Source organism: Thalassophryne amazonica, chromosome 15, assembly GCF_902500255.1.
Source record: "Thalassophryne amazonica chromosome 15, fThaAma1.1, whole genome shotgun sequence".
NCBI lineage: Eukaryota > Metazoa > Chordata > Actinopteri > Batrachoidiformes > Batrachoididae > Thalassophryne > Thalassophryne amazonica.
The window spans coordinates 3339188-3410922 of NC_047117.1; the positions used below are offsets into that span (position 1 = coordinate 3339188).

Sequence of the window (71735 nt, forward strand, 5' to 3'; positions counted from 1 at the left end):
ACATGCATGAAAGCCCGGAGGAGCCCTGTGGGATCACTTGTCCTCTGTGTCCCCTCAGACATCTGGGCTCTCAGCTGTGCGAGTTGGAGAAGCTGATCGATAAGATGATGGTGGAGGACTTCAGCATGTACGCCAGGAGTGACCTGAGCCGCAGCCTGAAGGAGGAGCCGCAGGTGGTGGAGAAGGTGTGAACAAAGACACAATCTCAGCCAGAAAGTCTGTTCATGAAGCTCTCGTAGGTTTAAACCTAAGAACTTTCTGATTAATCTACTTTTGTGTAACTGTCTCAGAACCTTCACACAAGCAACATTATTGGAGGTTCAAGGAAGTGCACGTAACTGAGGTGCCCATGAGCAAGACCAAAATCAAATCATATCAAACTGTTTTTGTTCTAAAAGTCTGATGGAAACTGAACGAAAATTTTCTGAACAGAATCACGAACAGACGTGATGTTTGAGATAAAACAGCTTTTAGCTGACATCTAATTTCAATTCAGTATATTTAATTTATACAGCACCAAGTCACACCAGAGTTGCCACAAGGCACTGCACACGAGTAAGGACTAACCATACCAACCCCCAGAGCAGGCACACCAGCGACACTGGTAAGAAAAAAACTCCCTCTGATGATTTGAGGAAGAAACCTCAAGCAGACCAGACTCAGAGGAGTGACCATCTGCTTAGGCCATTCTAACAGTTCCAAGGTTTTTACAAAGTTTTTTTTTTAACCAAGCTGAAGAAACAGAAAAAAACAGAATAGCTTCAAAGCAAAGTGCATTAATTGAGATGAGGACACAGTCGTTGGCAGAGGGTTGTCCATCGCCCTGGAATGTGGCACCAGCATCTGTCCATCACATCTTCATGTAGGAGTACATTCCAAAACCAGACTGCAGTGTGCTGCGTCAGCTATGGTCAGTCCAGCACCCAGTGTTGTGCAGCCGTCAGCCTTGCATGATGTCATCAGTACGTATGAGTTCACCAGGAGCAAATGGACAGAGAATACGACGGTGATTGCCGTCAGCTAGAACTGTGCTTCGCTAACAGACTCAGAATTTAGATGAAGTGAGACCGAGACCTGTTCTATTGCTAATAAGATGAGTTAAAGGGATAGGAAGCATAGTTCCACACTGTCTCTGCAGAATCTGTTTTATTGTAGTAGGGAGATCATTCCATAAAACACAGTCAGTTCATTTATATAGTGTCAAATCACAACAAAGTTGCCTCAAGGCACTTCACACGAGTAAGGTCTAACCTTACTAACCTCCAGAGCAAGAACACAGGCAACAGTGGTAAGAAAAAAAACTCCCTCTGATTTGAGGAAGAAACCTCCAGCAGACCAGACTCAAAGGGGTGACCCTGTGCTTGGGCCATGCTACAGACACAGTTGACAACACAAATATACAGAAAATTTTGGGAGTCCATGCTGGTGCACAGGACGGAAGGCCTGCAGAAGAAGACACCCACTCTGACTTCTGGATGGAGCTGAACAGGGTTGCTGTGGTTACAAATGGAGCCATTTTGAGCATTAGAGTGAATTTCTGTGATTTCACATCATGATTGGAAACTGTTAACGGCCCGTTTAAAGGAGTGTGTGTGCACACCTACCTCGCATGAAACAGCATGTGGTTTGTGGACCTGTGATGACACCATCCATTAAAAACAACTATTTCAGTTGTTTGGACTCTACAGAGCTTAAAGGAAAACCAACATTTACCTTAAGATTAATAAAAACAATCATCCTCCTCCCATGAGGAGAGTTTTAAATCTGATACTGTGTCCTGAGAGGTATCTACTCTTACAGATTTTCTCCATTTTACCACATCTGTCCCAGATGGTCGTATTTTAGCAGTATGGACCCCTCAGGCACATACTGCAGAAAGATGGGATCACTTTTCATGGATACATACATGTTGAACATGCCGATAACTGCTGGTAATCTCATACACAAAGTCTTTAGTGCATTGTGTTGCGTCAAAAAAAAAAAAAAAAGCTGGATGTTCAGCAACTTCCTACTTTTAAACTCTGATAAGACTGAAATGATGGTTCTTGGTCCAGTGAGACATCAGCATCAATTTGTCCAGTTAACGCTTATCTTAGGCTCGTGTGTCATATGTCACACTGACAAAGTGAGGAACCTTGGGGTAATTTTTGATCCTACATTGTCCTTTGACCTCCACATTAAAAATATTATGAGGACTGCTTTCTTCCATCTGTGAAATATAGTGAAGATTCGTCCCATCCTGTCTGTGGCTGATGCTGAGACCCTGATCCATGCATTTATCTCTTCTAGATTGGACTACTGCAATGTTCTATTTTCTGGGTTACTGCAGTCCAGCATTAGGGCTCTCCATTTGGTTCAAAATGCTGCAGCCAGACTTTTGCACGAAGCAGAAAGTTTGACCACATTACACCCATTTTGGTGTCTCTTCACTGGCTTCCTGTCCCAGTGAGATCAGATTTTAAGGTTCTGCTACTAGTCTATAAAATTGTTCATGGACTGGCACCTCCCTACCTAAATGACCTAATTAAGCCTTACGTACCGGCCCGGACTCTGCGTTCTCAGGGTGCAGGACTACTTTGTGTCCTTAGGGTGAATAAGACGTCTGCGGGTCACAGAGCTTTCTCTTATCGTGCCAACACTGTGTGTTTGTCTTAATGTGCGTGGAGTTCCAGATGGGCGGGGTTACTGCATCAGGATCTTTGCTTCTGATGATCTTCACGGATGTGTAAATTTGTGTAAATTTGTGTTGAAAGGCGCGGTGTCCTCAGCAGCCGCGCTGAGTGATATTTGAGTTTGAATTCCTCGGTATGTTTTTAGGAGCGTCTGGAGTCGCTGGTGTTCGGCCTGCTGCGGCAGAGGAAGCTGGACTTCCTGCGCATTTACAGCGACGAGGTGATCGTTGCTGCCAAAGCCATCGTCACTCAGGTACGACGGCAGCAGTAAGAGTCTGCGAGTGATGACGTGATGATCACACGGCCACTGACGGCACGTTTGTCTTCACAGTGTGTGACTGAAAGTGTTTTACACATCGACGAAATTGACACTGAAGTCGTCACAAAGTAAGTTAGAAAATGTTAATTTAATGAAGCTGCAAAAGTTATTAAACAGAGTTGTTTGTAGAGTCTGACTGAAGTATTAATGTTATTTTTTTCAGATACAGTAGTGTTCAGAATAATAGTAGTGCTATGTGACTAAAAAGATGAATCCAGGTTTTGAGTATATTTCTTGTTGTTACATGGGAAACAAGGTACCAGTAGATTCAGTAGATTCTCACAAATCCAACAAGACAAAGCATTCATCATATGCACACTCTTAAGGCTATGAAATTGGGCTATTAGTAAAAAAAAGAAGTAGAAAAGGGGGTGTTCACAATAATAGTAGCATCTGCTGTTGACACTACAAACTCAAAACTATTAAGTTCAAACTGCTTTTTTATCCTGTGAATCACTAAACTAGTATTTAGTTGTATAACCACAGTTTTTCATGATTTCTTCACATCTGCGAGGAATTAATTTTGTTGGTTTGGAACCAAGATTTTGCTGGTTTACTAGTGTGCCTGGGGTCATTGTCTTGTTGAAACACCCATTTCAAGGGCATGTCCTCTTCAGCATAAGGCAACATGACCTCTTCAAGTATTTTGACATATCCAAACTGATCCATGTTACCTTGTATGTGATATATAGGCCCAACACCATAGTAGGAGAAACATGCCCATATCATGATGCTTGCACCACCATGCTTCACTGTCTTCACTGTGAACTGTGGCTTGAATTCAGAGTTTGGGGGTCGTCTCACAAACTGTCTGTGGCCCTTGGACCCAAAAAGAACAATTTTACTCTCATCAGTCCACAAAATATTCCTCCATTTCTCTTTAGGCCAGTTGATGTGTTCTTTGGCAAATTGTAACCTCTTCTGCACATGTCTTTTATTTGACAGAGGGACTTTGTGGGGGATTCTTGCAAATAAATTAGCTTCACACAGGCGTCTTCTAACTGTCACAGTACTTACAGGTAACTCCAGACTGTCTTTGATCATCCTGGAGCTGATCAATGGGTGAGCCTTCTGGTTATTCTGCTATCCATTTTGATGGTTGTTTTCCGTTTTCTTCCACGCATCTGTTTTTTTTTTGTCCATTTTAAAGCATTGGAGATCATTGTAGATGAACAGCCTGTAATTTTTTGCACCTGCGTATAAGTTTTCCCCTCTCCAATCAACTTTTTAATCAAACTACGCTGTTCTTCTGAACAATGTCTTGAACGTCCCATTTTCCTCAGACTTTCAAAGAGAAAAGCATGTTCAACAGGTGCTGGCTTCATCCTTAAATAGGGGACACCTGATTCACACCTGTTTGTTCCACAAAATTGACGAACTCACTGACTGAATGCCACACTACTATTATTGTGAACACCTGGATTAATCTTTTTAGTCACATAGCACTACTATTATTCTGAACACTACTGTATGAAAATGTGTATTTTACTGAATAAACAATCCCGAAAAATACTTTGGCAGTTGGAAATGGTGTCATTGCGTAGTTTTTCCTGAAGAGGGTTGTCTGATACTATTAATTAATGCATTTTTTTATTTTTTTTTTAATCCCTGATGGCCAAAGGCCCAAAGGGGGATTATATCGTGCCAATTTTTGTTGGTCTGTTCCTCCCTAAAAGGGTATAAATGTTCTGAAATCAACTGCTCTCACATTTTTATGAGGAATTTTGGGAAACTTTGTACAAGTCCTTGAAATATTATCAGAATGTAGCAGCACTTGTACCAAAGCAGCATTTGCCAGCGGGGCATATTGTGCTCTCAGAGCACTCTTGTTTTTAGGCTGGGACCCCGTCACCCTTTGGTCACATCAACTAAAAGAGACAGAGGCAAAGCAGCCGCCTGCTGTTCATTTTCAATCAGCTGGTGGTTTACAGCAACAAGAGGCAACTGGTCGCTCTGCCGCCAGCTAGGCGGGGCCAAAACAGACGAAAAGTCTGTTTATGCAAAAGGTGATTGATGTGCCGTGGTGACTGCCAGTCCAAGTGAAGGCAGCGTGACAAACGGTTGGTTTGTTACACAGGGTCTCACTCATGTGATATGTTTGATGTGTCTCTCCAGGCTTGCTGACCGCATGCGTCTGATGACGACCCCTCAGTGGTTTGAGCTGCTGAATAACATCTTTGACAGGTTCCTTCTCTTCCTGCAGAGGATCAAGGTGAGTCCAGATGCTCAGATCGCAGGTGATGGCTGCGCTGACAACGTTAATGTCGTTCGATAACAGAAAGAAAGAAAATGGATCATAACTGAAGCATACCATATATATAACTGCAGTGAATAATTTTGCCTGATGTCACAATAAAAACATTTTAGCTTCACAGCGGTGCAAGCTCCACAGTACGGACCTTAAGCCCCTTTCACACCGGGCCTGCTTCGAGTTGCTTCATGTGGTGTCATGACGATGCAGGAATGTCTGCATCAGTTGCACGCAGCGGGGGGGTGGTGGTGGTGGTGGTGAGCGCTATAAGGAGCTTGCCTGCAGCCAGACTGTACAAAGAGCAGATGTGTGCTCTGATTTCTTCCTGGGACCAGAGCTGCAGCTGGCGTGCGTGAACAGTCTGTGGGTGGATGTGGAGGAGATGTCCTCCATGAGGAGTTGGTACTCAGTCTGTGAGCAGGACTTAAGGACTTTATTTAACACAGTCGTGAGAGAACCTGAGCTCCCTGCAGCTGCAGGCTGTAATGAGCACATTTTTTTTTCTTTTAATTGTTCACGTGCTGTTTGAGCGGTATAGTTTTACTGCATTGGTATAAAAAGTTCAACAATCCTGTGTGATTTATAGCTCAGCAACAATGGAGCACAGCAGGAATCATAAATCGGCATCGGGTGGCATCCAGTCACGTTAAGTACCGTTACATTGCCTCAACGTGCGAGAAAACGACTTCCTTTCTGCATCCAGTGCTCGACACAGAAAAAATTAAACGATTAATTTTTGGTGTCCGTTTTGCGTCACCCTTTGCGTCCCTCATGGTGTTGTTGAGCTGCATCAACTTGGCACTAGGTTGCATCGACATGGCGTCGATGAAGTCATGACATCGCATGAAGCACTCCGGTTTCCTCCCACAGTCAAAAACATGCTTATTTAGGGTCTGCTCCTTTCTCTGCCCCTCAGCAAGGCAACGTCTACATCTGGAGTTGATCCCTGGATGCTCGACTGTGGCTGCACACTGCCCCTAGTGGTTGGATTGTGTCTAACTGTAATTAGGATGGTTAAATGCAGAGGACAAGTTTTGTTCTATGTACATATGTGCTGTGACAAAGTTTCTGTTCTATTCTATAATACAGGGTGATAAAGAAGCACTTTTAATTAAATTATCAGTGTTTTTTGTTCAAGAAACATTTGTGTGGTGCAGTAGTCACAGAGTGACATTCAAGACTGAAATGTAAACCATCACTGTTGCCTCCTCCTGGCAGGATGAAGGAATTGCACCATTTTGATTGAAATTTTTGGATATTTGTGAAAATGTTAAGTTTTTTGGCTCTCTCTCAGGCCACTCTGGGTGTGATCAGGAACGTAGTTCTACAAGTTCTGGAGTCAAACCTGAAAGCCCGGCTGCTGGAGGAGGCCGGTTCAATGGCTTCAGACCAGCTGCCTTTCCAGGGTCCCCTGCAGGTGCAAGGGGAGGCAGAGCTCGCCTACCTCACCCACGAGGGCCTGTTCATTAGCGACGCTCTGCCTGGGGCTCAGCAGCTCGATCAGAGCTCCAGTCTCCAGGTTCAGGTGGAAGCTGCTGGCAGCGAGTCCACCTCGGACACCGCAGAGTCCTTCGCCAACCAGGAGCAGGGACTCCAGGCAGCAGGGGGCGCCACCTTTATGTATGGTTATTTCTTCTTCTATCTTCTTAAAAATGTTTAGAACGTTGTCAGCCTGCGTGCAGGTTGCTGTTGAAGTTCTACATATGATCACAGACTGATGAATGGGGTTGTCCTCAGGCCCAGTGAGAACATGATGCCCTCTGAGCTGGAGTTGAACCACGTGCTCAGCAGCATCCAGGAGCTGCTCCACACCGCGTCGGACATCAGCCACGACCGCTGTGTCAAAGTCCTCACCGCCAGAGCCAAGGTACCGACAACACAGACCACCTCCGACCTCACGGCTCCCACAAACCGCCACGGGCGCCTCAGATAGGACCACCATTCAGTGAGCTAATACTGCGCACGTGCCGCTGCTATTATCAAAGAAGAAGAAGAAGAAATGCTTCGTTCATATATGACACAATTCCAGCCTGATGACACAAAGTAAATTAGACACGAATGCTAATGAGGTTCTGCAGCCAACACACGTTTTCAGGGTTTTATGGCCATTTTCTGTTTCCTTGTTTACAACCATGAAAACAACTCGTTGAATGTAAAAAAAAAATAAAGCTGATGGAAGACATTGCTTCTGCTTATTTTAGGAACTGTTGCACGACACCAAATGACAGTAAGATCGGCTTATCTTCATTGTAGTAATCCATGTTTACCCGACGTCTTTCTACAGACTGTCAAATAACATCATTAGTTTGTCCCATGGACGTTTATTTGTCCCTTTTGCTTATTTTTGGCATTTAGTCCTTACGGTACACACCACAAGCTGAGAGCTTCCTGCCTAAACCCACGTCTTACGTTGCTGTGGACCAGCAGTCTGCGTCCATCTGATGACTTCTTTTGTTCAAACTTTGTTAAATAACATCCAGCATATATTTATTTGTCCATTTTGCTTATTTTTGGCATTTAGTCCTTACGGTACACACCACAAGCTGAGAGCTTCCTGCCTAAACCCACGTCTTACGTTGCTGTGGACCAGCAGTCTGCGTCCATCTGATGACTTCTTTTGTTCAAACTTTGTTAAATAACATCCAGCATATATTTATTTGTCCATTTTGCTTATTTTTGCAATTTAAAAGACGGCGCATCTTTAGTTAATCTGGCTAACGTTGTTGGCTAGTCTGTAATGTCTGTTGATGTCTGTTTGACAGAATTGAGCGTAAAGCACCTTTTAAAAACGTTTGATTTGTCTTCTGCAGGACGGCTCTCTGGAGCGTCTCAGCTCGGCGGAGTTCGTGTGCCTCTCGCAGGCGGTGGAAGCTTTTGTCAGGGACACAGAGAAGCTGTGCGGCAGGCGCAGTATCTCCCTGAGGGGGGCGCTGCAGAGCCAAGCCAATCGCTTTGTTCAGCGCTTTCATGAAGAACGTAAAACCAAACTCAGGTAACCATCAGAGCAAATGTCAGCGTTAGATGTTCATGGACGTCTGTGAATGTTTGTACTTTATTAAATGACTGATGTGGGCCGGCGTTACGCGACACATTTCTGTGGCGTGTGTTTTTTTTTTTGTTTTTTTTTTCCTCCTCCCATCAGCCTCCTCCTGGACAACGAGAGGTGGAAGCAGGCCGACGTTCCTGCTGAGTTCCAGGATTTGGTCAACTCCATCGCTGACGGCAGAATAACACTACCGGAGCGCAAAACATCAGGTGGGCTGCCGCTAAACAGTCCAAAACCCGCCAAAGTGTCTCTTCTGTTTGGTGATTAAATATTGTTTGAATTCATCAGCAGAGGTGTTTTTATTGATGCTTAATGTCAGAACAAACCAGACGTTGCTGATGTTTGACAGACGTCTGGTTTCTGTCTCACTCAGGTCCAGACAGCAGGAAGCCTGCAGAGTTCCTGCTCGTCAGCGGGCAGAAATACGCCGTCGTCGGGTAAATGACATCACAGCACAGATTCCTGAATAACCACGTGATTACTTTTTTGGGGCGGGCGGTACATAGTGTGATCGTGGATTGTGCAATACCGTCAACACTGACACAGAAAACATGCTGGGCATCTTATTTTGGTTTTATTTTTCTTCAGTACACCAGGGAAAAATAACAAAATATAAATTACGGGACGTTTATCCAATGTGATCGAAAAGTCTGTACGTGATTTAATGTTGAAATCACTCGATTAAATAATTATTTAATCATGAGAAATCCTAATGAACAAACACACTGCAGTCATTGTTACATCATCTCCAGTTGTGTTGATAATAAATATTTATATTTATTTATGGTTTCTTTATTTCCTGGTTGAAATGCAGATATGAAAATACCAGACTTAAAAATGTACACATTACTTTTCAAGCTGTTTTGTCTAAAAATAAATGTCCAAGGTCATTATCATGTTAATCAAGAAATCATCTCACCTGAAACAACAACAGATGAGTTATGGTTTTAATTTACAGACAAACATCAAAGATTTTTAAAGAATCTTTATTTATTTTTTTACTTAAAACTATTTTAATTACAAGTTATTTAATGTAAGAAACAAAACCACGAGGATTTTCTTGAATAAACTGCTGTGTATAAATTAGCAGTTCTGATGTTCCTGACACACATCTGCACTATTCTGTGTTTTGGCCTGATGCCTTGTTTCTTTTGGCTTTAAAGTAAGGCTGTAACAATGATTAATAAAAAAAAACAAAAAAAAAAACTACGGCTTTCCTTCACACTGCAGGCAGTAGTGTTTCAGAGGGTTATAAATTTAAACATCTTCCAGGGGAAGCTGGCCCCGCTCTCCCCTGTCTGGCAGTGCTCTGTGCACGGTTTGCTGCAAGGAGAACTTTCCCCCAGCGCTCGGTGCGGGGCACACTGCAGGAGAACTTTAGCGGCTTTCGTTCTGTTGACTACGCCGTCAGGAAGCACTTTAGAATTAAAATGGCCAGGTAAAACTTCTGTGCCCTTCTCCATGTCCGTGACAGCAGTCAGCAACAGACTTGAGGAAAAAAAACAATCTGCGTTGATGTGCAATAAAAAAATTGTTGGCGTTAATTAATTAATGCGTTAACACGATAATAATGCGTTAACTTGCCCAGCCCTAATTATTACATAATCCTCTTGGGAGCCATGTGGGCGGAGCTACAGTGCTGAGTATGCAGGAAATAAGAAAAATGTCCTTGTTTTTTCTTCCACAGAACTGTTCTGCTGCTGATTCGGATCTTTCTGGAATACTGTCAGTGTGTCAACGACATCCCGTCCATTGCCACCGACATGTTGACCCGCCTGTCCGACCTCCTCAAGGTCTGACCCTGCGGTTCCAAACACTTTTTTCTTTCTTTTTATTTTTTCTTTTTTTTTCCTTCTCATTGCTGAATAATCGACACCTTTTTTCCGTCTAAACATGTTATTATTTTATTTATTTATTTGCTGTGTTTCTGCAGCACTTCAACTCTCGAAGCTGCCAGCTGGTTCTGGGAGCCGGAGCGCTACAGGTCGTCGGTCTGAAGACCATCACCACCAAAAACCTGGGTGGGAGCAGCAGCACGCTCATGGACGCGTCAGATGGCGTGCAGCGGCTGGGTAAATAACGCTGTGTGTGTTTGTGTGCAGCGTTGGCGTCGCGCTGCCTGCAGCTGGTGGTTCACTACATTCCCGTCATCAAAGCTCACTTCATGACCAAACTGCAGCCTAAACAGTTCAGCGTGCTGCGACACTTTGACCACATCATCAAGGTAACGCAGCTGACACGCGCCACCGCCGCTGTACGGCGAGCTGCCCTTAACGCCGTTTGTGTTTCAGGATTACAACGATCACATCACAGAGATCTTAGCCAAGCTGGTGGCCATCATGGACGGCCTGTTTGAGAAGGTTCTAGCAAAGGTAACGGCACCTGTGCTTACACACATGGAGCAGTAGGTGTCAGTGTGGGAAACCAGTGTTTTTGTGTAGCAGTTTCAGCTGTGTGTGTGTGTGTGTGTGTGTGTGTGTGTGTGTGTGTGTGTGTGTGTGTGTGTGTGTGTGTGCTCAGTACGAGGTGAAGGCGCCGATGCCCTCCGCCTGCTTCAGGAACATCTGTAAGCAGATGACCAAGATGCACGAAGCCATTAATGAGCTTCTACCTCAAGAACAGACGCAGGTGAGTCTGAACCTTTTATAAAAATGATACCAACAAACACCTAATGGCCCCGCCCCTAATGACACCTCCCTACCAAATGTGTGTGGCTGGTCCTCGGCCTTATGTAAAAATACTGCGCCGCCGTCTCTGGCCACAAGGTGGCACAGTCTACGTGTGACGAGCAGCTCCTGTGTAATCCACACTCCCAGCCAGAAGGTGGCAGTAATGCACCATTATGCTGAATGCCAGCTGGCATAAAACAAGAAGAAAAATATCTGAATTTGAAGGAATTTGCTGAGTCTTATAGAGCTTAATTAAGAAATCATACTCTTAAACTGAAGGACCACACACTGAATAAAAGCTGGAGGGCAGTAAGGAAGATTAGGCTAAGGTATAGCTAGCTGTTAAATGTATGTTTTAAAATGACGTGCATGTTTGGCATCGAACAGAAGTTTGCTCTGAGATCATTGTGCCTCGTACAGTAGCATTAGCCTGTTAGCATCTCCTCGCTAACACAGCCTTCGTGTTATAAATAAAGTAGCAATTAAATTCTTTTTGCTTCTTGTGTGAAGCAGCAGCACATTTCAAAAATGAATATAACTTGTAGACTATCTGGGAGGGACTCTGAGTAGAGCCGCTGCTGCTTCACATCAAAAGGATTTTTCCAAATTTAGATTCATTGAAAGGGGGCGTGGCCTGTTTCCTTTTGAATTTATGAAAAGTAGGTGTGGCTCACACATTCAGCATATCAAGCTGAAATTTTCAGGGATGATACAGACCAGCACGAGGTGGGGACACAGCAAAGGTTGCCTTTAGGTGGCGCTATAATGAAGAAAGATGCATTTTATTAACGTTTTGACCACAACTCAAAACAATTCATCGCACAGTCAAAATTCATACATCCACAGATTCTCTGAAGTGTGACAAATCTTGATATTGGCCACACCCACTTCTGTTTTTCCATTTTTTTTTTTTTTACGCAGTAATGTAAAATATGTAAAACTTGTAAAATCAATCTTGTCCCAAGCCGTCACTTCGATCTCCACCCGTCTGTGCACGTGGACTCTGTGGACCGTTAGGAGATGCGCTTATTAAAATGAGCTCGGTGGCTCAAATGCCGCCGACGTTCTGAAGGAGAACCGACTGCAGGGAGCCGGCGTGCACAGGGTGGAGCAGCGGCTGTGATCTGAGTGGAAGAACTGAACGACTACAGACGTCTTGGTTAAAGTTCGTCCTCTTGATGGCAAAGTTGGCATGATGGCGTCTTTGCCCACGTGGATCAGCGGGTAGCCCACATCTCAAAGCTGCACCATTACGAGTCACATAGGCCTCACGGGGGCTCGGGAGGCGGTGTGCGTGCGGGACTTGGACCCCGTGTCTAATGAATTTATTTTGTCTTTCCTGCTGACTGTAGATGTTTTTGTCCTGCAGACCTTGTTCCTGAGGATTAACGCCGGTTTTAAACTGCACCTGAAGAGGCAGCTGTCTCGACTCGGCGTGATCAACGACGGCGGGCCGCAGCACGGGTAACACCCCCACTCGCCTTTTAATTCCAGCCACACACACACGTTTTAACTCTGAGATCAGATGTTCCTCGTCGTTAAACCTTCCGCCTTAAATACGTGTCTATTCAGGAATACGAGGGGCGGAGCTTAAACCATTTTAAAGAGTTGACTGTAAAATCCTTGTTAGGGGCAGCGACAGACCCCTTCAGTGTTTGTGTTTGTTCATGTAGGCTGGTGGTGGCGGACGTGGCGTTCTACACGGAGAACGTCCAGGCGCTGAGGAGTCTGGAGTGCCTCGACCTCAACATGGCCGAAATTTGGGAGCAGAAGAGGTGATGATGGAGGCGCCGCCGTCTTCCTCATCCACGGCCGGTCCAACGGGACCAACGGGAGAGGGTCCCTGAGGGGCCAGATGGTGAAGAGCGCCACCTATGGACACTCTACAAAGTAACACACAAACTGTGCCATTCAGGACTGCTCGTAAATTATTGGAGAGGTTTTTAAAGAGGGTGTGTAAATGATGGGTTAATTTATTTTTCTGCTCCTTTCTTCACTCTGGATGATGGGAACTTATTGCTGCCACTTGGGGGCGACAAAATGCTTTCAGATTTCTTATTTCAGCCAAAACATTTCCTGAAGGTATGTTTTTTTTTTTCCTCAAATGTGATTCTTCAGTAGATGTGGGTGTGTTCACTGTGATGAAACCTGATTGGTTGAGCGACTGTAATGCTAAAGATGAATTTTTAATAAGCTATCACAGTTAGCGAAACAGCTATCACAGGGAAAAAGATTTTTCAAGAATAAAGTTGTAATGTTTTGCATTATCAAAGTGCTGTTAAAATTCTAAATTTAATAGAAAATTTTAGAGAATAAAAGAATTATGTGAATGTCAAATATTTTGACATACAGGGTAACAAAACAAGACTTTTATAAATTAAAAGTTCTTGATGCATTTAAAATAAAACCAAATATCCATGACTTCTCATAAAATTACAACCTTAAATTCTAGATGCTATCTTTGGGCACAACACTAACTTTTTCACAAGTTTTTTTTTTTGTTTTTTTTTTGGCAAAATTCGAACTTTGGCAAAAGCTTAACTCCCCCCCACCTGCCTCATTTTGTTTTGTCCGTATCTCACAAATAAAAAGTGAATTTTCCCATCGATGGGATATACATGACTGTTAACAAACTCGTACCTTTATTTACACTTCAGATTTAACACTAAAATACTTGAAACATTTTTGCTGATCACAATTCTGACTAATTTCCCATATTTTTTTCTTACCCAATTATGATTTGTATTTTTTTTTCTTTTTTTTTTTTCAATTGTGCAGTTACAACTTTATTCTTGTGATGGTATTTAGCCCAAACTCATCTCTCATTTTAAAGTTTTATTTCCTGAACTGGACTTTTGTATTTTTAAATAAATGGAATCCAAACTGTGAAAGCTTCAATTTTTTTCTCTTTTCTGTGTCAGATTTTCAAATCGCACTTCAGCTGATGTTTTGAGTTACAGATTTATTTCATTTTGTCACAACAGAAGAGATCAGCTTTTATTTTTCTGGATAAATTCTGCTGGTAGTTAAGAAACGGGGTCTTAACCGGTATTAAAACATCTTACATCAGTTTTTCAAAAGCCTTAAATACTAAGACAGAAAAGTAGATTTTATTAGTTTTCCTCTGACATTTAAAATAAAGGGCAAGATTTTTTTTTTTAATAATTCAGTCTTTTGTGCAGCACATTGCCTTAGTGGATAGCACTGTACAGCACAGCGAGAAGGTCATGGGTTCGATTCCCACCTGTGTCCTTTCGGTGTGGAGTTTACATGTTCTCCCCGTGTTTGTGTGGGTTCTCTCCAGGTGCTCCGGCTTCCTCCCACATCGAAAGACACACAGGTTAGATGGACTGGAAACTTTAAACTGTCCGTAGATGTGAATGTGTTTGTATGTGACCCTGTGACAGACTGGTGTCCTGTCCAGGGTGAACTCCACCTCACTCCCTCTGATTGCTTGGATAGGCTCCACCCCTGTGACTCTTAATCCGGTTGTTAAGCGCTGACGTAACGCATCACGTGATAAATGTTTCTGGGTCCAAAGACCTGCAAGTTTACAATTAAAGTTATCTGATCGTTTTAAGGATCTACAGTTTGTGTTTACATTGTGTGCAAACCTCCATCCCTCCGTTAACCGCGTTCGTCTGGTTCTATGGTCAGAACACTTAAAACTTTTTTCTTTTACTTTACATATTTTATTATGCACAGGTAAAATATACGTCTGTTAATAAAAATATTTAGTACAATAAACAGGACGTTAAAGTGCAAACTTTCTCCCCGAACGACATGATCAGGAAGCAATCACAGCTCGCAGCAACTCCCACTGAAAATAACGGGGAAATGACCTGAGGTCTGACATTTTTACATAAAACAAACAATGTCTAAAAACCCAGTTAATATATCCAGGAGAGTTTTAAGCACAAAATACAAAGAGTTTTATGTTACAATGTTAATGCTGTTGTCCGTGTGCAGCCTGATCAGAGCGTCTTAGTGCAGTTCTCAATGTTAATGACAGCGCGCCTTTTTTGTTTGGAGCCGGAAGTTGAAAATCACATGATGCATTATGTCACACTTAACCGGATAGGCAAGTAGTTGAAGAGGAGTGAGTCTTTAACAATGTTACCTAAAGTGATACAACAGAACGAACGCGTTGTTTCTTAGAGGAACATTCAGAACAGACTCATCACCTGATATGTGATGATGTATAAATTTAAGGAAAAGTGGCTTTTTTTCAGATCAGATTCTGCAGCTGCACTCAAACAGGAATCTGTTTCTGTTTGAGGACGAGGGGCCGTTGAGGAAAAAAGCAGGGTGTGGTTCAGTCAGAACCACACCCTGCTTTTCCTGGGTCAAGTGCAAAACTTCATCGCTCATGTTACAAATTTTAACCTGTGACCATTTTTTGTTTTAAATATGCAGAATTTTCTGTTCACTTAAATTTTCTTCAGACAGGCATTTTTCAAACAGTCTTAAATCTGTCTTTTGTTAAGCCACACTTAATCATATGCATTTTTCTTTCAAGTTAGAAATTATGAATCTGTTTTTGTAAGTTTTAAATCATTCTTTAGTTCTTGTGCTAGAAATGGCAGCACTACTGAGGCAGCTTGTGATTGGCTGTCAAAGTGAGTCATCACAAAACTTTAGGTGACACATTTGATTCTTTTGAAACAACTGTTTCAGTCAAAATGAGAATTGCTGATTCAAAAAATAAACACACACTGACTCAACTTTTTTTTATTAACTATGAAAGATGGCGTCTAACAGTTTGATGTAACAGTGAAGTTTCCTCCCAGTTTGACCTTTGACCCAGTGAGGTTCACCGTCCTTCCCAGAAGGCCTCAGTGGTCGAGGATGCGCAGGTTTCCTGAAACGATCTTGTTCTCCAGCATGGCGCCGGCGGGGATGTCGATCCGGTCCCCGTGGTTGGCGATGATGATGACGGTGCCCTGTGAAAGAACGAGACTCAAACTTATGAACTTTGGTTCATGAAGCTTTACAAGCAGCCTGTGATTACAGCCAGATAATTTAAAAACTATAAAAAGGAAACTTGTTTTCAGCAGCGCTGCTTCATTAAAAAAGAAAATAAATAAATAATGGGGGAGGGAGGTGTCAGAGGTCACAGCTGTTTACTTTCAGGGAAACGTTCTTTCCAAAGGTGACGTCTCCAGACACAGTGAGGTGATCCAGCTCCAGCATGTCCGGAATGTTCTCAAATCTGGTCAGATAGTCCTGAACCTGCAGCACGATGACAGATGCAACTGTTTAGTGATGTGGTAAATCCCCCGCCACACATCCCAGATTGAGTCACTGGGGGCTGGAGCCACAGTGAGGCGGGTTCACCCTGGACATACAGACACATTCACACCTACGGACAGTTTAAACCTGCGTGATGTGCGTGTCTGGTTTTTTTTTGATGTGGGAGGAAGCCGGAGCACCTGGAGGGAACCCACACAAACCCCACACAGAGAGGACACAGGTGGGAATCGATCCCATGACCCTCTTGCTGTGAGGCAACAGTGCTAATCACTAAGCCACTGTGCTCCCCTTGAGAAATTATGAATATATAAAAATAAAAACATGTATCTAACCACTGTTTGAAAAAAAAAAAAAAAGGCTTTAGTAAAATAATTTTATTTTAAAAATTGAAAGACTTCAGTCACTTAGCCCCGCCCCTTTCCGCAGATCAGCGGTTATTCCAAGTTTGAATGAATTCTGAAGATGTGATGTGCTCGGATGAACAGGTGCATCAGTGAAACAAACGACCTTGTGACACTGTGTAGAATGTGAAGCCCCGCCCACCTTGGTGAAGGAGCTGCCGAGCTTGACGTGTGGCGTGGTGGGAAACTCCCTCTTCGTGCTCATTGTGAGTGAGCCGGCGTCCATGCTGTACAGGTTGGACATGACCAGCAGGAGGTCAGACGTCGTCTTCACTGGCAGGAAGCGGCTGCGCGGGACGTTGATGCCCATGGCATTGTTGAAGCTCTTGATGGCGGCGCCCACCGCTGTCTCCAGTTGGATGACGTTCAGCCCGCCATCCAGCGTCTGGAGGCGGAGACACAGTCACAGTAAGTCAAGACATCAAATGTCTGAGTAATGTGAATGTTCACTCCCCCAAAACCGCGCCCCACACAGAGATTCAGCAGGTGAACACAAGCGCCACCTTGTGGTTGACGATGATCTCCAGGTCCATGCCGTTGTTGTGGAGCCTCTTCATGGCGAGCAGAGAGATCCACAGGTTGTTGGTGTTGAAGATCTTGAACTTAGTGACGGACTTGAACTCGTCCACGTGGGCCTTCGGGACCTGAGCGATCTCCAGCAGCCTCAGGTGGTCCTCGTACTGGATCAGGGTGCCGCCCTGCCGAGCACCAAACCAGAAACTAATCAGTGTTTGACAAATATCTGCTCTGGGGTCGTGTTTCACTGTATGTTGTGATGCTTCACTGCCCCCTAGTGGCAAAATATTTAATCAGTCACTGGACTCCCAAAATTAAAAACAAATTTCATGCACGATACTTTGATTCCACACAGATTAACGTGAAGCTTGATGAGTGTCGAGGTTCCACAGAGTACTTGATTACTAAGTACTATTGTTAACTAGTCCTGCTTATCTCCATAACACCTTTAAGTGTGTGAAAACGGTGTGATTAGGGAAACCTAATGTGTCTGTTGATCCATTTGACCACTGGGGGCAGAGTACCTGTCCTCAGGCAGGACAGGTACTCTGCCCCCAGTGGTCAAATGCTTTAACATCACAGCTGACTTTTTTTTCCCCTGGTTGCCAACAATGAAAATGACCTTCATGCGAGTTCATTGGTTAGCGTGAGCGCTGCTGACCTTGACATCGGCTCTGGTCTTGTCGGTGACCTCCATGATGAACTCGCAGTGCCGGTCAGCCGGCTGGCTCATCAGGTGGTGGACGATGAAAAGGTCAACAGTGGCACCCAGGTTGTCAATGTTGGACACAAAGATGTACTCCTTCCCCTCAGCGATGAGCTTCTCCAGCAGCCCCGAGTTGGAGAAGCTGGCGTAGATGTCACCGTGACCTGGCGGGTACCAGGCCTCCGCGTTCTCGCCACCCAGCCCCAAACTCGTGGCGATGGGCAGCAAGGACTCCTTGTTGATCCTCGGATATCTACAAAGAACCAAAGACAAAATGTTACAGACTTCTCGGTTGTGTGTCTGTAGCATGACCCAAGCAGAGGGTCGCCCCTTTGAGTCTGGTCTGCTTGAGGTTTCTTCCTCAGAGGGAGTTTTTCTTAACACTGCTGCTCTGAGGGTGAGTAAGGTTTGACCTTACTTGTGTGAATCGCCTTGAGGCAAGTTTGTTGTGATTTGGCGCTATATAAATGAAAATAAATTGAGGAAAAAAAAGTTTATTCAAAAGATTCAAAATTTAAGGAGGCTGTGATGTCATAAAGGATGGTGGTGTTTTTTGGTAACCACTTCAGTCAGATCCTCACTGTTATCGTTTCATTGTTGCAGATCTGGCCAATCAGCATGTGAGCGTGACTCAGTGGGCGTGGCCTCCTGTGTGGGAGGAGACGTGCGTTTCGGTACCTGCTCTGGTTGAAGGTGTGGATCTTGACACGGTGATGTTTGTACTTCTGCAGGATCTTCCTGGTGTCTTCGTTGGTATTGAAGGAGTTCATGAGGACAAGCGGCACGTCCGCGTCATACGTCTTATTTAGATGCTAACCAACACAAACATACAAATCAGTAATGCCGGTAGCTTAGCACACTGTCGTGTTACACTGGGCGTCTCTACCTCGATCTGCTGGACCGTCAGGTCCAGGAAGGTGTTCTCGTTGCGGACGCTGATCAGACTTTTGGGGCCCTTGCAGCCCATGCTGGTTCCCAGGCCGCCATTGAGTTTGACCACAGCGAGCTTGTTGAGGCTGGCGGTGATGTTGCTGGGGAGACCTTTGACCTTTATGTTTTCATAGAGCTGGATCTGATTGGACAGCACAGCGAGAACACAGGAATAAAAGGTCAAATGGTAAATGGAATGCATTTATATAGCGCTTTTCCATCTGAATCAGACGCTCAAAGCGCTTTACAATAATGCCTCACATTCACCCCGATGTCAGGGTGCTGCCATACAAGGCGCTCACTGCACACCGGGAGCAATAGGGGATTAAAGGCCTTGCCCAAGGGCCCTCAGTGATTTTCCAGTCAGGCAGTGATTTGAACTCATGATCTTCTGGACTCAAGCCCAACACCTTAACCACTAGACCATCGCCACCTCAGGTCAGTCAGAGATCTGGAACATTCACGACAAAATCAATCAAAATGCTCATTTTTAAATTTATGATAAAGTACCTGAACATGTGACGTGTTATTAAATGTGAGTTTTGACTCACATCGTAACTGGCGGTAAAACATTCACAGCTCACATGTTGAGTTACATTTGTGAACGTGTTAACGAGTTAATATCGTCACGCGCATCTTTTAGGTTCCACTTTGTTCTCACCAGTTCTAAACAAGACCCCACGACTGTTTGGAACAAATCAACCTTGTCTCCTCAGCGATTCTCCCACAGACACCGACGTGCAGCTGACCTCTGCACCAGAGTCAATGGTCACCAAACCACTAAGTTAATGTTCCGCAAGATGGCAAACAGCAGCAGCGGGTTCAACAGCCGCAACATTAAAACATAGTTATCTGCTGTCGGCCAGCGAGAAATCCACAAGGACACGGGTTCGATACGATCACTCTTTAAACAGAGAGAACATCGATACGTTTCCGCGCAGAACAAATAAACGAGACAATAAATCAACGATGAGGCGTTAAACTGATGAGGAGGAGACGCTCAGATTGATTTTAATTGCACTCACACTCAGTGTTACACCTGGAAAGAAATTAAACTAAAAAAAAAAAAAAATCAGGCCTTTGTCACTTTTTAAAAAAGTCATTCTGATAAAATAAACAGTTTGAAAACAAACTTTGACCTCAAGAAACTTACTTATTTTATCCCAATTAAAAGAAAAAGATGTGAAGCGCTCACCTCAGCCAAGAACAAAACACTCCTTATCCATACTGATGGGGGCGCTGTTTGACCAAACACGAAATAACACAGAAGGCGGAACAAAATCCTAAATCCAGATCCATCTCAAAATCTCAACCTCTGGTCCTGGATCAGAATTTATCTGGTCTCAGATTGTCACATGGAAACAAAAGGTTTTAAGTTCTTTTGCTCACAGAAGAACAAACAGAAACAACAACAACAACAAAATGAGCTGGGGACGTCCACCGTCGCTGCTGGACAAATACAGACTTCACTGATCCAGATCCTTCTGCAGATTCACACAAAGCCCGACTCATTGTGGCTGAATGTGAACAACTGACAGGTTTCATCATCAGATTAGTTTGAGGAAAAACAACTAATGTCCACGTCCACAGTCTGCAGTGTCCCACCACCAGACGGACAGACGTCCTTCAGCTTAAAACTGGTAGGACACGCTTTTCTGCACAAAGTACAGTTCAGTGACTCTGACCTTCTGACTCCCAAATCAATAGGCTTCCTGGGGGTCAAATTGCATAATGTGTGGAGACAAGTGACCGGGACGTCACATGACCGAGGCCCCGGTTGGTCAGTGACATCGAGACCGCTGGCAGCAGTCTCTGTGTGTGTGTGTGTGTGTGTGTGTGTGTGTGTGTGCGCGCACTGGACCATGTTCAGATCCTGATCAAAGTCTAACACTGATTAATCCTGCTGCCGTCAGACGTGTCTCTGGTTGTAATGGAGACAAACGTCCATTTGTCCGTCCTGCCTGCAGGCCCCGGCAGTCTGACTATTCTTAGGTGACCTTCACTCAGCGCACGTGTTCTGGAACCAACACGGGACCTGTGTGTGTGTGTGTGTGAGAGAAAGAGAACAGTGCAAATATCAGGCTTCAGCCGCTCTCATTTAAAGAAAGGGTTCAGCAGTTTGGGAGCCAGACGAGAAAACCTTCTTTCCTGCCGTCAGCCAATGACAGCGGAGTTTACACTTTATGCAAATACAGTTAGAAAGTGTAAAAAATGGCTTGACAGAGGACACACTTCTACTGAGAACCAAACATCTTATTTCACAGCAGAAGATAAACTGCTCCATTTCCCGTTTAGTCCAAATTAAACTGGAAGTTACTCCAGTTACACCCTCTGCACACCGTCATCAGCAACCAGAGGAGCCTCTTCAGCCACAGACTGCTCCTTCCCAAGTGCAGGACCAACAGACTGAAAAACTCCTTTGTCCCTCAGACTGTACAACTCCTCACTCAGGGGGAGGAGTAGTAACAGGAAGACAGAGGACGGGAATAAGAGCAACAGTAGGAGCCAATAAACCAGTACTGATCAGTATGTCTGGTGCAGACCTCAGCCAAGGCCACATCTGGATTCAAACTTCAAATTCAAAATAAAATCCCTCACTTTCTCAAACATTATCCATCATCTCACCAAATATCACTGACATCCTTTCATGGTGTTTTGAGTTATCCTGCTAACAAACCATCACAGAAACAAACACAATTTAGAATAAAGTCAGAAATGAAAAACTGGTGATGCTCAAACCTCAAGCCTGCCTTTTTATTTTTCTTGGGGTCTCAAAGGTATAATTTGCATGTTTTGTGTTCGACGTTAAACGTGACACTTACAGGACGTGTGTTTGATATAAAGTGTCTCCGGTAAGATCCGACCGGACCAAACCTGATCTGAAGCTTTGACAGTTTCATGTTTCATTCATTCTCTCATCTGTTTTGGCTCCAATATGACAGTCCTGGTTCTGCTTCTGAGAACACGTTTGTGCACACCAGGTTCCAGGTGGTTCAGGTCTGTCTGGGACTAGATGGTGGGTCCACATTAGACTCCGTGTTCAGGCTTTGCCCTTTGTCTTCCTGTTCTGGGTTCATTGTGTCTGACATCTGATTGGCTGACTGCTTCTTCATGATGTCCGAGCAGCAGGTCCCGGGTGACCGCAGAGGAACTTACCCAGTCCTCGGGCGGCCGGTTGATCTTGTCCCAGTTGACTGCAGGACCTTTGACCTCCAGAAATCTATGGAAGAGCCCCTTGAATCCCTCAAAGTCTTTTCTGGAGATCTGAAACAACACAAAGCAAACATGAGGAGACCGAGACGGAACCGGCTGACCCGGGACAGACTCAGGGCTGCAGTTTCTCACCTCGGTGTCAGGTTTGGCACCGGAGGTGAGTAGCGCCTCCAGCTCGCGGTGCATCAACTCCTCGTGCTGCTGACGGAGCTTCTTCTCGAACTCGGTCATCGCTTCTCTGGTCAGGTCTGAAAAAGAACCAGAACCAAAACATTTACGAGCCGTCCAGTTCTGAAAGCACGAGATTTCTGAAAACTGGCCGAGATCAACACGAAACCAGCAGTTCAGAAACACACACAGCAGTGTGCAAAAGTCTTAGGCACCCATCATTTCTGTAAATGTGATTTCTAACAGTTTTTACTTCTGAATATGTAAAACACTGAACAGACAATTAATTTGACAAAAATACTTTTAACTACTGAAAAGCCGCCATTTACAAATAAGTAAAATGTGTCAACACTTTTCACCCTTTAAAAGACAGTATTTCCTTAAAAAAAAAAAAAGAATAAATGAAGGCATAATGAAAAATCACTTAATTTTTTTTTTTTTTTTGGTTCTTTAACAGAAATAATAACAGCAAAATGGTTTTAAAAAATATGATGAAATCTTGTTCTGAAAGTTGGGGGGAGGGGGGGGGGGGGTCTGACCCAGTTCTTACCAAATTCTAAGGCACCAAAATAAAAAATAAAAAAAATCCACAAAACTGTTAATCAACAAAAGACCAAATTAGAAATATGAAAATGTAAATGAATGAAATTTCTTACATAATCAAGTATGAGTTTATTAATATGATAAATCAAAAATTTTCAATCTATTTTCATTTATAAGGTCTGACCTTACTAAAAGAGCTTCAATTGTATTACACTCATAGGATTGCCACTATTTATCATAAATTGATATTTAGACATTTTATGATTTTTGCCTACGTTTTCTGTTAATTTAAAGTACGAGAGCGTTTGCCAAAATCCTATTGTACCTGTGCTAATGGTAAATATCCACCAGGTGGAGTGACTGCTCCATTTCAAGAACCTTGAGTACAGGCTGCTTTGAGACACGACTATGACCAACCTGCTATTTGTAGTAGTAGATTAAAGTTGACAATATAACATCAGATATTAATATGCTATTATGTATTAAAATCCGATGTATTCATTTTATAGATCATCAGATTTCCTCTCATTTATTAGTGTTGAAGATTCTTTGTCTGCTGCCAGAAAACATGTAAAATTACAGCTGGCTTAAATATACTGCCACGTTATTTATGACATTAGCCAATACAAAGATCAAACCTACAATATTCTTCTTTGTTGCTTAATGGCACTAACACGAAAAAATAACTGCTCAAAGTTCCATGTGTAGAAATGTTGGAATTTATTTGTTATTTTGTAGCTAAAAGTGGGTTCAAGACATTTTTTTAGTCTAAATTTCTAAAAAAGCATTTGATTTAGAGACCTCATATTGTGCATTTTTTTAAGCGTTTGACTAAATCTCAAATGGTAAATTAGGGGAACGTTTTTTACATTTAATGTGCGTTAATGTATGATTGAGGTGATGCAGAGGGCCAGCAGGCACATAATGGCAGCCACACTTCTGTCAGTTTGCTGCAGGGCAGCTGTGGCTACACGAGTAGCTTATGGCCAATAAGTGAATGTACGAGTGAATGAATAATGCAACTTATAGAGTGCTTTGGGTGTCTTGAAAAGTGCTTCATAAATCCAAGTCATTATTATTGTTAATGATACAATTGATTAGTTACTTCAGCTCCAGAGATCTCCAACAGGATTTATAAGACTGAAGTTTACTGTGATTCAAGAAAAAAGTTTCACCTGAATACATCTGTATCATCTGCATATAGAAAATCCACAACGTGTGATTTTCTGGGAAATTTAATGACAACTTTTTGACATCTTAAGTGTTCAAAGCACAAATTAAAAACATCACGTCGGGTCACTGAGTGAAAAAAAAAAAATCATTAAATATCTGTGAGCCGAAAAAATAAGTTTTGATGTGAAGAAAAATGTCTCAAACTTACCTGCCACAGTCAGAGACATTTTTATCAAAGTCCGTTAAAACAAAGAGAGATAAAATACAGAGATTATCTGAGGAAAGGAAGCAGCAGATCAACCGCTCACAGTGACAACATGTAGATGATAAAAAGTAAAAAAGTGGCCCCCAAAACCCTAAAAAAATAAAAAATAAAAAAATAATAATCACGTCAGCAGAAGTCAGAAGACTTGACCTCATCCTCAGCTCAGACAAAGGTCACAGATTCAGAGCCAGATGCCTGAACAAGACACAGAGCCCGCCCACAGCCACAGGAGCCAATCACAGAGGAGCTCAAAGGCCCCACACAGAATAGATCACAAAGTGGAAATAGAAGAGCAGTGAGAGCGCATTCCCACGCCAAGCCCCGAACACTCTGGGTCCCGTGTTCACAAAGCATCTCAGTGTCCTCTCACAGAGCGCCCAATTTAGCACAAAGATTCCAAGCAAGGAATCTTAGTCTAAAGGGCCTTTCACACTGCACGCGTTAAGGGCATTAAATGCACCGTGCATGATCCAGGAAGTGTCTGAGAGCAACCCTGTGCAAGGAGGAGACAGAAATCTTTGTGAGGAGGCGGAGTTGACTCCATTGCTAGGTATGACACGGTCCTCTAAGAGCTGTGATTGGTTGTCACAAAAAGGGAAAGAGGCTAAAAACAAACAAATGCACTCTGCATTAGTTATGAATAGACAGTAAAATCAACCAATCATATAACCTGAACTGTATTGAGAAATGTGTCATCGTTGGCAATAGCTCCGTTGGTAGAGCGAGCTGTCTTATGACATGATACAGGGCATGATACATAAAAAGACATGTGATAAGATATTTAGAACCTATTACAACAAAAATAAAGAACAAGAACCATATAATTAGTCTTAAATTTCACCTAAATGCAGCACACACACAGCTGATGCAAGCAAATCATTCAATGAAACAACTGCGGCGTGAGGGTTTGGCAGACTACGCTAGATGCAGTGTGTGGGAGAACTTGTGATGAACAAAGGCAAGAGAGGCTCGCAAATACAACAGTGAAATGGATTGCTACAGACTGCAGGCCGATTTGTGTTGTCGAGGACATCGGGATGAGAGACATTCTGAGAATCGCAACCTTAAATACACTTTCTTATAATTGGATTCAACTGTGTAAGGAGGTCAAGGGTCAGTGAGCTTAACAAACCAATTCTGTGTTCCAATTAGTGCTAAATGTATTCAAATTAATAAAATGACAAGGGTGCCCAAATTTATGCACCTGCCTAATTTTGTTTAAATAATTATTGCACTCTTTCTGTAAATACTACAAACTTCATTTCACTTATCAACTGTATGATATATTTTACTGAAATTGCTGATTCAAACAACCAATGATTTATAAAGGAAAATCATGAAAATTATCAGGGGTGTTCAAACTTTTATGTACCACTGTGTGTGTATATATATATATATATATGTGTGTGTGTGTGTGTGTGTGTGTGTGTGTGTGTGTATTACTGGAACAGAGGACAAGCAGTGCTGTAAAGGACAATAAGCAGAACATTAAAGAGCAAACTTCAGAACAACATGAACAGGAAGCGATCGTGGCTCACAGGGATTCCCACTGAAAATAATGGAGAAATAATTTGAGATTCTTACATAATATATTCACAAGTTTTTGGCACAAACACAAAGGATTTGACCTTGCGATGTTGATGTCGTCTGTGTGCAGCGGTTAAAGTGCAACATTATCTAAGCGTCTTATAGCAGTTCTCCATGTTGTCATCACCTCTCTGAGATTTTGTGAGATTTGAACCCTCAATAGGGTGAATGCTGAGCTGTACCAGAAGGGGTCCAGGCTGGCCCGGGCTCACTGTGGACTGATAGAAGAAGTTGGGAGTTTGACAGAGTTCCAGAGAAAAATAAAAACTCCCTGACTTGTGCCTGCTGGCGGAATTCTCGCCAAATGCCACCAGTTGCAAGTGTAGTGTAAAAAAGACTATCTCTACCACTAGAGGTTCAGAGGTCCACATACTGCCACTGCAGAGACCAGGCTTTCTCTGTGGCTGCACCCAGACTGTGGAACAAGCTTTTGCACAACCAGCAGCGCTGTGACATTTTATTCAGTTCTTACCTGCAAATATTTTGGATGTGTATTTTTTATTGATGTGTCTGTTTTAAATTTGCTAATTGCTTATATGATTTTAAATTTGCCCCCCCAAAAAAGACAAAAAACAGCTTAAAGTGGTTCACATCTGAGTTGAATTCTGTATCATAATTTTTTTTCTTAATTAATAATTCCTCATCATGCTCGTGCACTGTTCCACGTTTTAAAGAACAATCAGGAGCCCCCCCCCCCCCCCCCCCCCCCCATATCCAGTAAAAGCGGCCCTGTTCAACAGGTGTAAAAAAAAAATAAAGTATGAAGGCTCACATTTCGGACAGCACAAAGAAACAAGACTGAAACCGGTTTCGGTGCGAAGTCGGCGCTTACTTTAATCAACTTTAAACGCCAAAGCAGCCAGACTTTAGCTCACTCACCCGACAAACGCTGAGGACCAAAAAGCACCGCACGGTCTCGATGCGACAACAAACCGTCCCGTTAAAAGCTTTTAAATGGATGTAATTTCATCTTCCTGTTATTAGCTTTGAAGGCACGGAGCGTGCGCGACACACCAGCTGACGTAGGTCAAGCCAAAGCCCTGATTGGTGAACGACGCCCGTCAATCAGGACGAGACTGCCGACACGTCCCGCCTTCCACACCTGTCGTGCAGCCTGACGCTTTTTTCTTTTTTTTTTTAACATCAACTACTTTTTAATGATTTTTCCATTTTTAAATTTTGCTCGATTTTAAAACATTTTCTAATTTTACTCACCGTTTTTCTTTATCATTATTTTGCTTTCATTAATCAGCTTTTAAAAATTGACATTTTATTTTCTACTGCACATGTAGTTTTTTTTTCAAGTAATTTCTCTGTTTTGAATTATTTTTTTGTTAAATTGATTAATCAAAATCATAACATTAAATATAAATTATTATTATAATGCTTAATATGTATAAATGATTTATTTTACTATTCATATTAGTGTGATAATACTTTTAAAATTTTTACATTAAGTTTGCATTTTAAAATGAATATTTTTTAATCATTGAGCCAATACATATTTTTTGAAATTGCTGAATATCATTTTACATTTTTACAATTTTTCCTGACAAAAAAATTTAAAAATGTTGCAGTTGCTTTAATTTTGAATATAATACATTAGTAAATAATGATTTTGTGCATTTATTGCTGTCTTTCTGAAATTGGCTCACTTGTGGAATTAGTCACTCTTCTTTAATCGCTTGCTCCAATTAAGGGTCGCGGGGGGCGGAGCCTATCCCAGCAGTCATAGGGCGTGAGGCAGGGTACACCCTGGACAGGACACCAGTCTGTCACGGGGTCACACCCGCACACACAAAGTTTTGAATCCACCTAACAACTCTGTAAAGTCTGATGCAGAAATTCAGCAAACTTTCATGGGCTTTTTTCCCCCTCAAATATCAGAGACATTTTTTTGTTTATATTTAATGAGTAAATCTCACAGCTCAAGTCTGCAGAACCAACAACTTAAGTGAACAAAAATATCTGAGAGCCCTCGTGCACGTGACGGTTTGACACCAGGACAACCTGAAACCATCGTGCACATTTCAACGTTTCGAAGTCTGTGAGGCTGTTGTGTGGGCCGCTGAAGAGGAGGTACTGCTGGCCCACCACCACAAGAGGGCGCCCTGCCTGGAGTGCGGGCTCCAGGCACCAGAGGGCGCTGCCGCCTTACGGGAGCAGCCAGGGTGACAGCTGTCACCCATCACTGGACACAGCTGTTCCACTCAGCACGGAGGTATATCAGCAGGACGGCGTCTCCACCTCAGTGCCGAGATATCGCCTTGAGATCGAGGTAACCTTCTCTGCAAGCATATACTGTATAATCTGATAAAACTTGTTAAACCTTTTCAGGACAGCTGACTACCGAAAGCCAATTGCTTGGATAAGTACTCACCTTCCTGCTTTATTGTGACAAGAGGTGGAGGCGGCTTCTCCCCTCTCCGTTTACTGGGTGCTGTCGCATCCACACCTGTGTGTTTGTGTTCCGGATCCGACGAGCGGAGGCAGTGGCCACCTGGGAATTCGGGACTTGGCGGTTCCAGTACTTCTGGGGTTCGGTGGCAGAGGAGATCTGGGTGGTTCCGGTTCGACTAGGACGGACGTCTCCTACCTTCGAGCCTGCCCACACGACACCAGCAGATTTCGGCTTAAACCCCAAATTATTGATTGTTGTATTGGTTGTGCTCGTTTCACAACAGTAAAATTTGTTATTCACCTTTCTCCATTGTCCGTTCATTGCGCCCCCTGTTGTGGGTCCGTGTACCTACACTTTCACAACAGAGGCCGTAAAATTCAAATTATATAATTATTTTCAAATGTGTTTTCTTGATCTAAATTAACCGTATTGAGTGACAGTGAGACGGGTACCACTGTGGAAACAGTAAATGCAGCGTGCAAGACTGAGCATGGAAACAATATGGCTTCAAGTGGTTATTTGGCGCCACTCTGACAACACCGCCCTCTGGTGATAATTCAGTACAATTGTAAGGCCAACATAATTATAGTGAACTATACATACATATGATGGATTCTTCAGTTGTGATGCTGCAGGGTTCTCTCCATTTCAGCTGTTTTGACGTCATTCCCAACAAGTCAGCTCATCAAATATGTACTGTACTCTAATATATTGTATACAAAGAGCATCCTGAAATGAAATACAAGTTTTGAATCTCCCCAAAATATGAAAGGAGCTGAAGATCTGTGTATTGAATATGCTTTGATGTCGGGCCTCGGTCCTGTAATGCAGATTCTTGGTGCCCAAACTCTTCTATGCTGCCCCCTTGTGGTCACAGTGATTCACTGTCCAACAATGAAACTTTCAAGTTCTGCTTGTGAAACACTTGGTAATAAACACGATTCATGAAAAAGGATAAAGTTTTTTTTTTAAATTATTGTAATCCTGACAAATAAATAGACATAAGATTGTTGTTTTGAGAAAATATAATTAAACAAATCAGACGGGATTGAACGGAATAGTGATGAAATGAAGATGAATCTTCAGCATCTTCAATGTTTTTCATCGTTTCAGCAATAAAATTTTTTATATTTTTACGCCAAAAATATCTCTGCTGCCTAATTAGAGAGAAAATCAAAGAATAAGAGGCTCAGTTTGGTTTCTTGGTTGTTTTATTGGATGGTCCATTACATTTTCTGCTAAATGTGCATGAATCTACTGACGGACATGCTCAGGCCCAGTTCTGGCAATGATACGGGCTCACAGGAACCTGAGGAGGAGGCCTGGGGACACACACACACACACACACACACACACACACCCACGGACGTCAGTCTGGACGGTGGCTGACGTTTGTCTTCAGAGGCGTGAGCAGCGGGCGTTAAGTGATTTTAAACACTGCTGCTTGTGGCCAACAGGGGGTGATAGTCACTGGGACAGGAAGGCCAAGGCAGTGTCACGTTCCTCCACCAGTTCAGCTGCGGTGGCGTCCATCTTGCCTCTGGAGAAGTCACTGATAGCGAGGCCACTGACCATTTTCCAGGTTTTGTTCTGTGGGGGAAAGGTCAAAGGTCAGCATTACTAAAGGTTGGGTTCCTTCTACACAGGCTTTGTCCTGGGTTCAAACAGCTCACCTTGATCTGGACAGGGAAGGAGTAGATCAGGTCCTCTGGGATTCCATATGAGTTTCCGCCAGCATACACACCCATGGAAATAAACTCCCCCTAGCAACAGGAAATGGCATATCATCAATCACTCTGTCTCAACAAATGACCAACGGTAACATTAAAGATGTTCCCAAAAACAGACAAGAAAATATCAAAAATGTCTGTGCACTGGTTTTCTGGGAACAGACATGACATGTCCTCAGTGGACATTAGAGTTCTTGTTTTTTGTCTTCAAGATAACTTACTACAATCAGTAGAATTCAACAAGGCAGAACGTATATCACTCTGAACGCAAAGACTTTCAGAGCCCACTAGCACGACCTTCAGCTTCAACTGTCAAAATTTACACAAAGACAGAACGAGACTTGAAGAGCAGTGCTCGACTGTTCCGATATTGCGGCATCATCACTAGGCATCCCGGACGAGCCCCAAAGCGGACGACATAACACCCGGTCAAATTTTGAGAAGTAGAATCCCAAATCTTTGTCACTGCTTATACAGACCTCCTTGGTGCCGAACCAGATGTCCCTCATGTGGTCACAGATGGCCTTGGCGGCAGACATGGCACTGGACAGCTTCCTGGCTTTGATGACGGCGGCACCGCGCTGCTGCACTGTCTGCAGGACAAAGATGTATAAATGACATAAAAGCACAAATGTAACAATTTTCTTTGTTTTTAAACTTGTACAAAGATGAAACAGGAATTGAGGTGCTCACTGAGATAAAGTCTCCTTTGAGCCAGGAATCATCCTTCACTGCGTCATATGCGTTCATCTCGCTGCCTCCAACTGTCACTTTAGCATGGTGCACATCAGGGTACTGGGTGGACGAGTGGTTCCCCCAGATGATGACGTTCTTCACGTTGTCAGCTGAAATGCTGCAACGGAGGGCCACCTGCATGTCAAAAACAGGAACGTAGAATGAAACCTGATTTGTTTGTAACAATTGTTTAATTAAATCCATCAATCAATCAATCAATATCTCATCTCTTAAATACATTCAAGCACATAGAATAATCTAATTTATGTTTGCAGTATTTCTACTTTACCTTTGAAAATTATTATTTTTTATCTCATATTGTAGATTTTGCATGTCAGGTTACATCATATTACTTTCTCATAGTACAACTTGTGAAAATTTCACATTTTTAAATACATTTTTTATCTTTGTAAAATGATGCCTTTTGCTCTTGTAATGAAATTACTTTATCCTGTATTTTTTTTTTGGTGGGTGTAGGTCTGGACCTGGGAGCAGGCCCTGTTATGGTCCAGGCGGGTGAGGCAGGAGAAGTTCTCCTTCGGGATGGACGGCGCCGACTTGGATGCGATCAGACAGTTGGTGTTTGCCGGGTTTCCGACCACCAGAACCTGAAGGGATGAAGAAGAGAAATGAAGTGCAAATAGCTGGTAAACGTCAAGACGCCTACTGACCAACACAGGAGGTCAAAGGTCACATGAGCTGCCATGTTTGCCTCTTTGCCTTCAGATAAAGATAAATGCTTCAGTGTACAATGAAGTGATGGGCGCACAAGGATTTTTATTCATCCGTTACCTTTTCAGAAGGTAACGGATGAATAAAAGGAAACCTTGTGCGCCCTTTTGTGTGTCGGGGAAAAGATCTGCCCGTAAATTTGTCCTTTTGTCACTTTCTGTAATTTTATCATCTTACACGACCCCAAAGGTTATGTGATTGTTCCAGTCTGATGGTTGTTGGATGAATGCACAGTGAATGTCCTTGTGTTTAAGGATTTTTTTGTTTCATCTGTGTTTTTGAACGTTTATTTATTTGTATTTTTTTTCTGTCTTGTGACTGTTGGTTTTATGTGCTTCACTGTCTCTGCGGCTTTCAGTGCACTTGTAGCTAAATGTGTTGCAAAGAAACCAACATAAATCCAATAATAAGTTTCAAAAAAACATGTTGGACATTTGTTTTTGTTGTTTGCGAGTTTTATCTTAATTTGTACTCCAAGTTTTCAAAAAGTCATTGTGAAGGTCACAATCAAATATATATTTTTGCGGTAACAATACATTTCTCCATGTAATGTGGAGTTGCGTCAGGAAGGGCATCGGCATAAAATATGTGCCAATTTAACATGCAGATTTGCTGTGGCGACCCTGAGTGAGAAAAAAAGAGAGCAGCCGAAGGGTCTGATTTACATCTAGAGAGTGGTAACATCTGTCGTCAGGCTGAGCTACAAACAAACCAGTTTTCTGAGGTAACAAAAGTGTAAAATCAGGCTTCAGCAGTGGTACGCTCCTGTTTAGGAGACACTTTGACCTTCAGCTGCAGAGGAGACTACAGAGTCCTCATTCCTCACTCTGAAGTGTAAACAACACACCGTAAATACGCAAAGCCGTCACCTTATGTTTACAACTATCTTATAGGCGACCTTTAACTCTGCGGTTTATTTTTTTAACAAAGGGTCATCTGGGAGCCTTACCGGCACGGTTTGTGATGCGCTCACCTTGACGGTCTTCTTGGCGAACTTGTCCAGAGCGGCTCCCTGCGTCTTGAAGATGGCCACGTTGGCCTTCAGCAGGTCCTTCCTCTCCATGCCCTCCTTCCTGGGCATGGACCCTACCAAGATGGCAGCATCAATGTCCTTGAAGCCCTCTTCCACCTTGTCAGTGGGGATGACCTCTGTGGGTGAGGGCAGTGAAGGAGGTCAGTGTGGATTCAGTCAGAGGTGTACTGAACTTTGTGCTTTTGGAATAAAGGCAATAACTGCCCAATTAACTTTCACTCATTTGTCTTTGAATCCTTTGTTGGCTATTTTTATGTCTTAAAATATTTTATTTATTTTCTTCAAGCCAAAATATGAATTTCAACTCATTTCAGATGTTTTCAAAGAGCTGGTGTTAATTCTGATGATGTTTAATCTCAGTGCTCTCCCTTCGCCCGACCTCTTCTCCCTGGGGTCAGGTGAAGGGAGACCATTGGATTGTCCCCATATCTGCAGCTATTGGACTGGACTTCAGTCAGACTTCCATTTGTTCTGTGATTGGCTGGTCTCCATCTAATAGCCAACCAGAAGCTTTACTGGAGACACTCCTTTGCCCTCTGGGCAGCCAGCTCCTGAAACGTAGCCGCAGCAGCAGCTCACCCCGCAGCAGTGGGAGGGCGCAGTCCTGCAGCTCCATGACGACGCCGCTCAGCACCGGCAGCATTGGGGGGATGTCCAGCAGGATCAGGACAATTGGCTGACGGTGACAGAGACATCAGTGCAGAATCAGTCCCAATAAACAGATCAATAAGCAGTCAATACTAAATGGAGTACATTCACTTTTCCATCTGAAGCAGATGCTGAGTGCTTTACAATGACACCTCACATTCACAGGGAATCAGATCCAATCAATGCATGTTTATGATTGATCAGTACTGGATAAATTGTACCCAAGTTATTCAATCAGAGTGTGCTTCCTCTTGCTTCGTTTCATGCGCATGTTGCCGGTGGAGCGAGCGAGTGAGCAGCCAGTCAGCGTTGCTGCTGAGTTCACCACAGAGCCACAGTGCACGCTTTAAAAGTAAATTAATGCACCCGTTCGCTTTAAATACATGAGTCTATTTATTTCCACAGATCATCATCCATGCGCGCCAGTCTCGCTGTGTTTCATAGTAAGGTTGACAACATGGAGTGCATCCACAAATTTAAAAAACATTACAACATATTCAAAATTTCAAAACCATATTTTGCTTTTGCATTTGACATGCAACTTTTAAAAAACGATTTTACTTTCACATCCACTGTGCAAGTTTGAAAACATGTTTTACTTTCTTTTGCATCAAATACAAATCAAGTCTGCTTCTGATGGATGGCAGATGTGATATACCCTCTTTTCAACAGTATAAGTTGTAGTTTTTTACTAGTCTGGGAGATCCTCCAACTTCTGCTCTGCTGTGACTTATATACTGAAAAATGATCCATTCATTATTAATAACTAATTTTTGTAGAGGGCTTTCACAGGAATCTATGCACAAAACAAATGAAACTCCATTCATAGAAGTACACTACAACAATGCACAAAAATCCCAAATTAAAGAGCTGATTGAAAAAATAAAATAAAATGGCCATTGAAGGCCATTACATGCACTTAATGGAAGGTCCTAGCAGCTAAGATTTGACAGGACACGGTTGCTTTTGTCAGGTTAACCCCTTTGACTAAGACTCAGGATATAGTCACAAAAATACAATAATCAATAAATGTAGAAAAAACTGAAATACCAGAAATAACAGTGGATGCATGTAAAAGTAGAATAATAATCATATTTGGCTGAAAGGCGCTTTTCTGTCATGATTGGGGACCTCTCCTCATCAACTGCTCATCTGTCTTGTGGAGTACCGCAGGGTTCTGTCCTTGGGCCGATTTTATTTTCTTTGTACATTCTGCCATTGGGGTCAATTATATATAACCCAGCACAACCTGTCCTTTCATTGTTATGCAGATGATCTGCAAATCTATCTGCCTGTGAGGACTAATGGGAGTGATGCTTTGTCATCATTATTTAATTGTATTTGTGATGTAAAGCAGTGGCTGTCCCAAAACTTCCTTTACCTGAATGATGGTAAAACGGAGATCATGGTGTTTGACCGCTGTGGTATACCAAATGTGGTAACACCAAATTTTGGTGCTTTGGCTAACTATGTAAAACCAGCTGTCAAGAATTTGTTTGTGATATTTGACAGGTGTTTGAGGTTCGATCAACAGGTAAATTCTGTTGTCAAAGCTAGTTTTTTCCAACTTCGCCTTTTGGCTAAAATAAAGCACTTTCTCAGTATACGTGATCTTGAGACGGCCATTCATGTTTTCATCAGCTCCAGACTTGATTATTGTAATGCACTTTATTCGGGCATTAATCAGTCGTCTCTTGCACGTCTGCAGTTGGTGCAGAATGCTGCTGCTCGTCTTTTAACAAACACTTTTAGATGTGAGCATATTACACCCATCCTGTACTCACTCCACTGGCTTCCAGGTCGTTTTAGAATTGATTTTAAAATTTTAATGTTTGTTTTTAAAGCTATTTATGGCCTTGCACCTCCCTACTTTTAACTTTAAAATTTTAACTTTGCGCACCTACAGTAGGACATTAAGGGCATCTGGTCAGCTTTACTTAGATGTTCCAAGGTCAAGATATAAACGCTGGGGTGACCATGCTTTCGCGGTAGCCGGCCCCAGACTGTGGAACAAGCTACCTCTTGAGTTACGTACTATTCCTGACCGAGCACTTTTTAAATCTAAGTCAAAGACTTATTTATTTAAACTGGCTTTTAACACTTAGTGGGGAGGTGACATGTTCTGTTTTTTATGTGTTGTTCTATTCTATATGTGTTTTATTTTTGTGAATTTGTGTTTTTAATGTTAAGCACTTTGGATACCAGTCAGAGCTGTAAAGCACTTTATAAATAAATGTTGATTAATTGATTGAATGAATAATTACAGTGTGTGTATATGATAACAAGAACCTAAACAATTTATAAATACATTAAGACAAAATTAACATTTAAAAAAATTACATATTTAACAGGAAATAAAAGGGTTGAGTTCTTCTTCTAAAAACTGTTGAGGTCTAAGGTTCTAAAAACATTCTGGACTCACACACCATTCAAATTCATTATAGAAACTTTGCATAATTAATTCCCACCCTTAAAAAATGTCAGCTACCTATATTATAAACACGATCCAATCTAGAGCGCGTGGATCCCCACAAACAGCTCATTAGTTTATTTATATTTGTCATTTCTTGTCATCCATTCTCCAAACTGCCCTCCCTACAAAATCAAGCTGAACATTTATGTAGCCTTTGTTAAAGTTCTGCAAAGACAAGATACTCATTACAATGTGGAATGACAGAAAGATAACCGAAAGTAAAGTGCAGCTATTGTTCAGTCTGCGCAGAAAACATCACAGAGTAATTACATAAAAAAAAAAAAAAAAAAATCTTTCTACATTAAAACATATGTCATTCACAGTGGTTCCATTCACTAACACCCAGCCGGCAGACGACACGGTCAGAGCTCAGCAGGACTCTTACTTGGTCTTTGCCGAACACGTCCCCCTTTGCGATGCTGTACAGCAGGGAGTAGGCTATCTGGCCAGCGGCGCCGGTCACCACCACACGGATCGGTTCAGCCTGGAGGAAAACAGCAGCTATTTAATTACTGATAAAAAAAATAAAAAAACACGCCACAAATCCACCTGAGCTGGTTACTTGAACTGGATCACATACTGATGTTCTACATTGTTTTTTTTTCATATTTACACATACAAAACTTTCAAACTAATTGCAACAATGCTAACTTCATCCAAACTGCAGAGCAGAACTCCTCAGGTCACACTGTCCTTTTGGTTGTGACTGTTTTTTTTTTCTCTGAGTCAAAAACTGACAAAAACTTCCTCGGTGGAGTTTCTTCTTCTGGCAACAACTATAGTCTTCAGTGTGCACAACTTTTAACTTCAGCTTGTCACACTGTACGTGCTGCCCTCAGTCTGACACAAGGTTCTGTCTCTGCATGTTCCACAAATATCCTTATGTTTGGTGTCACCGCGAGAGACGTCTGTCTGTCTGTCCACTGCCGTATCTTCAAAGTGCAAAGAACAATTTCAATTAAACTTGGTGGATAAACTCAGTGGACCGACTTCTCACAACACAGGTCACATCAAGTTCACAGGTCAAGGTGAAATCAGAGGTCACACATTAACGACCATAATCCTGGTAAGTAAGGTTAGACCTGACTTGTGTGAAGCACCTTGAGGCAGTGTTGTTGTGATTCGGCGCTATATAAAGAAAATATATTGAACTGAATCTTAGGAACCAGATGAGACACTGAATGAAAGTCGTCTGCGTAGGTGTCTGCTCTTGTGGGGCTCCAACATGTCAGACCTCTGACATCAATGACGTCACGAGATGAGGTAAACCAAAGCCAAAAAAAAAAAAAACAGCCTGGCAGCATCGAGGCACCGCAGGCATCTGGACGCCTTGTTTGGAATGTGTTTTTATCTTTAAAATAATCTATGCTATGTACCCTAAACTTAACAGACAATTCTAATCACCGCAAAACAAATTCATATTTATAACAGTGTCTGTAATGTTGGTCCCATGACAGACCCTCAGATTTTAACTGATTTTTACTCTGTTCCACTGACTAAAATTAGGCTACTGAGAGTATATCAACAGAATATCGACTACATTATTTGTGAATGCCATCATCTGGTTCTCTGTCAGACCTTCTTGTCTGTGATCCGTCAGCCATGTAATGTGAACACCACAAAAACTTCAAGACAGATGTTACAGTTCCAAGCGTGGTGCACTTGTTTCCACAGCAGAAGCTTTCCAGTGCTCATTCTCCATGTAATTCCGTAACTCCAGCTTTCTTCCAAAACCATCAGTAGCGCTCTGTAACTGGGCAAAGAAAAAGTCCACCAACCAGCTACCAAATATTAAATAACACTGAGAGGTTTTTGATAGGTCGTTCAAACGGACACCACCATCCACAGCAGGATCCAGCGTTCAAAGACCATAAATGATGTAAGAAATCCGGTGTCGCAGACCCAACAGTCCGCCCCTAAAAATCAGTCTGCCCTGCCTCCATTGCACATGTCATTTCGGAGCTCAGCCACTCGTCTGAGACAGAGCCTCTTCACCCAAATCAATCAAATGGATTAATGTGATTATTAACTATCAGATGACAAAGTAAAACCTCTTAAATCATTCTAAAGTCAGTTTTAAGCAGAAACGAGGCGATAAATCTGTGCCGCTTTGAAATGACCAACATACAGTGAATGCATCGGCTAGCAGCTCGTGTAGCTGCAGCGCTCTGATCGCTTCCCCCGTCTTTTATGATTAAATAATGCTGAATTTATGTGGAAATGATTGTTGTACAAAAGCTTCAGATATGTGTCGCTGTGTGTGCAGTTTGAAGCAGAAACGAGGTGATAATCGGTGAACCGCGGCTGATGACGCATGTGCAGTGAAGGCGGGGTGAACCGATTTTGGTTAATAACATAGACTGTATGGTTAATAACAGCTTGGTTGGTTAATAACATAAACCGTATGGTTAATAACATAGACTGGTTAATAATATAAACCATATTCTTAATAAGATAGACTGGTTAATAACACAGACTGGTTGGTTAATAACATAGACTGTATGGTTAATAACAGCTTGGTTGGTTAATAACATAAACCGTATGGCTAATAGCATAGACTGCTTGGTTAATAACAGACTGGTTGGTTAATAACACAGACTGTATGGTTAATAACATAGACTGGTTAATAATATAAACCATATTGTTAATAAGATAGACTGGTTAATAACACAGACTGTATGGTTAATAACAGATTGGTTGGTTAATAACAAACTGTATGGTTAATAGCATAGACTGCTTGGTTAATAACATAGACTGTATGATTAATAACATAGACTGGTTGGTTAATAACATAAACAGTATGGTTAATAACATAGACTGGTTGGTTAATAACATAAACGGCATGGTTAATAACAGACTGTATGTTTAATAACATAGACTGGTTGGTTAATAACATAAACAGTATGGTTAATAACATAGACCGTGTGGTTCATAATGTAGACTCCTTGGTTAATAACATAGTTGTATGTAAAAGTCTGGGCACCACTGATAATTTTCATGATTTTCCTTTATAAATCATTGGTTGCCTGGATCAGAAATTTCAGTTAAATTTATCATACAGCAGACGAACACAGTGATATTTGAGAAGTGAAGTTTGTAGTATTTACAGAAAGTGTGCAGTAATTATTTAAACAAAATTAGGCAGGTGCATAAATTTGGGCACCCTTGTCATTTTATCGATTTGAATACATTTAGCACTAGTTATTCGAACACAAAATTGGTTTGATAAGCTCATTGACCCTTGACCTCCTTACACAGGTGAATCCAATCATGAGAAAGGGTATTTAAAGTGGCCGTTTGCAAATGTTCCCCTCTTTGCATCTCTTCTAATGAGTGGCAACATGGGGGCCTCTAAACAACTCTCAAATGACCTGAAAACAAAGATTGTTCAACATCATGGTTTAGTGGAAGGATATAAAAAGCTATCTCAGAGATTTCATCTGTCAGTTTCCACTGTGAGGAACATAGTGAGGAAATGGAAGACCACAGGCACAGTACTAGTTAAGGCCCGAAGTGGCAGGACAAGAAAAATCTCAGATAAGCTGAAGTGAAGGATGGTGAGAACAGTCATAAACAACCCACAGACCTGCTCCAAAGACCTACAACATATCTTGCTGCAGATAGTGTCTCTGTGCATTGTTCAACTATACAGCGCACTTTGCACAAATAGATGCTGTATGATGCTGTAATGCAGAGGAAGCCTTTCCTGTGTACACACCACAAACAGAGTCGCTTGAGGTATGCTAAAGCACATTTGGACAAGCCAGCTTCATTTTGGAATAAGGTGCTGTGGACTGATGAAACTAAAATTGAGTTATTTGGACATAACAAGGGGCGGTATGCATGGCTGAAAAAGAACACAGCATTCCAAGAAAAACACTTGCTACCTACAGTAAAATTTGGAGGTGGTTCCATCATGCTGTGGGGCCAGTGCAGGTACTGGGAATCTTGTTAAAGTTGAGGGTCACATGGATTCCAGTCAATATCAGCAGATTCTTGAGAACAATGTTCATGAATCAGTGACAAAGTTAAAGTTGTGCCGGGGCTGGAGCTTTCAACAAGACAACGACCCTAAACACTGCTCAAAATCTACTAAGGCATTCATGCAGAGGAACAAGTACAATGTTCTGGAATGGCCATCTCAGTCTCCAGACCTGAATATTATTGAAAATCTGTGGTGTGATTTTAAGTGGGCTGTCCATGCTCAGAAACCAACAAACCTGAGATGTTTTGTAAAGAAGAATGGTCCAAAATACCTTCAACCAGAATCCAGACTCTCATTGGAAGCTATAGGAATCATTTAGAGGCTGTTATTTCTACAAAAGGAGGATCTACTAAATATTGATGTATTTTTTTCTGTTGGGGTGCCCAAATTTATGCACTTGCCTAATTGTGTTTAAACAATTACTGCACACTTTCTGTAAATCTTATAAACTTAATTTCACTTCTCAAATATCATTGTGTTTGTCTGCTATATGATATATTTAACTGAAATTGCTGATCCAAACAACCAATGACTTATTTAGAAAGGAAATTCATGGAAATCATCAGGGGTGCTCAAACTTTTACATACAATTGTAGACTGTAAGTTTAATAACATGAACCTTATGGTTAACAACAGATAGTTAATAACATCGTCTGTTTTGTATTTTATTTATTTGTTCAGGGACAGTGCAAGTTCATGTACATCACCATACAGTGAAGTGAAGCAGCCAGATTACAGCCACTGTCTAATTTCCATCTGTTCCAAAGAATGTTTTTGATTGTGGGAGGAAACCGTAAACCCACACAGACACGTGGAGAACATACAAACTCCACACAGAAAGGGTGGGAAGTGATCCCATGACCTTTTTGCTGTGAGGCAACAGTACTAACCACTAATCCACCGTGCTGCGGTTAGCAGTGGTTAAAAACATAGACTGTAAGGTTAATAACATAAACCTTATGTTTAATAACACAGACTGGTTGGTTAATAACATGACTGGTTAATAACAAACCGTATGGTTAATAATATAGACTGGTTGATTAATAACATAAACCTTATGTTTAATAACACGGGCTGATGTGACGTCGTGATGATGTCACACCTGACAAACTACGTTAACCTGTTTATTATTTATTATTATTACCGCACACATTAAGCAGGACAAGAAAACATCAGTTTTAGATGGGAAATAAATATAAATGATTTAAAATAAAGATTTTAAAAAAGGCAGCCGCCCTTTGAAAGGCGAGCATCCGGTCAATATCATCTGACGGCACAGGCCGTAAAAAACGGCTTCTTTCTTCCTAAAACACGTCTGTTTTAGCGGCGATGTTTAGTTGGAGATGTTAGCCGTGTTAGCTTACCATGACTGCAGCGGAAGGACACCCGGACTTTGACTGTTTGATTCAGACAGCTCTCCCTGCTTGGGGTCACCTCTATCTGCGCACCCAGTCAGGCGAACTCGCGAGCAACTTCCGCAAACAACACGGGATTTGTAGTCTTTTACAGTCAGAACGCAGAGCGTTTAACAGCAAAACGAACACAGTTTCCCATGATGCACTGCTCTGATAGCGGCTTTGAGATTTTTTTTTTGTCTAAAGCCTTCTTTTTCAGCGGCTACCAGAAGCGTGCGGTTTGGCGACACCTTGCGGCTCAGTAAACGAACTCCACGACTTTTAATAAACTAAAACTCAGTATGGGTCGGTTTTTTCCCCAAAATCCTCAGAAAACCCTTTTAAAACCGCTGATGTTCATTTTTACCAAACATGAAAATGTCTTTAATTAAGCATGCGGGTTGATGTGAGAGTGGGTTGGAGCGTAATCACGATGTTCTTGTGGGATTAGACCATGTGTGATTACTTTTTTGTCATTGTCACGTTTGAGGTCCACACGTCTCCTAACGGCACCACAGCGCACAGATCCCTTTGGTGTAGAAGCTTTTATGCTGATGGTCCTCAGTTGCATTTATGGCATCATCATTAGCTCACTGATATTTCTTTGCAGTCATTTTTTTTCATATTTGTAATCACATGGAAGTCAAATGTTTCCTAATTAGGAAAGTGTGGCGGGTGGTCAACCAGCCACACTTTATCTGACCATCAGCTTGTGAGCTGGGGCGTCGTCCTGATGAAAGAAGACGCTCTTCATCAGGTTGTTCTTCATAACCTCAGGGAGCGGTCCCAGCACGATGGCGCCACACTCTCCATTTATACACCTGCTTTCAAAACAGAAGATTCCAGTTCCAGACGACCTTGGATCATCTGTGGAGAGCTTGAGGAAAAAGGGAGCAGCCAAAAGAACTTTTTAGAACATAGTCCTTGGACAGACGTTCTGTGGCCAGTAGAACATCTGGACGTGTGATGAGCTTGAATCTGAACATATACATGTCGTTTAGAAGAGACACAGAAAAACAATTCTCAAACATTTCCAAACATTTTGCATTTAGTTTCTCAACCGCCCACATTCAGGGGAACTAAACAGAACTGAACGGTTACACCAGCAGACAGATTTGTCACATTTATCGTTGCTGTGATCCATTTTTCATTGTTGTTTTTTGTGCATTCAGCCTCACTCATGCCCGTGCACACCGTCTGATTGTAAAAAAGACAATGTGACTGTTGGTGCTGGAGACAAGAACCTTCCGGGTTGTCTGCTTTCATCCCTTTCCAGCAGAGAAATGACTGAGTGCTGGGAAGGTAACTCGTTAAATGTAATCGTTACACATTACTAGTTATTTTGTTATAAGTACAGTACGTAAGACCCTCAGGCTGCTCCCTTGTTTTCACTCGGGGTCACCACAGTGGAGCTGAGGTGGATCTGCATGTCGATTTGGCACAGGTTTGACGCCGGATGCCCTTCCTGACGCAACTCCACATGACATGGAGAAACGTGGCAGAGGTGGGGTTTGAATCAGGGCCCTTCTGCACTGAAACCAAGCACACTAACCACCCCTGCCTTTAAAAGCACACAAAGTCATATAACTATTTTAATTACTTCATCAGAGTAATGTAACTTTTGATTACTTTTCTAACAAATGCTTCAAACTGGACAATAAGATCCTTCATATTAAAAACAAATGACCAATCAAAAACCATCCCATTTGTCTGAGTGGGTTCTGATGACCCATGTTGTTCAGAAATGTGTCTTTCCTGCACAACGATGGTTTAAAGCAACACAGACCTAATGAACATTTTACACATTATAGTTTATTAAATTATATAAAAGTGTAATCTCCAATATTAAACAAGTAATTGTAATTTAATTACAATTTTTTTTTCAGTGACTGTGAAACCTCTGATGTTTTATGGACACTGCACCGGACTGTCGTGGTGAAGAAGGAGCTGAGTCACAAGACTATTTGCCAGTCGATTTATGCTCCTGTCCTCACCTGTGGTCATGACTGAATGAACAAGAATGCGAATACAAGCAGTGGAAATGAGATTCTACCGTGGGGTATCTGGACTTACACTCCTGGACAGGGTGAGAAACTCGACTATCCAGGAGGGACTCTGAGTAGAGCCGCTGCTTCTTCACATTGAAAGAAGCCAGCTGAGGTGGTTCGGATGTCTGGTGAGGATGCCCCCTGCAGGCATGTCCAACTGGGAAGAGACCCCGGGAAGACCCAGGACACACTGGAGGGATTAAGAGTGTTTCCCAGCTGGGTTGGAAATGCCTCAGAATCCCTCAGGAAGAGTGACAGGACTTGGCTGAGTATAAGGAAGTGTGGGATGAGCTGCTTGGTCTACTGCCACTGATACTACTGACCCAGATAACAGAAAATGAATTAATGAACTGTAAAACCATTAAAAACATCTTGAATCCACACAAAAAGCTCATCTTAAAATGTGAAAATGTTCATTTTAACTTTTGAAATGTTAACTGTGTAAGTGTGGTATTATTACTGTTTTGTTTAAGAATGTTTGATTTTCACTGTTGCTGCACTTTGTGTGAAATTACAGTCATAGTGTAACACAGTCAGTGTTACTTCTTGCAGTCTTGGAGTTGTTTCCCAGAGGTGAAACACTGATTCAGTCTAATTTAACTCTCTGAAGGTGTAAATTTAAACTCGTCATGAGCTGAGTGAGAAATGAAAAACAAAAAAGATTTCTTTACGCACACGCACACACACACATTTTGAGTAATGGCACTATGACAGCATGGTTCTCTCCACACCAGAAGGTCATGTGTTCAAACCCGACTCAGAGACTTTATCTGTGGTCTCCCTGTAAATAACGGCCAAACAATTTGACACTTTAAAAAAGGAAAATGTGTTTAAACACTCTGTAGTTAAAAAAAACAAACCCTTTCCTATGTCATAAAGTAACACTGAGTGTGAGAAAGTTAACACACTGTTGTTAATATTTTAACACCAACTAATTATACACACTGAGGAACAGTGTTCATTTTAACACTCTGCAAGCTGCATTAACCCCGGAGACACTGAACACAAACACCACCGAAGGAGCATGTAAGCAGAAGCTGAACTTTATGGTTGTCTCCAGCTCAGACTTTGATCCGTTTTCTCCTTCAGTTTCAGGCTGATGCTTTGTTTTCATTTCGATCAAAGTTTGATCATTTAAAACAACAGACAATTACATTCCGACACTCGGACTGGGTCCCTGAACGCCTCACTAAAGCTCTGACACTGAATTAATGATGACAGGATCACTCACTCACATGCACGGTGTCCGTGCACGGTTACACATCACTAAGGGAGACAAGATTAACAGAATGCCCAGAAGGATACTCAGTTCTAATTTCATCTATCTGTAGATACCCACGAGGACAAACGTCCCGCTGACATTCCTGGAGACTCAAACAGGAATACTGACCGTTTATTTTTGATGATCCAAACTGTGAATTGCAGATATGAGCTTTTAAATTATGACCCACTATAATTAAAAACATTGGTTCTTTGCAGTTATCTGACATGAAAATATCACCAACAAATGATCAGAAACTAGAGAAAGTCAAAACTAAACTGGTAAAAATCTGAAAACAGTTCTTACATGTCACACTTTTTGAAAGAAATTCTGTATATACAGTATGTAAAGAGGTCATTTACTTAGTCGATATCTTCAATTATCATTCTGAATGACGTATAATTGGCTTTGATGCTAAATGCTGTTAGCCTGCAGCTGAGTTTATTGGATGTATAGAGACATAACACAGTTTATTAGTAATCTGTGCAGTGTCAGGGGCTGGTAAAGGTAAAAGGGGGGGGGGGGCAGGCCTCCCCAAACCCTGCACTCTTTTCCCTCCACCTGAGAAGCTAAACACAGACTCTAGTCGTCCTTTTTAAAAGACAATTTTTATTTTAAATACCAGAAATCTTCTAATGCTGTTTACATATCATTCATCAATTAGCCTTGGTTTTTGTAAGACCTGTCTCATGTTTTATCACACCTGTGGTGAACTGCTTGGGGGGGCTGCAACCCCCTCAATCACCCCCTTGAGCCGCCACTGACTTCATTGCTAATTTATTATCAGCTCCTCAAAGTTTATATTGTTACAATATTTCCTCAGTAACATTCCTGATAGCATGGACTGCTGCCATCCCTAATCCAGAATACCCACAATGCACCTGTGTTATAAATGATTCATGCAAATGGCATATAGCATTAATAATGTTATTTAGAGTTTTAATCCAGGTGTGAGACACTGTGAGTTTGAGCAGTTCGTCTGAAATTACAGGTTTAAAACCACAGTTCAGCATATTCTATGACTCAAATGATCATTTCTGTGACGTAATAAAGATCGAAAATGGATTTCAAAAATACTTAAAGATCCCTTAAATTGGTGCTCGGGACTGTTGGTAAGTACAGAATATATTTCACTATTCATTCTACTCACATCATAAACTGACTAATCAGGTTGTATTTGTGGTTATCTGGAAGTGAAATCTTTTATATTCCTGTTCCAAGTATTCGGTTGAGGCCATAAAAAATAAAAATAAATCTGGCTTTCTGTTCACCAGGGTTCGAATCATCTTTGGCAGATGTAAAAAATTCGTCATCTGATCCGGTTCCGGATGGGTTGCGGGTCTAATTATCCTACAATGATCCAGATATTTGCGGTATTTTCGGTAATGGTGCGTTCAAGGACACGGGTGCGATGCCTTCACGTACCTGTGAGGAAACCGCCCGCACCACCAGATACATGGACGTCAGCAGCGTCAACATGCTTTCGCCGGGATCCGTTAACCGCCAAACGACTCGGTCAGGAACGGGCTCGACCCGACACGGTTCCGACTCACCGACACGTGCTGAAGCCGCGGCGCGTGCAGCCACCGTTCCCGCGCTGCACTGCGACTGTGGCGGCTCTGCCCCTCTCCCCCCCCAGCCGCAGTCAGACTGTAGTCCTTTAAGAAGATTTTAGGGCCAGAAATAGCGGCTGACCGACTCTAAAGTCTTTCACTCTTCACCTTGATGTGATCACAGGTGCGACGTGACGTCACGGGCGAGGAAAGGTGGATTTTGTGATGACGTCAAAGCAGCACTATCAGATATTAAGAGTAAAAAGGTGCAAACGATAACAGCACTCAAAAAAAAAAAAAAAAAAAAAAATCTCAGTCACAAAAATCCTTAAATTAATATCTTTCGGGATGTGCGATTATCACGACTGCAAGGTGAAAGTTATGATGTTATGAAGCACTGAATAAGTTTCAGAAACATTACTTTCATTTAGTGTTTTGAGCATTTTCAAACAGTGGATCTTTTTTTGAAGCAGTTATTTTATTGAGTGTCTCAAACATTTCAGACCTTTGAACTTTCATTTTATGAAGCAACAGGTTAATTTAGTGTTTTAAACATTTCAAATAAGTCTGCAGGGTTTTGACCTTTGTGAAACAGTGAATCATTTTCCGAAGGCATTTGTTCATTTAGTGTTTCAAAGATTTCATATCATTATCATTTTGTGAAGCAACTGCTTCTTTTAGCATTTCAAAGATTTCAAAACTTTGAATTTTTATTTTATAAAGCAGTGTGTTAAACATTTGTTTTAAACATTGTTTGATTTAGTGTACATCTTTCTTTCATTTAGTGTTTCAAACATTTCAGATAATTATTTTGTGAGGCAACATGTCATTTACCGTTTTCAGCATTTTGAAACTGATTTATTTTTGGGAACCGGTCAGTGTTTTGTGCAATTTGAAATATCAGTTATAAAACAAAATCTGTAGGGTTCTGAGCTTTGCGAAACAGGTAATTCTTTTCTGAAGCCATTTCTTCATTTAATGTTTCAAATATTTCAGACCATCATTTAATGACACACTTGGTTCATTTAGTTGTTTCAGAATGTTGTCACTTTAAGTCATGAAATCGTTTGGTGTTTTGAGCATTTTGAAACAGTGAATCCTTTTCTGAAGCATTTGGTTCTTTTTGTTCAAAGTTTCAGTGTCAGTTCTGTTCAGTTCCCCCCACATCCAAAGGCGGCAAAAGGTAGGTACACCACTGATGTGTAAATTAGGATTTAGTACACTCCAATTTGCACCACCCTCATAATGAATAATAATAATAATATGCATATGTCACGGACATGAACGAGCGAAGCTCTTCAGAATCTCACCAGGCCATTTAAGTCCTTCAGCCTTTTTTGAGTAAATACTTCAGGGGAACATTAGCATGGCTAAAACCTTTCAGCTTCTGGGGGACTCCCTTCATTACAGCTCTCTTAACCCCTGCCACAAGCATTTTTTTAAAATGTAGATGTAATTTAATATTCAAAGAGCCATTCTATGAAATCAATCAATCAATCAATCAATCAATCAATCAATCAATCAATCAATTTTTTTTTTATATAGCGCCAAATCACAACAAACAGTTGCCCCAAGGCGCTTTATATTGTAAGGCAAGGCCATACAATAATTATGTAAAACCCCAACGGTCAAAACGACCCCCTGTGAGCAAGCACTTGGCTACAGTGGGAAGGAAAAACTCCTTTTTAACAGGAAGAAACCTCCAGCAGAACCAGGCTCAGGGAGGGGCAGTCTTCTGCTGGGACTGGTTGGGGCTGAGGGAGAGAACCAGGAAAAAGACATGCTGTGGAGGGGAGCAGAGATCGATCACTAATGATTAAATGCAGAGTGGTGCATACAGAGCAAAAAGAGAAAGAAACAGTGCATCATGGGAACCCCCCAGCAGTCTACGTCTATAGCAGCATAACTAAGGGATGGTTCAGGGTCACCTGATCCAGCCCTAACTATAAGCTTTAGCAAAAAGGAAAGTTTTAAGCCTAATCTTAAAAGTAGAGAGGGTGTCTGTCTCCCTGATCTGAATTGGGAGCTGGTTCCACAGGAGAGGAGCCTGAAAGCTGAAGGCTCTGCCTCCCATTCTACTCTTACAAACCCTAGGAACTACAAGTAAGCCTGCAGTCTGAGAGCGAAGCGCTCTATTGGGGTGATATGGTACTATGAGATCCCTAAGATAAGATGGGACCTGATTATTCAAAACCTTATAAGTAAGAAGAAGAATTTTAAATTCTATTCTAGCATTAACAGGAAGCCAATGAAGAGAGGCCAATATGGTTGAGATATGCTCTCTCCTTCTAGTCCCTGTTAGTACTCTAGCTGCAGCATTTTGAATTAACTGAAGGCTTTTTAGGGAACTTTTAGGACAACCTGATAATAATGAATTACAATAGTCCAGCCTAGAGGAAATAAATGCATGAATTAGTTTTTCAGCATCACTCTGAGACAAGACCTTTCTAATTTTAGAGATATTGCGTAAATGCAAAAAAGCAGTCCTACATATTTGTTTAATATGCGCTTTGAATGACATATCCTGATCAAAAATGACTCCAAGATTTCTCACAGTATTACTAGAGATCAGGGAAATGCCATCCAGAGTAAGGATCTGGTTAGACACCATGTTTCTAAGATTTGTGGGGCCAAGTACAATAACTTCAGTTTTATCTGAGTTTAAAAGCAGGAAATTAGAGGTCATCCATGTCTTTATGTCTGTAAGACAATCCTGCAGTTTAGCTAATTGGTGTGTGTCCTCTGGCTTCATGGATAGATAAAGCTGGGTATCATCTGCGTAACAATGAAAATTTAAGCAATACCGTCTAATAATACTGCCTAAGGGAAGCATGTATAAAGTGAATAAAATTGGTCCTAGCACAGAACCTTGTGGAACTCCATAATTAACCTTAGTCTGTGAAGAAGATTCCCCATTTACATGAACAAATTGTAATCTATTAGACAAATATGATTCAAACCACCGCAGCGCAGTGCCTTTAATACTTATGACATGCTCTAATCTCTGTAATAAAATTTTATGGTCAACAGTATCAAAAGCAGCACTGAGGTCTAACAGAACAAGCACAGAGATGAGTCCACTGTCCGAGGCCATAAGAAGATCATTTGTAACCTTTACTAATGCTGTTTCTGTACTATGATGAATTCTAAAACCTGACTGAAACTCTTCAAATAGACCATTCCTCTGCAGATGATCAGTTAGCTGATTTACAACTACCCTTTCAAGAATTTTTGAGAGAAAAGGAAGGTTGGAGATTGGCCTATAATTAGCTAAGATAGCTGGGTCAAGTGATGACTTTTTAAGTAATGGTTTAATTACTGCCACCTTAAAAGCCTGTGGTACATAGCCAACTAACAAAGATAGATTGATCATATTTAAGATCGAAGCATTAAATAATGGTAGGGCTTCCTTGAGCAGCCTGGTAGGAATGGGGTCCAATAAACATGTTGATGGTTTGGATGAAGTAACTAATGAAAATAACTCAGACAGAACAATCGGAGAGAAAGAGTCTAACCAAATACCGGCATCACTGAAAGCAGCCAAAGATAACGATACGTCTTTAGGATGGTTATGAGTAATTTTTTCTCTAATAGTTAAAATTTTGTTAGCAAAGAAAGTCATGAAGTCATTACTAGTTAAAGTTAATGGAATACTCAGTTCAATAGAGCTCTGACTCTTTGTCAGCCTGGCTACAGTGCTGAAAAGAAACCTGGGGTTGTTCTTATTTTCTTCAATTAGTGATGAGTAGAAAGATGTCCTAGCTTTACGGAGGGCTTTTTTATAGAGCAACAGACTCTTTTTCCAGGCTAAGTGAAGATCTTCTAAATTAGTGAGACGCCATTTCCTCTCCAACTTACGGGTTATCTACTTTAAGCTACGAGTTTGTGAGTTATACCATGGAGTCAGGCACTTCTGATTTAAAGCTCTCTTTTTTAGAGGAGCTACAGCATCCAAAGTTGTCTTCAATGAGGATGTAAAACTATTGACGAGATACTCTATCTCACTCACAGAGTTTAGGTAGCTACTCTGCACTGTGTTGGTATATGGCATTAGAGAACATAAAGAAGGAATCATATCCTTAAACCTAGTTACAGCACTTTCTGAAAGACTTCTAGTGTAATGAAACTTATTCCCCACTGCTGGGTAGTCCATCAGAGTAAATGTAAATGTTATTAAGAAATGATCAGACAGAAGGGAGTTTTCAGGGAATACTGTTAAGTCTTCAATTTCCATACCATAAGTCAGAACAAGATCTAAGATATGATTAAAATGGTGGGTGGACTCATTTACATTTTGAGCAAAGCCAATAGAGTCTAATAATAGATTAAATGCAGTGTTGAGGCTGTCATTCTCAGCATCTGTGTGGATGTTAAAATCGCCCACTATAATTATCTTATCTGAGCTAAGCACTAAGTCAGACAAAAGGTCTGAAAATTCACAGAGAAACTCACAGTAACGACCAGGTGGACGATAGATAATAACAAATAAAACTGTTTTTTGGGACTTCCAATTTGGATGGACAAGACTAAAAGTCAAGCTTTCAAATGAATTAAAGCTCTGTCTGGGTTTTTGATTAATTAATAAGCTGGAATGGAAGATTGCTGCTAATCCTCCGCCCCGGCCCGTGCTACGAGCATTCTGACAGTTAGTGTGACTCGGGGGTGTTGACTCATTTAAACTAACATATTCATCCTGCTGTAACCAGGTTTCTGTTAGGCAGAATAAATCAATATGTTGATCAATTATTATATCATTTACCAACAGGGACTTAGAAGAGAGAGACCTAATGTTTAATAGACCACATTTAACTGTTTTAGTCTGTGGTGCAGTTGAAGGTGCTATATTATTTTTTCTTTTTGAATTTTTATGCTTAAATAGATTTTTGCTGGTTATTGGTGGTCTGGGAGCAGGCACCGTCTCTACGGGGATGGGGTAATGAGGGGATGGCAGGGGGAGAGAAGCTGCAGAGAGGTGTGTAAGACTACAACTCTGCTTCCTGGTCCCAACCCTGGATAGTTACGGTTTGGAGGATTTAAGAAAATTGGCCAGATTTCTAGAAATGAGAGCTGCTCCATCCAAAGTGGGATGGATGCCGTCTCTCCTAACAAGACCAGAAATTGACACAGATTGCTGGGTGACAGCACCGAGCACCAGTGGCGCCCCCATGTGGTGGTTGGGGGTGGCTAGAGCCACCACCAGATTACTCTGAGCCACCCCTCAGCCACCACATGAGGGCGCATTGGATTTGTGTGGATTTAGGGAATATATTTTAAATCACAACAGTTAATAATGTGAAAACGGTGTTAAAACAAGAGCAACATCATCATCATCAACAACAACAACAATAATAATATATAATATAATAACAGTAACAGAAACAATAACAGTACAGTCTTGTCAAATTTGTCTCAGTCATTGTATTCTGTCATGAATAGATGAATAACCCAAACATATTAAGTTAATGTAATTAAAGTGTGATTGCAATAATAAAAAATCAGTGTTCAAATATATGAATATACTGTAAATTCAGTATATCAAATATATATATATTTTTTTTTTTTGGTCGGGTATGCCACCCTAAGATTTTGCCTAGCCCCCACTAGCCACCCTTAACATTTTTTTTTTGCTGATGCCACTGTCGAGCACGTGCAGTCACATGTATCAGGTCCGTGCTTGGTCCAGGGTCCAGGGTCCACGCCGGGTCCAGGGTCAGCCCATCCCAGAACAGTTCTATTTAAACCTTCTTCAGATTGTTGCAAAAACAACAGTAACAACAGTAACAACAACAACAAAAACTCTGAGTAAAATTCAATAGGATTGTAAAGACATTCAGGGGCGGCTCTAGCTTCAGGTGAACGGGCGGTGGGTGGGGGGTGGGTGTTTGTAACTTGGTTGGGTGTGTTAAAGCCACACCTCTATTGGGGGGCAGTTCTGGGGGCATTGTCCTCCTGGAAAATTGAAAAAATCTTTGGTTATTTTTTCCCTGCTTTCTAAGGCAGTCTGGGAGAGTAAATATTCTTTATTCATCACTTTTAATGTTATTCTGAACACTGGAAATCCACATATTCTGCATGTAGCAGTTTTCATAAAATCAGTTTCTTTCTGTAAGACCTATCCCATATTTTATCACACTTTTGGTCCTTGGCTGGGGGTGGGGGGGGGGGGGGGGGGGTGGTCGGGTTCGGGGGAGGGGTGCTGCCCTTCAAAAGCAACAAAAATATTTTCACAAAGTTTGATGTGATGTGTAATGGTTGGATCTGACCTGGACTCTGAGCCAAGACATTTAAAAAAATACCATTTCTTTTTTAAACATTGACAAAGATGGTGTTTTAGAGTTTGGTGAATATTTGTATTCAAATAGAGAGAGTATCAAAAATAACTGTAAACAAAAGAGGAATGATTCCTTTAGGGCTCCACCTGTGGTGAGGTGGGAACTGCAGTGACTAGGCTCAGTTAACCAGGTAACTAGAACAGCCTCTGTGGGTGAGTTAACAGTTTGGTACACTCAAAAATGGATGAAATCAATTCAATTATGAGCAGGATTTCCATATATTAAATGTATGTAGTCTCAACTCAAATACAGCACATTCATGCAAGATAATTTAATTTAATTTAGTTGGGACTACACATATTTACTGGATGGAAATCCTGCTCATAACTGAATTGAGTTCATCCAATGAGTCAGTTTTTTGAGTGTAGAGTGAAAGTGTTGGGATTAACCAGTATTTTTTAAAATTCTATTTATTTTTGAGATAACACATAATTTTATAAATGTCCCCGACCATCCATTTCTGTCACCTCATTGATCAGCAGGATGTTTATTCTGAAATTTGGAATCATAACAGTGATTTACAATTATATATATATATATATATATATATATATATATATATATATATATATATATATATATATATATACGAGGTCTGTCAATAAAGTAACGGGCCTTTTTATTTTTTTCAAAAACCATATGGATTTGAATCACGTGTGATTACATCAGACATGCTTGAACCCTCGTGGGCATGCAAGAGTTTTTTCACGCCTGTCGGTGACGTCATTCGCCTGTGAGCACGCCTTGTGGAAGGAGTGGTCCCGCCCCCTCGTCGGATTTTCATTGTCTGGAAATGGCGGAATGAAAAGGAGTTTTTTTCCATCAGAATTTTTTCAGAAGCTGTTAGAGACAGGCACCTGGAAACCATTTGAAAAATTTATCTGGCTTTCGGTGAAAATTTTACGGGCTTCACAGAGAATAAGGAGTGTTACTACAGCTTTAAGGGTGGCTTTAAGGACGCTCGGCATGCCGTGCTCCGAGCTGCGACGATGAGGCAGAAAACGCCAGATCATCAAGTTAGGACAAGCCCAGCTCTCCACAATTTCACTGATACTTACTGGACTGGTAAGCATTGAAAGCCGAGATAGGCATGTCCCAACTTGTCCCATGACACGCCGAAACGGAGGTGTTCCTTTGTCTCGCTCAAACAGTGAATCGGTTGTTACGCACGAAGCTTCCGCGCGGCTTTCCATGACAAAATCTCTTGTTAAAAGTGAAATCTGCTGGAAAATGGCTGATGTCCAGCTCTTGTGATAACTAGAGAAAGAGCACACGACAGTCTCGTATCCACAGAGCCATCAGCTTAGAAATGATCTGGAAAATAAGTATTTGAACACCCTGCGGTTTTGCAAGTTCTCCCACTTAGAAATCATGGAGGGGTCTGAAATTTTCATCTTAGGGCCCTGTCCCACTGGCGTTTAGGAGGATTTGTGCATGAAATGAGGAGACAAAAGCTGAGCATCTGCAACAAAGGTGGGCGGAAATGACAAATGTCCCGGGGTGGATCAGCGAATACATGAGGAAGAAAAGCGGATATAACAAGGAACAGAAGCAAAGGCGACCGCGGAGGCGCCCCCATGAGGGGCACAGCGGCCATGATGCACTCGCTCCATCTGTGCCCACTCTGTCTGCATGCGCGACATACCATTTGCGACCGTTATGTGGCCATGCTGGGCACGTGTCATATCTGTTTTGCACGCTGTCCCGGTCCGCCACCAAGCCGCACCAACCCGTCGGTTGCGGATATCAGCGGATGACAGAGGATATGCGGCGCGTTGGTTGTGTATATCCTGCGTATGTCTTCAGTATGTGTTCAGGCAGTGATGCGGATCTCATCCACAGCAGGATTTTTGAGCTGCTCAAAAATCCTGGCTGCGGACATGCGTGCCTCTGCGGATGATCACGGACATGTTCGGATGGCGGCCGACTCATACAGGAATGTTACACAGTTATTGCGGTTGTTTGGTGGATGTGGGCCACTTTTGTGCGCATTCCATCCGCAAATCCTCCTTAACGCCAGTGGGACAGGGCCCTTAGGTTCATGTCCACTGTGAGAGACATAATCTAAAAAAACATAAAAAATCTGGAAATCACAATGTATGATTTTTTAATAATTTATTTGTATGTTACTGCTACAAATAAGTATTTGATCACCTACCAACCAACAAGAATTCTGTCTCTCACAGACCTGTTAATTTTTCTTTAAGAAGTCCTCTTATTCTGCACTCTTTACCTGTATTAATTGCACCTGTTTGAACTTGTTACCTGTATAAAAGACACCTGTTCACACACTCAATCAATCACACTCCAACCTGTCCACCATAGTCAAGACCAAAGAGATGTCTAAGGACACCAGGGACAAAACTGTAGACCTGCACAAGGCTGGGATGGACTACAGGACAACAGGCAAGCAGCTTGGTAGAAGACAACAACTGTTATGATTATTTATTAGAAAGTGGAAGAAACACAAGATGACTGTCAATCTCCCTCAGTCTGGGATTCCATGCAAGATCAAACTTTGTGGGGTAAGGATGATTCTGAGAAAGCTCAGAACTACACAGGAGGATCTGGTCAATGACCTGAAGAGAGCTGGGACCACAGTCACAAAGATTACATTAGTAACACATGATGCTGTCATGGTTTAAAATCCTGCAGGGCAGCAAGGTCCCCCTGCTCAAGCCAGAACATGTCCAGGCCCATTTGAAGTTCACCAGTGACCATCTGGATGATCCAGAGGAGGCATGGGAGAAGGTCATGTGGTCAGATGAGACCAGAATAGAGCTTTTTGGAATCAACTCCACTTACCATGTTTAGAGGATGAGAACAACCCCAAGAAAACCATCCCAACCATGAAGCATGGGGGTGGAAACATCATACTCTGGGGGTGCTCTTCTGCAAAGGGAACAGGACGACTGCACCGTATTGAAGGGAGGATGGAGTAAGAGCATTAAAGATGGGTCATGGCTGGGTCTTCCAGCATGACAATGACCCCAAACACACAGCCAGGGCAACTAAGGAGGGGCTCTGTAAGAAGCATTTCAAGGTCCTGGAGTGGCCTGGCCAGTCTCCAGACCTGAACTCAATAGAAAATCTTTGGAGGGAGCTGAAACTCCAAACCTGAAAGATCTAGAGAACATCTGTATGGAGGAGTGGACCAAAATCCCTGCTGCAGTGTGTGAAAACCTGGTGAAAAACTACAGGAAACGTTTGACCTTTATAATTGCAAACAAAGGCTACTGTACCAAATATTAACATTGATTTTCACAGGTGTTCAAATACTTATTTGCAGCAGTAACATACAAATAAATTATTAAAAAAATCATACATTGTGATTTCCGGATTTTTTTTTTCTTTTTCTTTCTTTCTTTCTTTTTTTTAGATTATGTCTCTCACAGTGGACATGCACCTAAGATGAAAATTTCAGACCCCTCCATGATTTCTAAGTGGGAGAACTTGCAAAATCGCAAATACTTATTTTCCTCACTATATATATATATATATATATATATATATATATATATATATATATATATATATATATATATATATATATATATATATATATATATATATATATATATATATATATATATATATATATATATACACGCGTGTGTCTCTGTGTGTATGTATTCCACTCAAACTAAACACCAATAGATGGCGCCATAACCGTTCTAATGAATGCCCTTTAACGTGTATAATTTTGAATTAATGTTATATTTAATAACACAATCTTATATGATTTTAAAATATAAATTTAATATATAAAAATCATTAAATACACAATGAATTAATTATATATTGTAATTTTGAAGGATACAACATCAACTTTCCCAATCTTTTTCTATGATTCCCAGCCTTTTTTTTTATTTCAGTTTTACTGACATGCCAGATGTTTGAAATGTTGATATCCAGTTGTCCATTTTCTTGACTCTTTTACATATGCTCAGTTCAATTCAATGTATTTGTACAGTGTCAAATCACAAATCAAATCAATTTTATTTATATAGCGCCAAATCACAACAACAGTTGCCCCAAGGCGCTTTATATTGTAAGGCAAAAGCCATACAATAATTACAGAAAAACCCCAACGGTCAAAACGACCCCCTGTGAGCAAGCACTTGGTGACAGTGGGAAGAAAAAACTCCCTTTTAACAGGAAGAAACCTCCAGCAGAACTAGGCTCAGGGAGGGGCAGTCTTCTGCTGGGACTGGTTGGGGCTGAGGGGAGAGAAAAAGGGAAAAAGACATGCTGTCAACATAAGCTGCTGCATGTTACTTTACATAACCAAGGTTGTACCTCACCCACCAGGGGTCAGGAAAACTCCCTCAGGCATTTTTAGTTACAGGACAAAACCTCAAGCAGACCAGACTCAGCAGGGGACCATCTGGTTTCACTGTACTACCAATAACAAATTGTCAGACACACACACACACACACACACACACACACACACACACACACACACACACACACACACACACACACACACACACACACACACACACACACACACACACACACACACAGGTTCACGGGACATCCACACCACCATTAACTTTTTTTAGTATAAATTAATGATACTCACTAAAAAGCGCTGTGTTGTCAAATATAAACTAAAATTAAACTGACTTTAGAATTTGTAAAGATGAAGCTCCTTCATTGTGACTGTTGAATTAATTTCTTATTTCTTATTTCATTTATTGTTTATTTATTTAAGTTTATTTGGTGACTCCATGTGGATTCGTGTCCTCTGCACTCAGAAACGATTAAGACAGATTCTAACGATAAAGTGTTTGTTTTTAATTACATTATTTCCATCTTGTCACTTTTGCAGTGACTGTGGCTCCTGCACTCTGCCAACAGAGGACGCTATACTCACTCAAACAACTGTCTAAATCCATAATAAACATCATTTTACAGATGCTTATAAGTAAGTAAGTCCCTTCAGCTGCTCCCTTGTTTGCACTCGGGGTCGCCACAGCAAATCCAAGGTGGATCTGCATGTTGATTTGGCACAGGTTTTATGCTGGATGCCCTTCCTGACGCAACTCCACATTACATGGAGAAATGTGGCAGGGGTGGGATTTGAACCCAGAACCTTCCGAACTGAAACCAAGCGCATTAACCACTTGGCCACCACCCCTGCATTTTACAGATGCTTATAAGAAGGAGTGAAAATGCAGCTGTTTTATCAAGACATTCATGATTTGCCGTCATCATCTTTTTTAAAAGGGCAGAGTAATCTGTCGCCACTCTGTTGTGATACAAATCAGTGTGTTTTATCCCACCTGTGTTCATTATTCATTGATCCAAATCACAGACACACGTGTCTATAAACCTAATAAATGACACACAACATGCTGGGAAATGGACCAGACAGATTATTTACTGGAGACTGGAAAATAATCAAAGTCAAAGTCAAAGTTAACTTTATTATCCCAGAAGGGAAATTCAGATGGTCAAGGTGCGTATAATACAAACAACTTCAGACAAGATAGACAAACTTAAAAACAGATAAATAAATAAAAGACAAATAAATACACCCCCTACCCCATGCCTCTCTGGCTCCTCTCCACACAGCTAAGCTGCTACATACCACACACACACACACACACACACACACACACACACACACACACACACACACACACACACACACACACACACACACACACACACACACACACACAATACTACAGTGTCAAGTCCCCTGCTGAGAACTGTGTCTTTCATTAACAATTCTAATTGCAGAGGGAACAGATGACTTGCTGAACCTGGTTGTCCTTATTTTCCTTTGTCGTAGCCTCCCCTTACCACGTTGGCTTAACTGAAATGTTATGTAAAGGTTGGGTAATATCTGCAAGAATACTTTCAGCCTTGTGTAGTATGATGTCTTGAAACAGCTGAGCAGCTGATGTTTGATTGCACCCAGTTATCCTACTAGCTGTTTTAATAATACGTTGCAGTCTATCCTGATCTTGTTTCCGCATACTACCAAAGACACAGACCAAAGGACAAGACACTCTGAAGTACAGACTTATAAAATAACTCTAAAATGTAGGTGTCAACACTAAAACTATGCAATTTTCTTAGGAAAAACATTCTTTGTTGAAGCTTCTTCACCTTAAAAACGGCACATTTGTCAAATCTCAACTGATCATCAATTTCAACCCCCAAATATTTGTAGGTGTTAACTCTCTCAATGTGTTGTTGATGACAGTGTTTGATACTTCTTCTGCACTACGTCTAAAATCGATAACCATTTCTTTTGTTTTGCTTACGTTAACATTAAGGAAATTGTCAGAGCACCATTTTATGAAGCTCCCCACTTCCTCTTCAAAGCTGGTCATTGACAGCTCCCCTGCTTTCAAGAACCCCACCAAGGCAGTGTCATCTGCATACTTGAAGTAGGAGTGTGTCGTCGCAAGAGCACGACACTCGTTGGTGTAAAGTGTATAGAGTATGGGAGACAGCACACATCCTTGGGGAGCACCCGTGTTAATGACCTTAGCGGATGAGATGGCCTGATTAAATCTAACCTGCTGAGTACGATTTAACAGGAAGTTATTAATCCATGTAATGAGTCTTGGGTTAACACCTAACTTAACCAGTTTGTCCACCAGTAGGTGAGGTTGGATGGTGTTGAACGCGCTGCTGAAATCAATGAAAACAATCTTTACAAAGCTGTAAGGCTCCTCTAGATGTTCAAATATACTGTTTATCATGGTCAGCAGTGCATCCTCCACTCCCTGCCTTGGCTGGTATGCAAACTGGAAAGGGTCCAAAGATGGTGCTACCTCACTAAGCAGATGTTTCAATATCATTTTCTCTAAGCATTTCATAGGCACTGAGGTTAATGTGACAGGTCTCAGATCATTCATCTCTTTGGGCCTGCTTTTCTTTGGTACCAGAACAATCAAAGACCGTTTCCACTGAGCTGGGATTAATCCTGTTTCTACTGACTGCTGAAACAGCATTTGAAAAGGAAAAGCAAGTGAATCGGCACATGTGCGCAGCACTTTACAGCTGATACCGTCTGGACCCTGAGATTTATTAGTATTAACACGTAAAAACTGCTCTTTAACCTCCTCAGTGCTAATTTGTATGTCACGAACTTGCATAGTTCTGACTGCATCCATTGCCAGTTTCTGCTGAGTTGTATAATCAGTACTGTCAAACCTACAATAAAAAGTGTTCAATTCATCTGAAAAGACATTGTCATCTGAGACAGTCAAGTTCTGCATTTTAGGTTTATATCCAGTCATAATTTGTAATCCCTGCCAGGCCCTTTTAGCGTCATGGTTGAATAATGACTGAATCTTATTCCTATAAGCAGTCTTGCAGTCCAGTATTTTCTTTTTAATATTTTTCTGTACAGATCAAATGTCCTCCTTTGAGCCTCCAGATTTAAACAGCCTCTTTTTACAGTTTAGTAGTTCTTTAAGTTCAGGAGTGATCCATGGTTTATTATTTGGATAGAGTTTCACAATCTTTTTTGGAACGATAATGTCCTTGCAAAAATGAATGTATCCTGAAACTGCAAGCGCAGCATCATTGATGTTTGATGACGAGTTTATCAGAAGTTCCCAATCAGTGCAGTCTAGGCAGTCTCTTAAAGTATTAGATGCATCAGTGGTCCAACATTCCACCTCTTTTTTCTTTACTTTCTCTCGGCGCAGCAGAGGTTGGTACGTTGGTGTTAAGCGGATCATGTTATGATCCCACTTTCCGAGCCCTGGCAGGGCCGTCGCGTAGTAAGCTTTCTCCAAGTTGCCGTAACACAGGTCTAGGCACGCCCCCTCCCGCATGGAACATGATACATATTGATGATACGCAGGTAGAGTCTCCGCCAAAGAACACAGATTAAAATCCCCAAGTATCAATTTTGCTGCATCAGGCGCTGTTGCTTCAGTCATTGTCACAAGTTCATGTATAGTGTTAGCAGCTTCCGTAACGTCCGCCGAAGGTGCAATATATACAATAAAAAGGCAAATCTGATGTATTTCACGGGGCATATAATAAGGTCTTAAATTGACCGATAACAGTTCAATGTCTTTCGTGCAAAGTTTATGTTTCACGGTGATGTGTGCTGGGTTTCAGTACCTATTGTTTATAAACACGCACACTCCTCCACCTTTTCTCTTCCCAGAGTTAGAATCACGGTCTGCCCTTACCAGTGTGAAGCCTTCCAATTCAACCGATGTATCTGAGTCAAACTCCGTCAGCCAGGTTTCCGATAGACAAATCAGGCAAGATTGCCGATAGTCAGCTAGATGCTGCGCACAGGCACGGAGTTCATCAGTTTTATTCCGAATGCTTTGTACGTTCCCAAACATAATGGTTGGTAGAGGTGGCCTAAATGGCCTCCTTTTCAATCGAGCTCACACTCCCCCTTTCCTTCCACGCCTTCGCTTTGGTTTATCACCTGGGAAAGGTGGTGTAGGTAATCCAATAAATTCATCTCAGGGGAGAGAGGGAACCACTTCCCTGATGTTCAGCAGAGCCTCTCGGCTGTAGGTGATTTTAAATTGAAGACCCTCGGAAAGCCCTGTCACCAGCACCGTGTCGTCCAAGAAGCAACAAATTAAAACTACAAGAAGAAACACTGCGATGTTTCGTCCCATCTTGCGTTACTGCGAATATCTACACTTAATTCACGATATTTAAAACACAAACTTTAATCAAACAAAACAAACACACATAACTACAAGCAAGACATGCACCCAACCGTGTCGCCACAACGAGCATGCGCCACCGCCACCACACAGTCAGTCATGATGCCTCCAGACTGCAGTTTACACATCTTGCCCTTTGACCTCGCACGTCACACCAGGAAGACAGTGAGAGTGTGAAAAGACTTATAGTTCCATCCTGGGCTGAGCCAGTGGGATTCAAACCTGTCTTGCTTGATGGCTACACTTCAAGATTTTCATCTGTATCATCAAGTTTCCCAAAAATGGACACACATACATGGACATATACACAGAATGCAGTCAGAAGGCTCCACCCACATCCATATGTGTTTTCAAAGTGGTTCATAAATTAGAGTTTACTGTTTGAAAAGTGGTGACAGCACTAATTTATGGCCATAGAATATAGAACTTTCACACTGGTGGTTTTTATGTAGACATCTGCTGCCCCCTTGTGGTTGGATGTTGACTGTGGAACTCATCAACCCTTACTGGTTGAAGGTATCAGTTAAGGTTCAAATGCTTTGTGTCAGCATTCAAGTTGGAAAACAAACATTTGTGACATGGGTGGTGTTGGAGTTATTCTGTAGATACACTGTTTTATTTTATCATGCATGTTTTGTGTTCTCTGCTCTGGTAGAATGTAGTTCTCTCTGCTCTGATAAAGTGTATTGTACTGATGTGATGGGTGAAGGTTACTTAAGATATGTGACATGACGTGTTTCTGCAAGTTGTGGTATCTCTGTGTGCATGCTAAGCTCTTTTTAGGACATGTGAAGATGACTCATGCAGGACGCAGCCGAAGCTGAGCAGTAAGATAAAGAATAGAGAATTGAATGTTCCAACCACAGTGTGATTGTGATACATCAGTCCTTTTGTCAGAAGAAGTGTGATTAATCGTTAGATGTCTTAAACACATCTTAACCGAGCCCAAGATTAAAAAGGTTCTGAACATCCTGAATGTATTGTGCAATCAGCAGTTCTGCGGCAACAGCTCACGCGCTATCACTCTTCCCCTCAGGAGCTGTACCGCCCATGTATGTAGGGAAGTCCTAAATAAAAAGAGCGGGAGCGCAGGCCAGACTTTAGTGTAGCTTTGGTGTACAGCCTGACTGCACTCCTCGCGAGCTTAAATTGAATTCTATCTCTCACTTGTTTTATTGCCTGGTTGTCTCTTCTTTTTATCAAAGGTACAGTATTCTAAACCCGACAAAGACTGGGGGCTCGTCCGGGATCCCAACAGACCTGACGGATCCAGCGAGCGTGATCGACACCAGAGAAATCCTTGGCCAAGGTAACTCAGACCCTTTGACGGGACTGGCTCAATCCGTTGGCTGGGATCTGAAAGGTTGACGGGATCACCGAGAGGGAAAGAGACCGACGGAGTGTGAGTATAGAATTTGATTCTGATAAAATTGTTGTTGTGAATGGTGGCAGTAGGCTGCGTAAAATAGAAATGTTGAACTAGTGAAATAGTGACAGAAAGTCATGGTTAAACAGGGAAATAAGTGCACAGTGAAAAGGCAGTTAAACCTCGCAGGGATGGTGGAGTCCCCTAATGCAGGACATTAGTTAAATTCCACGGGAGGGCGAGCTCCCCTGACCTAAGAATACGCGTACGGTTATTAAAAGTGTTTCTATGTATTTGTGTAAATAAAATAACTGTGTGTGAGTGTAATAAAAGTGACTGAGTGAGAGTGTGGAGTCACTTCGACTCCCCTCTATGAAAATCTCACAGGAAAGTAAGTAGTAAGTTTTGAGAAGAAGCAAAGGCAAGGCCTTCCCGTGCCCTCCGGGGTGGCGAAAGGGAACGCACTTCTCAGAATAGTTGATTACTACCCTGTGATTGTAACAACACCAGTGGATTAGGACCCTGTAGGGGCAAAACCATCACTGGTCTAAAACGTTCTGAAAACACAAAATGGGAAAATCTAACAGTAAAAATGAGAGACCTAAGTCCCGGGACGATCTAAAAACAAAAGATTGGATATACATGAATAAAATTGATCCAAATTCAACAAAACACTTAGATAAGTGGATAAAAGATCATGGATTTGATGGACGCCTGCAGAAAGAGTCATTAACTAAACTAAAGAACAGTATTGAGAAAAAGTGTGGAACAAGTGAGAAAAAGAAAGAAAAAGAAGGTCAAGGTGAAATTGTAGCATGGGAAAGAGAAGTTGAGAAACGAAAGAAGGGCCTTAGAGAAGCAAAGGAAAGACAGAAAGAAACAGTAAATGATAAGAAGGAGCAGGGGAACGAGATGTTTCACAGACAAGAAGATAATGAGACAGGGCCTGCGGCTCCAAAAGTAGAAATGGTAGTAAAATTGAATACTACAAAACACAGTCAGCCAGAAGCTGAAATAAAGGAGAATAAACTCTATCCAGATTTACCGCAGGGACAACCCCCATCATATGTAGACCCTACACAACACGTCATGAGAACACGATCCAAAACACTAAAAGATGAAGAAAATCAACCTGGACCATCAGCCCCACCGGCTGATCAGGAACCAGGTGGATCAGGAGTCTATCCAATGATTCATGTGGCACATCCACATACGTCAGGACCAAGAACTATTCTTGTGTACCGAACTTGGACACAAGCAGACATTAAGGCAGCTGTGGAAGGTGTAACTCCCCCACGAGAAGATGTAGCCCAGTACATTATTGACATAACCGCTTTGGTTAAATCCTACAATCTTAGAGGGGATGAAGTTCAACAAGTCATAATGGCAACTGTGACAAAGGATTGGGCTGATGTAAAAGGAGATTGGGATCTTGCAGAGGCAGACCACACTCCATTAGCCCATGATAGTCAGGAATTGGAAGATCGATTGGCCGCACTACTGCTGAGAATTAAGCAGAAATACCAGCAGAAGTCACATTACACAGAAATAAATCGCACAAAACAGAAAGATGATGAACCATTCAAAGACTATTGACATCGAATGGAAAAAGTTTTTAAAGTGCACAGTGGTCTTCTACCACTGAAAAATGATAGCGTGTATGAACAACAATTGAAAAATGCACTCCATGCCAACTCCAGATCAGATATCCGAGCATGGGTAGACAAACACATGATAACGCTCCCAACAGCTGGGTTACAAGAGTATGTAGACCACGCCATACACGCAGAAACACGTCATGTCACATATCTTAAGTAACCTTCACCCATCACATCAGTACAATACACTTTATCAGAGCAGAGAGAACTACATTCTACCAGAGCAGAGAACACAAAACATGCATGATAAAATAAAACAGTGTATCTACAGAATAACTCCAACATTTCCCCCCTGTTTATCATGCATTCCAACGGTATTACATCTTCACCTAAAAGTAAACAATTGTTACTAAGCAACCCCTTCTTATTCAGATTTTCAGCTGCAGGGTCATTAAACAATGGTAAGAATACATTTACACTCGGGAGGTCTTATCGTTGGTGTTGAGGTCATCGTCAGGTTCACCATAATCACCTGGATCAGGGAACAGATCTGGAAGATAGTGGTCGTAGTCATCTTCTTCATCAGTTTCATCATCGTCATCACCTGGATGGTTACCCAGAAGGGGGTATGCCTGAGCTGAATCCTGTCTGGCTGGTGAAATAGCAGTGGTTATCATTCTATTGACTAGACCACGTAGACAAGGAATACAACAGCATCCACACAAGGTCAGAATTGCAGCAAAAACTGCTATAGATATAAGCGCAGAGGAGACCAAAGTGCGATACTTCCCAAACACGTCCAGCCACGAGTCCCAGAATTCGGCATTAACGCCGCTGTGATCCTTCATCTTCTTGTTCAGTGTCCGCAGGCCCTCAATGGCCTGGGTCAGGCTTCCATCGGCTGCTGTGTTGTTCGGTATGAATGTGCAACACTGTTCTCCAAACATTGCACAGACTCCTCCTTTCTCAGTGAGTAGCATGTCCAGGGCTATGCGGTTCTGGAAGGCCATCAGTGAGGTGGCTGCCAGTTGGGAATGTACCGCTTTAAAACCTTCCTCTGTCCAATTTCCCAATTTCTGCACGTTGTAGTGGATGTAGTTTATTCTGTCTACGTTCTTATTAATTGAGCACCACCAACAGATGGAGGATTCAAATCCAGCTGCTATCTGATCAGCCAGTTTGTACTCATCAGGCACTCCTCTGGGGACTCCTATTGTGTCAATATATGTTGGATCTCCCACTCCTTTCCAATCTCTTTTTACTCTATGCCAATTTTCAGGCACCACAGACTTTAGGTGCGTCAGCAAGTCCTTGGCTAAAATGGGAATGGCTTTTACTGGGAGGAGTAGGGACACTAAAGCACAGTAGCCTGACACATTCCTAGGCAATCTGTCAAAAATTCTATTATCTCCACACCACCACCACACGTCACTTCGGCTGACTGGTACAAATGAACCGTTTATCTGTATTATTCGACTACACCACTTAGTCTCATTCAGATTTCTTTCTGCGTAGGACTGGGACTCCCTTCCATGTGTCCCTCTTCAAACCATATCTCGTGACTTGGCAAAGCCTAGGGTTTATGGTCAAAGAGGGCATAAATGCAACCGATTGGGTTGAATCCCATCCAGGGAGTGGAGAATTTTTCAGTCCTTCCACCGGTCTATTCCGTGTACTCCTTCTCCATAGAACGGATTTGGAAGCAGGGAGTAGTGTTGACCATTGCGATAATCTTCAACAGACAGCATGATCATATTTATTGAATCCAGAGGATGAGCAGAGGTTGGTGGAAGTTCCACCTACCCTCTGGTCCCAAGGACCCTCTGATGTAGGGCTAGTAAAAGGAGCCCTACCAGTGCAAATTAGACCAAAAACGGAATATCGCCCATGTGTCCGGCAGTACCCTTTGAGACCCGATGCGACGGAAGGGATCCGACCAGTAATACAAGATCTATTGAAGGCAGGAGTCTTGATCCCCTGCCCCGATTCACCATGTAACACACCTATCTTTCCGGTAAAAAAGGCTCCTCCCTCCGTAGGTTGGAGAATGGTGCAAGACCTACAAGCTGTCAACAATGCTGTTGTTCAAAGAGCTCCTTGTGTCCCGGATCCGTACACGTTGTTAAATTTGTTGCGACCAGATGCTAAAGTATTTACTGTCGTTGATATTAGTAATGCTTTCTTTTCTGTCCCGGTTGATCCAGACAGCCAGTTCTGGTTCGCTTTCACATACGCAGGACAAAGGTATACATACACATGATTGCCACAAGGATATGCTGAAAGCCCAACCATTTATTCGCAAGTAATGTCAGCTAGTATGGCCAAATTTGTACCACCAGGTGGTAGCCAGATTTTCTTGTACGTAGACAACATTCTGATAGCCTCTCATGACAAAGATACCTGCATCACAGACACTTTGGCCACCTTACATCACCTAGCCAGGGAAGAACATAAGGTCAGCAAGAACAAATTACAGTTGTGGTCCCCGACAGTAAAGTATTTGGGACATGAATTGAGTGCACAAGGACGCACTATTGTTCAAGACAGGAAGACGGCTATTCTCCAGGCACCCAAGCCATTGACAAAAAAGCAGATGATGTCCTTTTTAGGCATCACTGGCTACTGCCGTAGCTGGATTCCAGATTATGCGCAAATTACGTCTCCTCTCTTGAAATTAATGTATGACGAAAGTATATCCATGTCAACAGCATTGAAGTGGACCCCAGAGGCGGAAGCGGCATTTGTGCAAATCAAACAAAGTCTGGTGTCTAGCTCGGCTCTAGCCCTACCAAATTATGACAAACCATTTGTTCAAACTGTCGATTGCAAAGGTCATTTTATGACTTCTGTATTGACGCAGCAATATGGAGAAAGGCTTCGCCCGGTTGCCTACTATTCTTCCAAATTAGACAGTGTTGCTTGTGCACTTCCTCCGTGCGTATGTGCAGTAATAGCAGCCTCTATGGCTATAGAGAGTTCTGCCGGAGTTGTGCTTTTCCATACATTAATACTAAAAGTACCCCATGCAGTGTCAGCATTGCTGCTACAAACAAATATGACATTTCTGTCTCCAGCACGTCATCTTTCTTGTATGGCTACGCTCCTATCTCAACCCCATTTGACTATTGAACGCTGCACAACATTAAATCCTGCCACACTCTTGCCCATCCCAGTGGATGGAGAACCACATGACTGTGTGGAGGAAGCCCAACGAGTATCTAAATGTAGACCCGATTTAAAAGATACATCTCTTTCAGAGGGCACAGTGGTATTTGTGGACGGCTCCTCAAAGAAAAATCATCTAGGAGAAACGATGACTGGGTACGCGGTAGTGACACATGATAGTGTCCTACAAGCTGTCAAGCTACCTGCTAACATGTCGGCACAAGCGGCCGAACTGGTAGCTCTCACCGTAGCCTGCCAAATTTTCAGAGATCAATCTGTCACAATCTATACTGATAGCCAATACGCATTTTCCACGGTGCATGTGTTCGCTCAACAGTGGAAAAATCGTGGAATGGTCACTTCAACAGGGAAGCCTGTCACACATGCCACTCTGCTCACCAAATTATTAGAAGCAGTCCAGCTACCCAGTCAATTGGCTATTTGTAAATGTGCAGTGCATACAAAAGGGATTGATCTTATTTCCCAAGGTAATGCGTTCGCTGATGAATCTGCAAAAGCTGCTGCTGAAGGCCATCTTCATGTGGTTGCTGATCCTAACACACTTACAATTGATAAAGCAACTGACGTAACACCTGATCTCTTGGTAGAAATGCAAAATAAAAGCCCGGACAGTGAGAGGAAATTATGGGAAAAACATGGAGCCGTCAAAAACAAGGACGGTCTCTACATGTGACCCCTTAACAAACCTGTGTTGCCCAAAAATTTGTATAAATGGGCAGCTATTTCAAGCCATGGTGTTTCCCATGTCTCGACAGGGGGGATGATTAAACAAATCAAAACAGTGTATACAACATTTGGATTTAATAATTTTTCAAAACAATTTTGTAAAGCATGCATGATATGTGCAAAACACAATGTGCAAGGGAATTTGAGACCTCTACGAGGAAAGTTCCCTGAACCACAATATCCATTTCAGACCATACACATGGATTATATTCAATTGAACAAAAGTGAAGGGAAAGAATTTTGTTTGGTCATTATTGATGCATTTTCAAAATGGGTCGAGATCTTCCCCACAAAACATGCAGATGCATTAACAGTGGCAAAAGCACTGTGCAAAGACATAGTACCTAGGTATGGTATACCAGAAAAAATATATAGTGACAATGGACCGCATTTTGTAAACCAAGTTGTGAGAAACATTGGACAACTGTTTTGCATAAACCTAAAAAACCACTGTGCATATCACCCGCAAAGCGCAGGACTAGTGGAAAGAATGAATGGGACAATTAAAAATAGGCTAAAGAAGGCGATGGAAGAAACAAACAGACCATGGACACAGTGCGTGGACTTAGTAAAAATGTATATAAACATCACAAGTACAGCAGGATTAACACCATATGAGACCCTTTTTGGCCGACCGTACAGATTACCTCAGTTCAGAAATCCATGGGAAATACCAAAAGAAGCAAACCTAGCTGATTATATGAGAAAGATGCTGGAAAAGCAAAAGGACAGGACCGCAAACATTGATGATCCCATCTCTCCACAGGACGACCCTAAAGTGGTACCTGGAGACTGGGTACTGATAAGAAGCATCAAGAGGAAACACTGGCACTCACCTAAGTGGGAAGGTCCATTCCAAGTACTGCTCACTACACCCACAGCCTTAAAAATAGGAGAAAGACAAACGTGGATACATTTAACACATTGTAAGAAAGTGATCTCTGTAAACCCAGTGTAAGTACGGAAAGTGAGCAAGTCTGATAATAGTATGTGGCTCTGGTGTTAAGATCCAGGGCAGACACGAAAATCAGCAGAAGAAATTACAAGCCACTGACCAGAAACTTAGGACACTGACTTTAGGGAGATCCTGACTATGTCGCGCCATACACCATTATGGATGAAAACAGCATTGTGCTGCTGGGCATTAGTGTTAGGAGCCATAACAGTCACTATATGGGGAATGCACGTGTGGACACCATTAATGAAAAAGGGAATTGACTTTGGGGAAGTAGAGAACATCACAACCAGAACAGACGAAACTACAAGTGGAAATTCAATCCGCCACGTTAAACGATATGTGGTTACCTCAAAGGGAGTAACCTGCTACAATCATGGGAGGCAGATACTATGCGGACTAAATCCTTGTGAAGACCAGGAAACATCCTACCAATGGTTTTATGCCTGTTACACCACGCCCAGGATCTATTATGTTGTACAGATACCCTTTTTGGCCCTCAGACAAGATAGCTGGATTGGTGATCCTGGACAATGACTGGCTTATGATTTCTACATGACTGCGGGTTTTCCCCGTGCCAGTCATTGGTGGGGAAATAACTTTCCGGCGAATGGCTACCCGTCCGCCTGGCCACAAAATTCCTATGGGTGGACAGACGAAGCGTATAGTTGGAAAAATATCATATCAAACCTAGCAGTCAGTGGCCGAACCAAAACAGTGACATTCACAATAAACTCGTTAAAATTCCTGATAAGCAGGCCAATCGAACGGATATGTCACACGTTTGCACTGTGTGCATACAAAGCGGGGTATGATCCTTGCTGGAAGATTGTGCTATGTCCAAAGACACCAAATACAAATGCCTCAAGAGACACCACGAATCAAACAATACTGGGTGACCTTCTCCCCGGACCGGGGTCTGTAAGAGCCAAGCAGGCCCGCTTGCATAAAGGGCCTCTGTCAGCAGATGATTGGTTTTTGGTAACTACGGGAATTAGCGGACAAAATAACAATTGGCTCCTGATGGCGGAGCAAGCAGTAAAATCCACAAAACAGGATTGCGTAGTATGTATGGGGCCCCGACCAATTTTACAGGTGATTCCAGCAGCGATATCGGACGACTGCCTATTGGTGGTAATGAAAAATACAACAATACACCAAAACCACAATTGTTCAGTATGGGACCACATTTACCCCGTTGCGGCTGCGGTAAAAAACAAACCAATATTCTCAGAAAAGGTAGCTTTGGGAAATTTCTCCTGTATCAAACTGCCCGGAACAGGGAAACCACTGGGAAATCTGAACGAGACTAAGTGGTGTAGTCGAATAATACAGATAAACGGTTCATTTGTACCAGTCAGCCGAAGTGACGTGTGGTGGTGGTGTGGAGATAATAGAATTTTTGACAGATTGCCTAGGAATGTGTCAGGCTACTGTGCTTTAGTGTCCCTACTCCTCCCAGTAAAAGCCATTCCCATTTTAGCCAAGGACTTGCTGACGCACCTAAAGTCTGTGGTGCCTGAAAATTGGCATAGAGTAAAAAGAGATTGGAAAGGAGTGGGAGATCCAACATATATTGACGCAATAGGAGTCCCCAGAGGAGTGCCTGATGAGTACAAACTGGCTGATCAGATAGCAGCTGGATTTGAATCCTCCATCTGTTGGTGGTGCTCAATTAATAAGAACGTAGACAGAATAAACTACATCCACTACAACGTGCAGAAATTGGGTAATTGGACAGAGGAAGGTTTTAAAGCGGTACATTCCCAACTGGCAGCCACCTCACTGATGGCCTTCCAGAACCGCATAGCCCTGGACATGCTACTCACTGAGAAAGGAGGAGTCTGTGCAATGTTTGGAGAACAGTGTTGCACATTCATACCGAACAACACAGCAGCCGATGGAAGCCTGACCCAGGCCATTGAGGGCCTGTGGACACTGAACAAGAAGATGAAGGATCATAGCGGCGTTAATGCCGAATTCTGGGACTCGTGGCTGGACATGTTTGGGAAGTATCGCACTTTGGTCTCCTCTGCGCTTATATCTATAGCAGTTTTTGCTGCAATTCTGACCTTGTGTGGATGCTGTTGTATTCCTTGTCTACGTGGTCTAGTCAATAGAATGATAACCACTGCTATCTCACCAGCCAGACAGGATTCAGCTCAGGCATACCCCCTTCTGTGTAACCATCCAGGCGATGACGATGATGAAACTGATGAAGAAGACGACTACGACCACTATCTTCCAGATCTGTTCCCTGATCCAGGTGATTATGGTGAACCTGACGATGACCTCAACACCAACGATAAGACCTCCCGAGTGTAAATGTATTCTTACCATTGTTTAATGACCCTGCAGCTGAAAATCTGAATAAGAAGTGGTTGCTTAGTAACAATTGTTTACTTTTAGGTGAAGATGTAATACCGTTGGAATGCATGATAAACAGGGGGGAAATGTTGGAGTTATTCTGTAGATACACTGTTTTATTTTATCATGCATGTTTTGTGTTCTCTGCTCTGGTAGAATGTAGTTCTCTCTGCTCTGATAAAGTGTATTGTACTGATGTGATGGGTGAAGGTTACTTAAGATATGTGACATGACGTGTTTCTGCAAGTTGTGGTATCTCTGTGTGCACGCTAAGCTCTTTTTAGGACATGTGAAGATGACTCATGCAGGACGCAGCCGAAGCTGAGCAGTAAGATAAAGAATAGAGAATTGAATGTTCCAACCACAGTGTGATTGTGATACATCAGTCCTTTTGTCAGAAGAAGTGTGATTAATCGTTAGATGTCTTAAACACATCTTAACCGAGCCCAAGATTAAAAAGGTTCTGAACATCCTGAATGTATTGTGCAATCAGCAGTTCTGCGGCAACAGCTCACGCGCTATCACTCTTCCCCTCAGGAGCTGTACCGCCCATGTATGTAGGGAAGTCCTAAATAAAAAGAGCGGGAGCGCAGGCCAGACTTTAGTGTAGCTTTGGTGTACAGCCTGACTGCACTCCTCGCGAGCTTAAATTGAATTCTATCTCTCACTTGTTTTATTGCCTGGTTGTCTCTTCCTCTTATCAAAGGTACAGTATTCTAAACCTGACAGGTGGCACGGGGGTGTCTGCGTGTCCTGAGCCTCCTGTGATTGGTTGAGTCTAAGAGGAGGCGGAGTCATTTCTCTGACCACCAGCTGACAGCC

At 42.1% G+C, this 71735-nt stretch overlaps 3 protein-coding genes and 1 long non-coding RNA gene across 6 annotated transcripts in view; 1 reads left to right on the forward strand and 3 right to left on the reverse strand.

Moving 5' to 3' along the window:
• vps54 (VPS54 subunit of GARP complex) overlaps positions 1-13035 on the forward strand; it is a 23679-nt gene extending 10644 nt beyond the window's left edge. The window contains exons 8-23 of the mRNA XM_034187748.1: positions 59-185; positions 2818-2925; positions 3004-3059; positions 5107-5203; positions 6537-6862; positions 6980-7109; positions 8053-8234; positions 8385-8497; positions 8662-8725; positions 9976-10081; positions 10222-10309; positions 10391-10512; positions 10580-10660; positions 10809-10916; positions 12327-12421; positions 12631-13035. Coding sequence (XP_034043639.1) covers positions 59-185; positions 2818-2925; positions 3004-3059; positions 5107-5203; positions 6537-6862; positions 6980-7109; positions 8053-8234; positions 8385-8497; positions 8662-8725; positions 9976-10081; positions 10222-10309; positions 10391-10512; positions 10580-10660; positions 10809-10916; positions 12327-12421; positions 12631-12736 — 1909 coding nt within the window. The 3' untranslated portion in view covers positions 12737-13035. The remainder of the gene's footprint in view (positions 1-58; positions 186-2817; positions 2926-3003; positions 3060-5106; positions 5204-6536; positions 6863-6979; positions 7110-8052; positions 8235-8384; positions 8498-8661; positions 8726-9975; positions 10082-10221; positions 10310-10390; positions 10513-10579; positions 10661-10808; positions 10917-12326; positions 12422-12630) is intronic.
• Positions 13036-13056: 21 nt separating this feature from the next.
• LOC117525820 lies at positions 13057-13864 on the reverse strand. Its single transcript, XR_004565152.1, has 2 exons — positions 13171-13864; positions 13057-13129 (listed from the first exon to the last, which is right to left on the reverse strand). It is a non-coding gene; the product is annotated as an uncharacterized LOC117525820 (long non-coding RNA).
• A 1808-nt stretch (positions 13865-15672) lies between these two features.
• Positions 15673-26748, reverse strand: LOC117525819 (UTP--glucose-1-phosphate uridylyltransferase-like). 2 transcript variants are annotated; one of them, XM_034187750.1, is made up of 10 exons: positions 26592-26748; positions 22109-22224; positions 21920-22027; positions 18720-18905; positions 18512-18645; positions 17789-18086; positions 17115-17309; positions 16754-16996; positions 16085-16189; positions 15673-15900 (listed from the first exon to the last, which is right to left on the reverse strand). In XM_034187750.1, the coding sequence occupies exons 2-10, from the start codon at positions 22205-22207 to the stop codon at positions 15793-15795; spliced, it is 1476 nt and encodes a 491-aa protein (XP_034043641.1). In that variant the 5' UTR covers positions 22208-22224; positions 26592-26748; the 3' UTR covers positions 15673-15792. The 2 variants fall into 2 exon arrangements, with proteins under 2 accessions (XP_034043641.1, XP_034043640.1); XM_034187749.1 differs by lacking the exon at positions 26592-26748 and adding an exon at positions 24069-24220.
• A 2778-nt stretch (positions 26749-29526) lies between these two features.
• LOC117526320 (malate dehydrogenase, cytoplasmic-like) lies at positions 29527-45760 on the reverse strand. 2 transcript variants are annotated; one of them, XM_034188389.1, is made up of 9 exons: positions 45578-45760; positions 35850-35948; positions 32923-33019; positions 32284-32459; positions 31064-31186; positions 30537-30713; positions 30323-30436; positions 29787-29876; positions 29527-29703 (listed from the first exon to the last, which is right to left on the reverse strand). In XM_034188389.1, exons 1-9 carry the CDS (start codon positions 45629-45631, stop codon positions 29581-29583), a joined length of 1053 nt encoding a protein of 350 aa, XP_034044280.1. In that variant the 5' UTR covers positions 45632-45760; the 3' UTR covers positions 29527-29580. The 2 variants fall into 2 exon arrangements, with proteins under 2 accessions (XP_034044280.1, XP_034044281.1); XM_034188390.1 differs by lacking the exon at positions 45578-45760 and adding an exon at positions 40814-40941.
• Positions 45761-71735: the final 25975 nt, after the last annotated feature.

Excerpts from the sequence above, each read along its gene's own strand:
- LOC117525819 (XM_034187749.1), bottom strand. Across the intron at positions 22,028-22,108 it reads GTGCCAAACCTGACACCGAG|ATCTCCAGAAAAGACTTTGA; the intron begins GTGAGAAACTGC and ends GTGTTGTTTCAG. Across the intron at positions 15,901-16,084 it reads GAAAGAACGTTTCCCTGAAA|GGCACCGTCATCATCATCGC; the intron begins GTAAACAGCTGT and ends GTTCTTTCACAG.
- LOC117526320 (XM_034188389.1), bottom strand. The coding sequence starts at position 45,631 with ATGTTGACGCTGCTGACGTCCATGTATCTGGTGGTGCGGGCGGTTTCC. Across the intron at positions 30,714-31,063 it reads ATAACAGGGCCTGCTCCCAG|GTGGCCCTCCGTTGCAGCAT; the intron begins GTCCAGACCTAC and ends TTTGACATGCAG. Across the intron at positions 29,877-30,322 it reads TCTGGTTCGGCACCAAGGAG|GGGGAGTTTATTTCCATGGG; the intron begins GTCTGTATAAGC and ends TCCTGTTGCTAG.